Below are 72,089 nucleotides of genomic sequence, written 5' to 3'. Positions count from 1 at the left end.
GAATAATATGTATAGTATATCCTATTGAAATATCAGGGCAAAAGTTCAAACATTCGAACACACACCCTTTAATTTTCAATTTGTCTTCAAACAAAAATGATATATTTTATCTCCCATTTCTTCATTCACAAATCTCAGTATAAGTATCTAATAGCTCTGTGGATGAATACAATTTTCTTAGGACCCCAGGCTTTTTCTTAAACAGAAATAAAGCAATCCTTTTGGTCAGAAAATTTGTTTTGTAATACATGTGGCTCAAGTTGTAGAGCTTTAGCCTTGAGCAAAAGAAGCATAGAACAGTGCCCAGGAACTGAGTCAAATCTCAGAACTTGCAAAAAGGATGTAAAAATCATGAAACATTTCATAAAATAGAAGAACTTGAACATTATTTCATAGAACATATTTCCAGTTTATATTTCACATCCTGTTTGCATTTTCTCCAAATGTCTCCTGTTTTACAACTACAAGATCCCAATAGATTTTAATATAGAGTCTTTCCATCTCTTCCCCTAATGTAGATATGTAAGATTATTTTTGTCAACATATAACTGCCTGTTGAATCAGGTTATATGTGTACAGGCTGTATGGTCTACATTTATAACATTACCCAAGAAAATGGCAGACTCTGAATTGTTCAAGCCAATGTTAATACATAAGATGGCTTAATCACTTATTAATAAGTCAAGGTAGCGTTGCTTGTAAAACTTTTCAGTGAATGTTATAGGTGTGAGACAAGTGAGCCAAGGGAAAGCTTAGGCACATAGAATATCTAGTATAGAACTTGCAGAAAAGCAGTTTAGTTAGAAATATGGAAATGATTACTCCTATTGTTTTTCAAGAGAATCTTCTCATAACTTACAGTAAATTCTAAAGTGACTGAAAAACTACCACCAGAGAAAATGCAAGGTTTGTCTAGACATAATTCATCACAATTAATTAACATTATTTCAGGACCTTGTTATTCCTGAGGAGAAAGACACTACTCTATCTTGCAGAGCTACTATGTAGACGTGTATCCAAGTGTCAAGTAATTTTCACAGAGAACTATGGGATGCCTGGTACTGTTGAAAGAGAGGAGTAAGGTTGTAGGATGAGTTTGAGTGGAAGAATAAGATCTAATTTTCATATCCTGGCAGATACCATGGCTTGGTGAAAGAGGAACAGAACCAAGATGTTCTGTTTATCACATTCAACTTTCAGAAAGAGAAGACATCTCCAGGTACCAACTCATAACGCCTGTAAAACAAGCCTTTTCCTAATGAATTACAATGTACCTTACTTTCGTTGTTACCCTTTATCTCAAGTTATTGTGATACTATTGCACAACCTTGCCATGTCTTCATTTCATGTTGGTTTGCTTGTTACTTTGTCAGTTGTGGGGCTTAACCTCATAGTTTGGGCACTGTTGCTTAGCTACTTTGCTCAAGGCTAGTAGTATAGCATTTCAAGGCACAGCTCTTTTTCCTTCCCAGGATTGACTTTCAACCAGGATCCTCATTTCTCAGCCTTCTGAGTAACTAAGATCGCATGCATGAGCTACCAGTGCCCGCTTCTTCTCTTGCTTTCTTTTTAAACTGATTTTTACATGTAGTAAAGAAACTATTGCTTCCTTATTTAAGAATTCTTGTCATAATAAATTAAAGGAAAAAAAAACCCTCACTGTAATTAACCTTAAAAGAGAGGAATAAATTTGTTTCATAGAGATAAACCAGAAGAATAGTTAAGAAACGTACATGTACTTTTAGAACAAATAAATGAAATATTGTCCAAATATCCTATGATAGAAGACAGTACTAAGAAAGCTTTAGTTATCACATTCAGGAGATATTGTAAGAAGAGGGAAGAGATTTTCCTCTTTTTCATCAATATTTTAGAATTCCCCAGGAATTTTTCAGTCTTTTAAAGGTTGTGAATAAGGAAACAAGTTCCAAATAGTTCTTTTTCAGGATACATATTAAGAATGTGGTATATTTTCTTAGAAGAGCAAGAAAAAACACAGATGGACATATGTGAGCTATGAAGCCATTTACATCCATTCAGAATGGGAAGAGAGGGAATGAGTGGCTGCCCTTGTCCTAAACATCTGTTATAGGCCCTATGAATTTTTATATCCACTATTAACTCATCCAAATATGCATGTAGGAAAATAAACATGAAGATAAAATAAATATAGGATGATACTAGGCAATAGTTTTGTCATATATTTCTAAAATAAAATATTTATTGTTAACAATATAATTGACTCTGAAACTGTTAACACTGAAGTTCAACCTGTCTATTGATTTTAGAATTGCTGATTTGCACAGCCTATTTATTGCAAAAATTCTCTCTGTGTGAGGAGTATTTGGTAAGTACCTCTACAAATACTTTTACATGTATTATAAGTGAACTCTTCCAAAGATACTATAAAATAGTTGTTTCTCTTTCTAAGACATGAGTTAAAAACAAAAAACAAAATAAGCATCAATTTTATTTAAAGAACTGTTTATTTACTTTTGAAGAGAGGACCATATAGCAAAGCAGTTTATGAATACAGGCATCTTGCTCACATTTACCATGCAACATTTTCATCTGTGTTCAAACAACTCCTTCCTTACTTTCATTAACTTTGTGATATATTCAATAAATTCTCAACTGCATTTTTCTCCAATATCCCTTTCATTTGTCTCTCCCCTTGCATTTCCTGGCCCCTCCCCTTGCATTTACCTATTTCCTGGTTCTGATTTTCTGGGACTTTGATCTAATCTTAGAATCTAGTATACTTAATTCATTTGTAATCAATTGTATGCCACCCAATGTGTTTACTTATAGATTTGTGGATACATTCTATGTGCTACAAATGAGGGAAATCATGTAGCCTTTGGCTTTATGGGTCTAGTTTACTTCACTTAATTCATTTTCTCCCCAAACTTTCCATTTCCTTATGAATGGTACAATTGTATTCATTCTAGTAGATGAGTACATTTCCATTGTGCATACATATCACATTTTCTTGATCCCTTTTTCCACTGAGCGGCAGCCGAATTCATTATCTTGGCTATACAGTGAATATGGTTTCATTGATGGCTTAACTATTACCTTGTCAAATTTTATTGGATTAAAGCTTAGGGATAGTGCTACTGGCATAGATGGTTTTATTATGTTTAACTTTTAAGGAACCTCGCTGTACCAGAGGTTGATTGAATAATTTTACAATCCCACCAACAGTGTTAGATTTCCCTTTTAGCTGAATCTTCACCAGCATTTGTTGTTTTTTTTTCTTTTTAATTTAATTTTATTGTAAGGATAATGTACAGGGGAGTTACAGTTATATACATGAGGTAGTGAGTATTGTTTTCTTGATAGTGGTCACTCTAAAGTGGGTGAGGTAGAATCTCTGTTTTTTTAAATTTATTTTCTTTATAGACAGAGATGTTGAACATTTCTTCCTGCATCTATTAGCCATATTTCTTTTTATGTGGAGTCTCTTTTTGAATCATTAACCCATTAATTGTGTTGTTATTTCTTTGAAGGTTTAATTTTTGATAATTTAATTATTTGAGCTCCAAGTATATTCTGGATAATAGGACTTTGCCTAATGTATAACTGGTTACACAAAAAAAATCTTCCCTCATTGTGTGGGCTTTCTATTTAGCTTGTTATCTCTGCTTTGCCATGCAGAAACCTTTGAGTTTGATTCAATTGCATTTATCCAAACATATGCTAGAAGAAAGGCAATCTCTTCAACAAATGGTGCTGAACAAACTGGATATTCATATGTAGAAAACTAAAAGTAGGTCCTACTCTATTACCTTGCACTAGCATCAATTCTAAACATACTAAAGGCCTCAATATCAGACTAGAGATCATGAAAATTTTACAGGAATGGGTATTACAGAAAACACTAGAGATCAGAAGAAATGGTTAAAACTTGCTACATGAAAATGCAGAAGCACAACAAATCAAAGCATTTCTTTACAGAAAATTTTGAGGAGTATCAGGATTTTTTTTTGAATTTCAGTGTTTTAAGAACCAATAATGATGCAGAAGGAGTTGTCCAGAGGAATTTCTCACAGATATATGGCAGAGGTTTCATTTGAAGTCCAGAAATGCTCTTATTTCCCATGCTTAGATACTTCTACTTCTCAATTAGTGAAAGGCAGAGAAAAGCTGTGAGAGTATACATGGGAGTATTCAGTGATAAAATGTGAACCTTGCATAGATCGAGTATGTTTTTCTCTTTCCAGAACTACTAAATTACTGGAATTAACACACAGATTCTGAGCATTTTACTTGCACAGCCTCTTTGTAAGAAGAAATAGAAATATATCTATTCCATAGTATTTTTCTAACAGCAAGTTCTCTACTTTTTCATCCTCAGCAGGTAATATCAATTCTCAGAAGGAAATGAATGAATAGATTCCTCTACAAAATTTGTTGTCTCTACCCCAAAATAACTTCCTTCATTTTGCAAATGAGGACTGATAAGGTTGAATATTTTGAAAAAGATATTCTACATGAATAGAATTGAAATCCTTAGTTTTGATGGAAGAAATTATTGATGATTACAATATATTTAGTGAATCAAGTTTCTTTTAGAACTCTTTTTTTAAGATATTTATTCCCCTCCCCCGCACCTGGCACTGTTTCCAGTTGAAATGTCTACATGGCTTCATTTCCATCTGTTCAGAGGATCTTGGGGAACAAAGTAAAAGAAAACATGGGAGGCCCAGCTGCCAAACTGACAAGACAACTAGTTAGTCAGGGCAATGCCACTGTCAGATCAACCCAAAGGTTAATAACACAGATGCAGTAAAAGATCTGATGGATAGAGGGCTGTGAACTCTGTATCCGTGACTTACAGTTGAAGGTCTGCAGGCAGCAGAGAAAGAGGCCCCTCATCAATTAAGCATGACAGCTATTTTTATAAAATAGTCAAAAAGGGACTAGTAATTTTCACATCTTATTTTGCCTGGAGATAAAAGTCAAATAATCTCATAGGTTATTTTAAAAACAACATTTAATGCAAACTCTTGTTTCTAGCCTCATGTCAGACTGTCAAAGAAGGTCTGTACATTTTGGTTCATGATATTCATTTTTCTGTTTCTGAGCCAAGATCCTTTATCACACTGATCATAAGCAAATAGACCTGATGAATAATTTTAATAAGAATTTCATACCTTGGAAAATGTTTTATTATCAAAAATGTCTTAAAGTATGAGTATGATAGGAATATCAGCCATTTAATTTCTTTCACAACAACTTCAAGTTTAATGCTATAACAAAATATCAGACCAGGAGTTTAGCCTAGTGGTAGAGTGCTTGCCTGGCATGCTGTGGCTCAAGTGGTAGAGCTCTAACCTCAAGAAAGCCCAAGAGCCCAAGGACAGTGTCTAAGCCCTGAGTTTAAGGCCCAAAACTGGCCAAAAAAAAAAAAAAGAGAAATATATCAGGCTCAATCATTGTTTTCTGTTTAAACAGACCTATTCTTAGCAGACAGATTTTCTAGTATGCATGATTTGTTTGTCCAAACAAATCCAAAAGATCCATTGAACATGAACTGAGGGAAATGTTACACAGGGATCAAATTGAGGTGAGCTACTGAAAAGGGCTCACCATATACCAAATGGAGCACTACTGATAATCACCAATCCATGGATTGATACAAAGAAAAAGAAGAGGACAGAATTCTGGAATTATACAATATAGGAGTTGTTTGGGGGCACTGCAATCCTATAATGGAACGGAACAAGCACCCAAACTTTGATTTGATAAAAATCAATGTATCAGCAGCTAAACTGAATTTTAGATTTAGTGCTGCATATTGTAATCTTCTACTTTGTCTGCAATCATAAAATTTCCAGTTGTAAATACTTTGACACACCAACTTGATTGCCCTCACTTGAATCAAACTACAAATTGGCATTTCATTCTTTCATTGACACCTCTCAGGTACAAAGTAATTGTATTTCTTTCTTTTTCTTTTTTCCTTCTCTGCATTAACTTGGTTGTATTGCTGAGAAAGTTTGAACTCTCTCCCACATCTACTTAGTAGCAGGGAACTAGAAATTGATCAATTGGTCAGTGAATTGTTCAATCAATTTAGCTAACTGAGTGATTGATACACTAGGACTTTCAGAGAATGTCAAGCTTACCATTCTTCATGGGCTCCTCAAGAACATTTTCAGAATAAAACATCATTAGCACACTTGATATCTAGAGTGCAATGGTAATAAATTCTACTAAATCAAATGACTAAATGTGTGATTCTCTTCATGTTTATCTTATTTCCCCAATGATTTTTATTTCTTGTTCTATAAAAAAAAACCTAGTCTTAAAAATTGACATATATTCATGTCTAAGTATTAAATTATGCAATGAACAATCTAACATCAACCCAAGACTGCATTACTTTCATATCAGATATTACTTGACATAAAAATGCATCATTTTTATCTTACAATATAGATTAGAGATTTAATGTAATGTCTTTCTTAAGGAACATAATTAAATGAAAATTTAAAATAATGTTATCATTTATTCTCTAAGTGACTGTACTTTATTTTACCCTCCCGTTTGATAATATTTACACTATAATGTTATAAATTTAGATGAAAATTTCCACCAATTCAAAGCAATCATTCAGTCATACATTGCATGAATGTCATAGGTATTTGCTCTTTTTCTATAATTCTAACATCATTTATTTAACAGTCAGTCACTACTAAAGAAAAGATAACAAATTATTGCAAAAGGCAATTCATTCTTGGAAAGACAAGAATGGATAAGAATGGTTATGAATTTTGCAGCCAAATATCTTCTATAATCATTACTGATGTTACTTGGACACTGAAGAGTGAATGTATAGCAGACTATTTTATTCCAGTTTCTCCTACACTAGGAGAAATTCCTTTCTTAAGTAGTAATCATTATATATGATTTTCTTGTTTTTGTCAATTATACTTTCAAACATTTTAGAGTTAACATAGTAAGCATGGAAGTATGAAAATTTCAAAAAATATATGATGTTTTATTCTTTCACATAATCTTTAAAATTCAAGATCTCTATGTAGACATAAATTCTAAAGCTGAAGTACCTGAGCTTTATCCTGTGATTCTATGAGTGAGTTCTTACAGTATCCGATTCTAATTTAGTGAAAAGCAAATCACACTAGAAAGTACCGCTGCAATCAACCATATGGCTGCTTCTTTCTAAACTGGCTATTTGTAAAGCACCAGCCTCCAACATTTCTCCCTAGAGAAGGAATGAAAAGAGTGTTACTATTCTCTATACTAAAATACATTTCTCAGCAGTCATTGTGTAAGCTAACATGAAATTCTTACAAATCATATATAGTACTTTAGGCTAAGTCATGGGGAGGACTGTGAATTAATACTTTTCTGGTGATATGGGATTAATTTAGTAGACATAGTGTTTGTGGAGATTACTATATTAATTCTGGGAAAACAGGAATGAATAGAGCCATTTTCAATAGGGCCAATGAATCTTTTTTGATTATTAACTGCTACTATGCACAGATTCTAAAAATGTAAAAGGAAGATTCTATTTCACTTCACTGAAAATTATTCTTTGAGAAAACTCCTTGCATTCTAGAAATCTCTTCTGAACGAATCTTACTTCTTATAATGAAAGCAGTTCAATTTTAGAAGATGGCTTCATAACATATCAAGGATTTGAGAAATTCTGAATGTTTGGTAGGGTGTTTAAATAAGTGCTACTTTAAAGTTGATAAAAAATATTGAAGAATATTTGGATAAGCAAATATTCCTTTTTATTTACATCTGTGGCAAATGATAGTTTCTGATGAAAGTAAAGGGCAGATGCGGCTCACAATTTGTCCTCATGGGCTCTAATTTTTCTCTGTTGTCTTCTTTATTGTTTTCCTTTCTGACCATATTCACAAGGTCTACAGCTTTTTATAGATCACATAATAGTATAAGGTTAAATTCTATAGTATTTTTTATTGTTCATGACTCAAAATGGTTTTATACTTCAGGCCAATAAAGGAAAGTAATTCAAAACATGAATAACTTTACTAATGTCAAATGACCTCCAGACCTCTAAGCATTTCTTTACACATACTTTTTTGAGATGGGTTCATATCTCTGAATGGAATCAACTTTATCTCAGAGATTTTACACGGTAAGTCTGTTTCTCCAGGGTTAGACTTCAAATCTTTACTCTTGACTCTGATAGATCATTCAGTATCAAGTATCTTAGTTCTACTTTTCCAAGCCTACTTGTGGACTACTTGGAGATTTTGCCCTTTAGTTTGTGTTAACAGCTCTTTAAAATGTCTATCACAGATTTCCCCCTTTTTGCACTGAAAGAAAACTCTTCACAGTTTTGTTGCCCCTGCAGACTTGTGAAGAAATTGCTGTACACGTTGTCCTCTGTTAGAAATCAGCCTGAATCTGTAAGCCACTGAGTAGGACCAGGAGCAATGTCTCAGTGCTAAATAAATCACACATAATATTAAAAAGGAACAGGGCCTGAAAGCTCTCATCCTAGGAGCTACCTGACATCCATTTTTTTTTCTTTCAACAAATTTGCTTTTAACAGCATGAACAATTCGCTTTTCTCCCTTAGAGATGTGACTGAGTCATAGGCCCACTGCGGGGATGCGGGGATGGAGGTAGGGAGTTATGGACTTTCTTCCCTCTTGACAGTTGCATACATTTTTCTTCAAGTATTTCCTGAGCACTTACCATACATTAATAAAACAACTAGCCATGACAGTGGCTGGGATGAGACTTGTGAAGGGAACTTCTCCAATTAAATGTGAATTTATAGTGCACTCTTGTGCATACAGGATATCCAAGGATTGGAGTTGTAAGAGCTTTTGTAGACATTAAAAGCTAAATTATCTTCCTGCTAAAATACTGCCTAACCTTTACAGCAACAGATTTGTATCACATGAACAAAATATCTATTCTTTCATCTGGCCAATATTTCTATGATAGTACATTGAATATCTGATTCTACATAATTACAGATTTCTAGACTTTGTTAGTTAAGCTATGGCAACTCTTTGAGCATTTCACTTTACTACTAAATGTATGCTAAAATGGCTATCCAATATATAGCACTGTAAATCAGGAATTCTACTAACAACAGCAAAAAAATCAGTTTTCCTTGCTGAGTTCCTATTTATCAGACTTCCTCCACAATGTAATAAAATAATAATTTACAAACTAATTAAATCAGACAGAGGTAATAAGCCAATATTTATTAATTCTTTAGAAACACATTTTTAAATTAAAGCAGAATATGCATACGTATCAGTGCAATTTTATAAAAAGTGTCATTTAAATAGGTGCTTAAATGATGACAATAAAAATGCAAAAAGTGTGCTGCTAAGGAAAAACTTATGAAAAATCTTGAAAGCATGGATAGTAATAAAATTGTAAAACTAATAAAAATATTTATAGACTACTTCACTAGTTAACCATGTTTTGTTGTTCATTTATATATATTGTATATTTCTATACTGCTGGCAAAGGATTTTGGACAGCTTATAAAATGCATCTTACAAAAATACATATGAATGTTGGGCACTAGTAATTCATATCTGTGATTGTAGAGAGTCAGGAGGCTGAGATATGAGGACTGTGGTTAAAACCAACCTGGGCAGAAAAGTCCTCAGAGTCTTATCTCCAATAAACTATTCAAAAACCAGAAGTGATGCTGTGGTCAAGCCACATGAGCACAAAGAGGCTCAGGGACATCACCCAGGCCCTGAGTTTAAGCCCCATAATAAATAAATAAATAAATAAATAAATAAATAAATAAATAAATAAATATCTGTCATCTATCTATTCTATCTATCCTAGCTATTTATCTGTCTGTATTTCTGACTTTCTGTCCTTTTCTGTCTGTCTATCTATCTAGAATACCTTAAGAATTGTGTAAAAGTAAACAAGAGTATATATTAGAGAATAAATTTGAAAGTGGCACAGATATATGCACTAGAGTATCCTTACCATCACTCAGTCCTCAGCCTCTAAGTTGTGACTATACTATATAAAAGAAAATCGAAGGAAACTATGGAGCCTACATTTCTTTGTTTCTTAGTCTTTTGAGGGTCCTTCATAATCCTTTCCAGAGTGGTTGAACAAGTTTATATTCCAACCAACAGTATAGTAACATTTCCTTTTGGCCACATCCCTGCTAACATCTGTTATTTGTTTTTCAGTCCTAGGAGAGGTTCAGAATATCCCAGCAGCTATGTACCTGAAGCTATATAAAATTAAGCTAATTGAAATGATCTCCATGATGAGAAGACAAGAGGGCTATTTTTTTGGTTGCTAATGTTATATTTGTTTTTCTTTTTATTCTTTCTTTTCTTTTTCCTTTTAGTGTAGTGTTTCTTTCATCTTGCTTTTTTTTCTCCTCTGGTTTATTTCCTGTGGTCACTCTTTCTGGTTTTGGTACATTTTGTCTTATATAGGGCAATCACAGAAACGGTGGGACAAGGGTAAACCAATGCAACAGCAATACTCACTAGACACAATGTTGGAAATGAACTTCAGAACTTGGAGGATGGAAACTGGGGGAATAGGGAAAGTGGAAGAAAACAAGAGAGAGGGTAACACTGCTCAAAAAGAAATGTACTCGGGCTGGGAGTTTGGCCTAGTGGTTAAAGTGCTTGCCTAGCATGCACAAAGACCCGGGTTCGATTCCTTGGTACCACATACATAGAAAAAAGCCGGAAGTGGTGCTGAGGCTCAAGTGGTAGAGCTCTAGCCTTGAGAAAGTCCAAGGACAGTGCTCAGGCCCTGAGACAAAACCCAGGACTGGCAAAAAAAAAAAAATGTACTCATTACCTTACTTGTGCAACTGTAACCGATCTGCACATCACCTTGTTTTCCCCCTTCCCTATCCTATTTCAAATAAACAAATAGATGTATATACAACATATCAGATAACAAGATAAGATACTGCAACACTATGAGATAACCAAGGGACAGCAAAAGAGATGAGAAATAATATAGTACATTAATCTTGATACATAAGGCCATATAGTAGGACGCTAAATGAAAGGATCTCTAGGATATTGAAACATAAGCCATATAATGAATGATTGTTGTCCTTAATGTGCTATGTTGTCTCTCATCTCCTTTGCTGTCCCTTGGGTATCTCATATTGTTACAGTATCTCACTTTGTTATCTGATATATTGAGTTTATTTGTATTTGGTTATTTGAAATTTGATAGGAAAGGGGGGAAAACCAAGACGGGTGGGGGGGTGGGGGGGAGGGTAATGGGTACCAAGACATGTGAAAGGGTATCAATGTATGTGAATTAATGCACCCTCTATCTGGCAAATATCATGTAACCCTTTTATTAATTACAATAAAAAATTAAAAAATATATAGTACATTAAGATCAACAATCTCACATTATATGGCTCTTGATTCTATATCCTGGAGGTGCTTTAATTTAGCCTCATCAATTTTTTTAAGAAAATTGTAAGTAATTATATCCTGGAGGTCCTTTCATTTACTGTTATCCTATATGGCCTTATGTGTCTAGGTTTTGCTCTATTGTAAATCTCTGCTACAAACAAAAGCCATATAATGAGTGATTGTTGTCTTTAATGTATTATGTTATCTCTCATCTCTTTTGCTGTCCCTTGGTTATCTTATATTGTTACAGTATTTTACCTTGTTTTCTGTTTATTTTATATATGTTTATTTGGTTATTTGAAATAGGATAGGGAAGGGGGGAACAAGATGAGGGGGGACATGGAAAGAGTGTCAATACTTGTGAAGTAATTCACCTTCTATCTGGTGAATATAATGTAACCCTTTTATTAATTACAATAAAAATATATGAAAAAAGAAAATTGAAAGTAAGAAACAAGCAGTTACTTAGTTCTTAGCTTCCAAAATATGGAGAAATTGGTTAGTTGTCTCTTTTCCTTCTCATCCAGATACTGTGGTTAAATATTGTTAATAGAAAAATTTTTGAAAATATTAAATGAGATACTTAAATTCCTAATTATTTCTTAGTTACAGCCCATTTGGGTTAGCTCACAAAAATAGGGGACTGTTCATTAAAGATGTATATTTAAGACAGCTTTGTAATTTTAAGAATTTTATATTCTTGATTCATAAAAATTAAGACTGAGGAAAAACTTGTGAGTATTATTTATGAGGTTCTGTTCCAATTCTCTATAGGTCAATTAATGAATCTATGGACAGTAATTCAAAAGATCTGTAGCAAAATTGCTGGTTATAAAAGTTTTAGTCTAGAAAACATGAATCCTATGTAAGTACATGCTTTTATTTGTATGTGTGCATTCACTTATAAAATATCTACAAATTCTTAACTATGAAATATCATAGGGCATACTTTAATATGTCATTCAATCACTACAAAGCAAGAAAATATTAGAAGACATCTACAAAAAGACAAAATACACCTATAACTTCAGTCTTGAAAGAGCTGATCTGAAAATCATTCATCTCAACAGATATTTTATAAATGACTGATTTTCAGTTTAAAAAATATAATCCAATGAACTGCATGAAAAAGCATATATTTCTATTTTCTTCTTAAAAGACTTTTCTCAGTTTATATAAAAGTGGTGATAAAGTATGATTTTCTTACAAACTTAAATGTTTAGAAATTATTAAAATGTACCTCAAAGTGGTAGAATGCTTGCCTTCAGGCAAAAAGCTTAGAAACAGCACCCAGGTCTTGAGTTCAAGCCCCATAATGAAAGAAAGAAAGAAAGAAAGAAAGAAAGAAAGAAAGAAAGAAAGAAAGAAAGAAAGAAAGAAAGAAAGAAAGAGAAAGAGAGAGAGAAAGAGAGAGAGAGAAAGAGAGAGAGAGAAAGAGAGAGGGAGAGAAAGCGAAAGAGAAAGAAAGAAAGAGAGAGAGAGAGAGAGAGAGAGAGAGAGAGAGAGAGAGAGAGAGAGAGAGAGAGAGAAAGAATAACGATGTTCAATGCAACATTATTTATCATAGCGAAGTTATGGAACCAACCCAGATGCCCCTCAGTAGATGAATGGATCAAAAACATATAGTATTTATACACAATGGAATTCTGTGCTTCCATCAGAAAGAATGGCATCGCCCCATTTCTAAGAAAGTGGGAAGACTTGGAAAAAATCATATTGAGTGAAGTAAGCCAGACCCCAAATTACATAGGCTCAGTGGTTTCCCTCATGTGTAATAATTAGTACATATCCAGGACTTTCCTAGCAGAGGATCACAACAGATCAAAACCTAGGTACATAAGGCCTTATAGGATAAGACTAAATGAGAGGATCTCTAGGATATGGAAACAAGAGCTTTATCCTGTGTGATTGTTGTTCTTAATGTACTATATTATTTCTCTTCTCTTTTTTTGCCCTTCTGTTAATTTTATATTGTTACTGTGTCTTTGTTACTTGGTATATTGTGCATATGTTTATTTGAATAGGAAAGGGAAGAGGGGTAAACAAGATGATTGTGAGGAGGTGGGATGAGGGAAATGGGGACAAAACCATGAGAAGGGGTATCAATGTGTGAGAAGTAATACACCTACTATTTGACAAATATAACTGTAACTTGTCTATACAATATCATGACAATAAGAAATTAAAATATTTGAAAAAAACACAGAAGCGTAGTTGACTCTTGGTATCCACAGGATGGGTTTCTATGTGCCCAGATTTCTCCCACACCTGGGATATTCAAGTGTTCAGGATTTGAAGATAACCTGCACACCTGCTTATATGTAATTTACATGGTTTCTAAATGGCTTACAAAATCTATCGCCATGTAAACAGTTATTACCTGCAATATTAGGGGAATAATGAAAAGGAAACAGAATGTATACATTCAGAAGATAAAGAGTTGCATCCATGGATATAGAAATGCAAGCAGAGGACTAACTGCTTAAGGTGAACAAATGGATTCCAAACAGTTCAATTCTCAGGTATTTTACTACTGTAAAGTTGAAATAGAATGCTGAGAGTTTTGAATTCCTAGAACCATTCAGTTGTGAATAATGATTGGAAATAAAATTATAACATGTTTTAGTTGCATTTTGTTCTTTTATTAAATAGTATGTATAGACTCAGCCAAAAGAGGCAAAGATCAAAGTAAAATTACCAGAGTTTACAAATTGTTAATATATTTCCTAACAGATAACTCTAGAGAGTGATAAATAAATTAGAAATCCAACAATAAAATCTAATTTCACATAAGCACATTTGTATTAAAATGTTGAAATATGAAGACCTAATAACTAATTGTAAAAGTAGATTCTTCCAAATATTTTAGATGTAATAGCTGCTAAAAGTAACATAACTTAGTGGAATGCAAACTTGCTTAAATATGCCTAATTATTTTATCTGAACTTTTACTCCATTATGTCTTATTAATTTTCACCCACTTTTCATGTCTGTATTTAAATATTTCTTCATAAAAACAAAAAACTTTTCTTAATTTGTCAAATCAATCCACAATTCTTGTTATGCTTTCTAATTTTGTCTTTGATATAGTATATTTGTTATGAATTACATTCTTTTAAATGTCTGTAGAGTTATTTAACAACACTCTCAACCAGTTATATAAACTGTTTGTCTTGTTCTAGATTCCTGGAATCAAAATGAATTGTGGTTAGGTACACTGTCATTGGGTCGTACTGTGTCATAACGCTTAAGTCCACAATTGTTGGGAGCCAGAGTAGAATCAAATTGTACCTTGATTTGCATCAGACCATGGCTTTATTGTCTTATTGTTTTATGGCCTTATTCTGTTTAAATTACCTGAGATTTACCATATGAATGTAACAGTTGGAAGTTCCCTGGTTTCAAGAAGGGATAGAAGCAGGAGTTGACAAAAAACGAGGCAGTCTTTACTTGGGCTGCAGACATCCCGGACCCGGTGTGTCTGTCTCTCTTCTATTTTTTCCTAGTCCTTGCCCCCTATTTCAGGAACCCCAATCTGCGAACCCTGGTTTGCTGCCGGCTGGCCCCGGCACACAATGCATTGCTTTTAAATAAAACAGATTATGTAGAATGAATTATTTATTTTGCAGGCCAAATTTGTAAGTTTATTTGTTCTGGGGTGTATGCTTTAAAGTTTACCAGCATTCACAAAAGTGAGAAAGCACTGTGAGCGATTTACTTGAAAATATATCATTTGTTTAAAGTAGAATATACAAGGTAACGATTATGGAAATATTTAAGATTGTTGCTGTAGAAAGTAGATTACCATGTATTGAGTATATGTTGTATGTCAGGTATACCTTATATACAGTTTTAATACCAAAAATTGTTATAAAACCCTTTTGGTAACAAATAATAGTAAAGTTTAAAGTTCATCTAGCTCATTCAAGTAACTAATCACCAGTTGGCATGTGGAACTACAGAATACAATGAAATATGGGTCTAAAATATAAACTTAGAATTTCCACTAATAACAAAAATGATTTTTGTGGCAGTATTGGGGGAGCCTGAAGTTTTTTTTTTCCTTGCAGATAGTTCTGTACAACATGAATCCTGCCTCCAGTCCAACATTTTTACTAATTAGAGATGAGAGTCACTCAGATTCTACTGCCTAGGCTGTATTAGGTCCCATCTTCCTGTGTAAGTACAATTACAGCATGAGTCACCAGCACCTGGCTGAATCCTTATTTCCAAATCCTAGCCAGTTCTTAAGAGCCTAATACTTTTATAAGAAGAAAAGTAGTGTTCATTGTACCAAAACAAAGAAAAACAGTAAAAATCATATAGAACTGCATATTTTTATGGATCCCTAATAAATTCCATCTAAATAATGCTCATTCAGCCAAAAAGAAAAGACAAATAAACTATTAACAGACAGGAATTCAAGATTCATTCATTCAAGCTACATAAAAAGATATAAAATAGTGCGCATTACACGATCACATTTGTCAAAGAAATAGGGAGAGTGAGAGAAATAGTGCTTTTTAGTTAGCTTCAATGTACATGCAGTGCTGGAAAACTGTTTCATTTTACGTGTATTGCTGGCCTCTTTCCTGTTTTGCTGAACCTGCAGACTGCATTTCCCAGGCATCTTGCCAGTTATATTCCTATTGCTTGAACTGACATAAGACTCATGCCAGTGACTGAAAGGGGCCTGGGGCCGGGAGAGAAGAAGCAACTTGTCTCTTTCTCTTCTTACTGTAGAAAGCTTCTCTGGAAGAGCTATCTCTTCCATGGCTTCAGCTCCAACAAGACAAGATCTGCCTCCATGCTCCAAGATCCTACCAGGATTCTAATATCTTCCAGGTACTCTGGTTCACATGTTCAAATAACAATCTCTCATTTCCCTGTCATTGGAAGAGTCAAATTATTATCTAATTCTTATGTCTCACCACCACTATATAACTTATTAGCCTTAAAATATTTTCCAAGTGGATTCTTTTTAATAAGTTGTCTCCATTGAAATTCCTTGTATCAGTTCTTTTCCGAACTATGTGCAAAACGATGCTCACCTCGTTATGACAACCTCACCACACGGAATTTAAACTAGATTCATTATATTTTTTTAGTGAAGTGGTGCATAATTGACAGGCAATTATCCAAGAATGTGTATTAAAAATGCCAAATGTGTGTCAATATTTTTTAAAATCTCATGGATCATCATCATGAATGCATTTATAATTTCAACAGATATGATGGGGAGCATGAACATGCATCAATCAAGACCAAAAATGCATCAATCCAGGCAGTCTCTCATAGAAAGATGATACAATAATATCTGAGCCAAAGATGCAATATAATTTAAAATAATTACATGGGATAGGACAGCATAACCTCATTTCTATCTCTGGAAGAGTATTTTAGGTACTTGTTTTTTATTGTTATTTCCTTAAGGCTATGGAGCATCTTGAATTTTGTGGGGTCATTTTCTTTATAATGTTACTTCCTTAGTTTTTGTTATTGTCATCTTTTTTGTTTGGTTCTGGTGCTGTAGATGCCATCCAGGGCCTTGTATGTGCTAAGCAAATGCTCTACCATTGAGCTATATACTATGAACCACAGTTAAAGATTTTTGTTTGATTATTATGCTAAATAACTTTCCACCGTGACAAAGACTATGTATTAAGAAAGTATATTCATTAAGTCAAAGATATATACATAATCTCTAAGACTAACTCCAATAAGCATTAATGATATTGTGACTTTGTGCTTATGTTGCAGTTTGCATTTAGACTTGCTTTATTAATGCTCCTGTCTAACTTTTTGGGATCAATGGGCACTGTAACTCTTAAATCAACCAGTTTTTCCTTTTGTTGTTAACAGAAACCAATGATTATTGACATTTCATTTTTGTGTTTAAAATATTTTGAAACTCTTTCTTGGTTGATATGCTATATTGTATTTGAATGTTATCCAATATATTCAGGCTGTTAAGAGATAGACTCAAAACTTTGAGTTTAACAGAATACACTAAAAATTATTATAGAAGTGAATATTTGAGGACAATAAATTCTGAATTAGAAGTAGAGATCATATCAACAGTTTCAAGTCTTCCTGATAATTTGCCCAAGTGTTAGGAAAACAGAAAGAAGTAATCAGAAAGGAGTATGAACATAAGAATACAAAATTCTAGGTTCTGCATAAATGGCTTATCAACATTTACTCATTTTTTCACAGTAATTAACAAATAGAAACACATTTTCTTTGCAGTCTCCTAAAAGAAAAAAAGAATAATTACTAAAAAAATGTAGTTTTATTCCCTAAGTAATATTTATTAGGTAAAATTCCTTTCCAATTATTTTTCCAGACCTGGGCTTGAACTCAGGTCCTGAGTACTGTCCTTGGGCTTTCTCATGGCTATCACTCCGCCACTTGAGCCACAGCACCACTTTCAGCTTTTTCTATGTATATGTGGTACTGAGGAAATGAACCCGGGTCTTCATGCATGCTAGGCAAGCACTCTACCACTATGCCAAACTCCCGGCCCCCCTTTCCAATTTTTACAATCAGCTGAGGTGTCATTTGCAAATAAAAATTGCTATGTTTAATGTTTATACCATAAAGTTTTAGTATACATGTATATTGTGAAATAATTAGCATAGTAAAGATAGCAAATATGTAAATGGTATTTCATAGTTACATTTCTGGTGGGTTTGTGGTTGACTAGGCCTGTGAGAAAAGAGAAGTGAAGAATAAGCAAGAGAAAATAAGAAAAAAATGTCATGTGTGTTAGGAATAAAGTGTATGTTCTTAACAGATTGCAAATATACAATATATAACGACTAACCATTGTTAGTATTTTGTAGGTTAATTCTCAATTACTTATGTATCTTACAACCTTTTACTAACACCTTCCCACTTCTCAGACTTTTTTTTTTTACTTTTTTAAATTTTATTATCAGGTAATGTATAGGGGTTACAATTACATTCATCAGGTAGTGGGCACATTACTCCTCACATGTTGATACCTCTTCTCATATTTTGTACCTATTTCCCTTCCCCCACTCCCTTCCAGTCATCTTGTTTTTCCCTTACCTTCCCTTTTTCAAATAAACAAATAAACATGTATACAATATACCAGGTAGCAAAGTCAGATACAGTAACCACATGAGATTAACCGTAAGGGGGAAAAAAAGAGAAAAGAAATAACACAGTACATTATGAACAACAATTACAAAGAAGAACCTATTTTTTTTAACTTTTTCCTACACCAAAAATAAGATTTTGAGTTGGGAACAGAAATTTTCTACCTGTATTAATAAGACTCCCTGAAATTAATGGATTCTCTCACATGACTGACTTTATTATTACTTATTATAATTAAAAGTAGGCACAAAAAAGCCAAGTAGCAGAAGACAAACTGCTTAGCATAAGGGATCTAAGTTAATAAAAGCTGCTAGCTCTTAAGAAAGGACTCATAAATACAATACAAATATAAGCTAAAAATTGTATGAAATGAGTTAATTTGCACAATCTCCACTTTGGACCTTTTACTTTTCCATGAAGGAAGTATTTTCAATTGAGTGGTTCTCTGCCTCAAATCTCAGACTTAAAAATAAAATCAGGGCCAGGAGTTTGGCCTAGTGGTAGAGTGCTTGCCTAGCACGCAGGAGGATCATATACATAGAAAAAATAAAAGCCGGAAGTGGTGCTAAGAGGCTTAAGTGGTAGAGCTCTAGTCTTGAGAAAGTCCAAGGACAGTGCTCAGGTTCTGAGCACTGAGTTCATTCCCATAATCCAAGCTATTCAAGAGGCTGAAATTGGGAGGACTACAATTTAAGGTCAGACAGGGCAAAGTATCTGAAAGATTTCATCTCATTTAATGGTATGAAAGTCATTCCAGCTACCTGGGAAGCATAAATAAGAGATTCACAGTCCAAGCCAGCTTAAGCAAAAAGTAAGACTATGTTAAAATAATAATAATAATAACCAGTGGCTCATACCTGTAATTCTGTTTACCCAGGAGGCTGAGATCTGAAGGTCATGGCTCAAAGCTAACTTGGGCAAGAAAGTGCCCATGAGACTCATCTCCAATTAATTACCAGATCCAGAAGCATGCCATGGATCAAAGTGGTAGAGCACTAGCCTTGAGCAAAAAGAGCGCAGGGAATAGTGCTCAGGCCCTAAGTTCAAACCCCACTATTGCAAACATTAAAAGTAAAAATTGCACTTGCCTCATCAAATCGCATTTGCATCTGTCCTCGAAGATAATTGCCACTTTACATTAACATTTTGGCAAATACAACTAACCAGGCACTTCTCAGACTTCTGACTCCTGCAAAAATCCCTTTCCCTCTGTCTGTATTACTTTGTCTTTATAAAGGATTTAATATACACATGAAATCATGCAGCATTGATCTGTCTCTTTTCACTCAATAAAATGCTGTCCAAGTTCATTCACTGTTATAATGGTTGAGATTTTCTTCTTCACTGCTGGATAACGTTCAGTTATTCACATGAGCCAAGTTTGTTCACTTATCCATTGATGAATGTTTAATTATTTCTCTTCTTATATACTGTAAATGAGTTTTAGTAAACACAAGAGAACAGATACCATTTTGTGAATGACTTCTATATATTTGATATACTGTATCCTCAAAAGAGAAATTGCTGCACCCTAAGGAAGTTTCGATTTTAGTTTTTTGAGGAAACCCCATACTGTTTTTAATATACCTGTACTGATTTACATTTCTATTAACACGATTCATGGGTTTCATTTTTTTTCTCCACTAAAGCCAAACATTTTTTCCTGGAATTTTTATAGTAAACATACTAATAGATGTAAAGGTATATTCATGGTAGTTTCACTGTATTTTATCTCATGAATGATGGTAATGAACATGGTTTATATGACTGGTGACTCCATTTCTTGGTTAAATTTTCACTTTTTTTCTATTTTGCCAGTCTGGGCTTGAGCTCAGGGCCTGAGCACCGTCCTTGGACTTTCTCAAGGCTAGAGCTCTACCAATTGAGTCTCAGCACCACTTCTGGCTTTTTCTATGTATGTGGTACGGAGGAATCCAGGTCTTCGTGCATGCTAGGCAGGCATTCTACCACTAGGTCAAACCTCTGGCCAATTTTTCATGTTTTTTACTATTGCATAATATGAGTCTCTTAGCGGACTTGGATATTAATAATTTATTCCTTTGGATAACTCCATAATTTAGGAATATATTTCCTTGTGTGAACAAATATTTCCTAGTATATCTTTCATTATTATTTATTTGCAGTGTGCCTGTCGTTTGTTATCAAATCAAAAGTATAGTGAGCTGGGCCAATATCATGAGACATATTTTCTTCTAGGATATATGCAATGACAAATCTTACATTGAAATTATTAATGCTCTTTTTCCTTTTTAGTTGTAGTACATGATGTAAAGATAATTTTTTGTTTTGAGTGTAGATATTTGTATTTTCCAGCATTATTACAGAGAATATGCGTTTCTTGATGTGTACTGTTGTCAGTTATGGGGCTTGAACTCAAGCCCTGGGTGCTGTCTCTGAACTACCTTTCCATTTCCGGCGTTTGGGTGGATAAGAAGCTCTAGGACTGTTTTTGTCCCACCTGGCTGTGAACCTCGATTCCCAGATCTCAGCCTCCTCAGTGGCTAGAACGACAGATGATGAGCCAAGGATCCCAAACTTCTATCAAAGCTTAAAAAGGAGATGATGGGTCCTAGTTGCTCACCCGTGTAATTCTGGTTGTTCAGGAAGCTGTGACTTGGAGAACTGTGGTTTGTAGCCCCCCCAGGTATAAAAGTTGGATAGATTATTACTAAAACAATAAGCAAATTCGTGTTTTCAGGCATGACTGAAGTGTAGAGCTCCAGACCATCAAAAGAAAGATGCTGATTAACCCCACTACAGGCAAAAGAAGAAGTGGAAGAGGAGAGAAAAAAGAGAGAAAGAGTCAAAAAGAAGAAGAGAAGCAGGAGGAGGAGGAAGAAGAGGAAGTGGAGGAGGAGGAGAGAGGAAGAGAGAAGAGGAGGATAGAAAAGGAGGAAGAGGAGGGAAGAGGAGGGAAGAACAAGTGGAAGAGGAGAGGAAAAAGAGAGGAAGAATCAAAAAGAAGAGAAGCAAGAGGAGGAGGAAGAGGAAGAGGAGGAAAAGAGGAGGAGGAGGAAGAGGAGGAAGAGGAGGAGGAAGAGGAGGAAGAGGAAGAGGAGGAAGAGGAAGAGGAGGAGAGGAGGAGGAAGATGAGGAAGAGGAGGAGGAAGAGGAGGAAGAGGAGGAGGAAGAGGAAGAGGAAGAGGAGGAGGGGGAGGGGAAAAAGAGGAGCAGGAGGAAGAGGAGGAAAAGAGGAGGAGAAGGAGGGGGTGGTGGAGGAGGAGGAGGGGGTGGTGGAGGAGGAGGAGGAAACAAAGACCTTATTCAATTGCTTTGAATATTTGCCTTACTTGTATGGAAATTTTAACTATTTGAATTGTTTTAATTTATAACCATGCATTAAATAGGATATATATATATATATTTCTGCCTGACTTAATATTATCATAGTTTACTTTAGGCAGGTCATTTTTTCATGTTTTTTATTGTAATTAATAGGAGGGTTACATTATATTCACCAGATAGAATGTACATTACTTCACAAATATTGATACCCTTTCTCATGTCATGGTCCCCATTTCCTTCCCCCGCATCTTGATTTCCCCCTTCCCTATCCTATTTCAAATATCCAATTAAGCATATATAAAATATATCAGATAACAAGGTGAAATATTGTAACAATATGAAATAACTAAGGAACAGCAAAAGAGATGAGAGATAAAACAGTACATTAAGGACAACAATCACTCATTACATGGCTTTTTTGCTTCTATATCCTGGAGGTCCTTATATTTAGCATCATACTATATGGCCTTATGTATCTAGATTTTGTTCTATTGTAAATCTCTGCTAAGAGAGCCCACGGTTTCTACTGATTATTAGTCTTTTCAATCATTTTGACACTTATACAAAGATTATTTGATTTTTCAAATTTTTTATCATTAGTACATAAAAATGCAGCTGACTTTGATGTTGATTTTATATGGCACCCCTTTGTATTAGTGGCCAAGTTTTGGTGAGGTCTTTGAGGTTTTCTGATGTTAAAAATCATAGGTTCTGTAAAGAGAAACAATTTATTCCTTCTTGTAAAACTTGAATGACTTTTGCCTGTTTTCTCTGGCTAGGATAAGCAGTACCATACTGAAATGCTGTAATGGGTTTGGACAGCCCCTCGTTTTTCTTGATCTAAGAGGAGTGCATTAAGCTTTCCCGTAGTATGTAATTAGTGACAAGTGGCTTTTATTGAACTGAGGAACTTTCAATATCCAATCTAATGAAAATAATATTAAAGAATGTTCTTTTTGACCTTGTTAGGCCAAAATGTGGTTTTCCTTGTATTTATCTTGCATTCTACTTCCTGGCCTTAAATTGTAAGCCAAAGTTTATCTTCTTTTTTATATTTTTCATTGTAATTAATAGAAGGGTTACATTATATTTGCCAGATAGAAGGTGCATTACTTCACACACATTGATACTCCTTCTCATGTCTTGGTCCCCATTTCCCTCCCCCCACCCCTGCCCCTCATGTTGTTTTCCCCCTTCCCTATCCTGTTTCAAATAAACAAATACACATACAGTATACCAGATGACAAGGTAAAATACTGTAACAATATGAGATAACCAAGGGACAACAAATGAGATGAGAGAAAACATAATGCTTTAAGAACAACAGTCACTCATAATTTGGCAATTCTTTCCATGTCCTGCAAGTCCTTTCATTTAGCATCACCTATATGGCCTCATGTATCTAGGGTTTGAGGTATTGTAATCCTCTGCCAGGAGAGTCCAAAGTTTAAACTAATTATGACAAATGAGGGAAACCATTGAGCCTATGTTCCTTTGAGTCTGGCTTACTTCACTTAATATGATTTTTTCCAAGTCTTTCCATTTCCTTACAAATGGGTCAATGTCGTTCTTTCTGACAGCAGCATAGAATTTCGTTGTTTATAAATACCATATCTTGTTGATCCATTCATCAACTGAGGGGCATCTGGGTTGATTCCATATCTTTGCTATGGTAAATAGTGCTGCAATGAACATCGTTGTGCTAGTGGTTTTAGTATGTCTTTGTTTCTGGATTATTGGGTAAATGCCAAGTAGTGGAATTGCTGGGTCATAGGGGAGCTCTATGTTCCAAAGTTTGTCTTCTAACACTTTTCAAAAATATTCTAGTATCTCATTATACTGTAATGAATTTGGTGTTAAATAAACGTACACTTAAGTAGGTAAAATTATTCCATACTTCAGTAGAATCATTATATTTCTCTGCTCTTTTTATAATATAATTAAATGTTATATGAATGTCCACACTTCCACTAAATTGATGAAAGTCAATCTGTAAATTCTATTTTTCTCTAAGAATCTTTCTAGGGCTTTATTTTGAACTGGTAAAATCAGATTTTACTGGCCAGTCTTTGCCTCAGGTTCCCCATTCTCCTGCCTCTGTTTTCCAGGAGTTAGGATTATAGGCAACCATATCTGGCCACATATTTCTTCTCTGAATGCTCTGATCCACAGATCCCTCCCATTCAAATAGACAGCACTCTGATTTTTGCCTCATTAGACAGACAGAGTTAAATATTCTAATTGAACGCCAGATCCCTGCTCTACTTCTGGCAATTTGGTGTTCAGGAATCCAGGATACATATAGGTTTCCCTTATACATTCATCTTAAGAATCGTACCCATGATTGATGGTCATTTCCCTTTTTATGCATTTTATTGCTATTATAAAAGTGATGCAATGGTGTCATTTTCTTTTATAGACATTTTATCCTGATTTTACACATATCTATTCATTTATGCTATGCATACTTCAGCATCATTCTTTTTCTCTTGCCCTTTTGTTCTCTCTCCTGTAATCCAATTCTGTTGAAACATGTTTTTGATATGCTTTCTAAACTTCCTGAATTCCTCATCACTTTCAATCTCTTTTTTGGATTATTGAACTGCTTACTATTGAATTTCAGTCATCTAATGTAGAAGTTTTCTTCCATAAGATTTTTTTCACCATGCGTTTTAATAAATAACCATTAGGTAAACCTTGTCTCTAATGGGAAAGCGAGAGTTTGGCCTCAGAGAATACCTACTAAACTTCATCCTAAATTTTAAATTCACATGTAAAAAATGCCTATCAAGGTGCTGGGAGTTTTTCCTAGTGGTAGAGTGCTTGCCTAGCATGCACGAAGATTCCTTAGTACCACATACATAGAAAAGGCTGGAAATGGCACTGTGGCTCAAGTGGTAGAGCTCTAGCCTTGAGAAAGCCCAAGGACAGTGCCCAGGCCCTGAGTTCAAGCCCCAAGACTGGCATAGATAGATAGATAGATAGATAGATAGATAGATAGATAGATAGATAGATAGCCTGTTTTCTTCCATACTAACATAAACATAGTTTTGAATGACTCAGTTTGAACAATTAAATCCCAAGTATCTAAATATATGTTTGATTAATATATGTCTTAACAAATAGGCAAATAAGTTCATGTCAATATAATTAGAGCTTCTAGGTAAATCATTGTTTCATGGATTGAAAAAAAAAGGCATCATTCCAACATGTAAATGCCTTCTTCTTATGCCTAATCCTCATCACATTTTACTTTTTCTCTGTAAACATGAAGATTTGACCTTAGCCTAGAGAAAGAATAACATGAACCCTGTATCCCACTGAGTAGGAAAAAACAGGATGTAAACCTGTAGCCTGCAATCAAGCATGGGCAAGTTCAGATTCAGCCTGATCAATGAAAGTTTAGTAAGATATATGTAGGAAAAAAAGTGTTTACTATGCCTCTGCAAGCTTTTTCCTATTTTCTTTTAGTTATTGGTTTTCCAGTATTATTCTAACATAACAATAAAATAATATGCTACTAATGGAGATTGGAAACACTTAATTAGGAGATTGCTGTAAGAGCAATTCATAATCTACTTCTGCTAGTAGACTGCCAGAATTCAATATGCAGTACTACTGAGTTTAATCGTGTTTAATCACATGGACTTTAGCCTAGTGAATCATCTTGCATCTTGATTTTTCTTAGTTGCAAAACAGGAAAAATTGTATTTTTAATGATACAACAATCAAATTTGATATTAGATAGCATGACATCTGGGACATACGTAGTAGATAGTTTGTGTTTAGTTATTATTCAATTCAGATTTACAGGTTTGGGTTTTGTTTGATAGCAGCCAGGTGTTTAACTATATTTCCTCTAAAAATATTTCTTTGGAGAGATATTGTATTTCATAAAGTTGAAAAATGTTCGCCCATTCCCATCATACAGATGAATATAAGAAATTTGATATTCATTTCTTGATCTAATTTTTTCTCCCCAAATGTGTTTTAGTTATTAATACTGATAACTTGTTCATAAGTCAGCTGGCACAGAATGAGCAATATAGTAACAGTATAAAGAATTTGGAAATTACCAATTAAAGTGTTTGAAGATGTATGTTCTTTTTATTTCCCAGTATTTCAAATAGATATATGTGCTCAACATTGTCCCTTCTATATTGCAGAAGGCAAGCACAATATTTTCTCTGATTTTTCTGATGGATTTGAATGCATCTTAATGACGTAATACTTTAGAAAACGTTATATGTATATTGTAAAGGGCACATACATATCTCTATGTATGCATCGTATATATCTCACATCTTTGTAATGTATACCTTATAAATCTCATATATATCTTTTATACAAATCTTATATATCTTATGTATATGTGTAGATCTGGCTACTAGGTACAGGAGTACACAGAAGAGCTTTTTCTGTCTTTCCACCAGGGCGCATGTGCAGTCCGCATATTGACGTCTGACGTCTCATGGCGTCTGATGTCACCGCGTGCGCCCCACCTCCACATATTAGCAACTGAAGGCGTCTGTAGTAGCAGTGGCTGGTGAGATGTACGAACTTCCGGTTCCTCCAGCAGCTGCCATCCCTGCAGCAGCTGCAGTCACAGCCGTCCGCCGTCTGGGGCCGGAGGCTGCTAGCTGCCTGTTCTCCACTCCCCGGTGCACCCATGCTGCCTCTGGGATCCGAGGCGAGCGGTCCGGAGACTCCGGCGTGCTGAGAGGGTCGTCCGCGGACCATGAGGGCCCCGCAGGGCGTCCGCGGGCTCGGCTGTCTCCGCGCCTCCGTCCTCCTGCTCCTGCTGCCGGCCTTGAGCGGGTCCCTGGCGGTGCTGCGGCCGGAGGCCCACGCCGCGGCGGGCCCCGGGCCTCCGGACCCTGCCCCGCGGACCCTGCCGCCCTTGTCCCCCGTTCCCACCGCTGCTCCTCCTGCAGTCCCTGCCCAGGCGGAAGCCACCACCGAGCCTCGAGGCTCGGAGGGCCGCAATGGCAGCAGCCCCGGGCCGGGATCTGCGGCGGGGGCGGACGGTCTTGGAAGCCAGACCGGGGAAGGCTTGGTGGGTAGCGGCTTGGCTGTGAGCCCCAACCCCGGCGACAAACCCATGACCCAGCGGGCCCTGACCGTGTTGATGGTGGTGAGCGGCGCGGTGCTGGTGTACTTCGTGGTCAGGACAGTCAGGTGAGGCCTAGCCTCCTTGTGCACCCCAGGACCTTCCTTGCAGGTGACCTGTGCCCTCCTTAGCATGCTGCTGTTCTGTGACCAGCTTTATTCCCCAGCATCAGAGGCCCCGCGGCTTGAGTGACTTGGGGAGCTTAACTGTTTTGATGGTGTGTGTCACTTTGGGGAAACTAACAAGTTGCTGCTTTCCTGTTTAACTGTCATCCTCCTGCGTAAGGGATACTTTTCCCCTCCAAGTGTAAGGTGTCTCAAACTTCCTTGAAGTTTGATAGCACTATCTTGCCACACTTCTTTCCCTTGCTATATGTTTTTGGTTTTTCTGGGTTTTTTTGGTGTGTGTGTGTGCAACTGACTTGTCAAGTTTTTGCCTATTGGAATACATATTCCTTAAGGACAGGATATGTTTTTTTTTTTTTAATTTTTAAGTATCTTTTAAAATATATTTAAGTAGTTGTACATAAGAGTTACCATTTACCAAAGCAGTTTATGAACATAGTCTTAACTTTGTTAGTCCTAACTGACCAACAAAGGACCTTTTATACATGTTCTATTTTTTTATACAAGGTAGAAGAAAGTTTCTTCCTTGCCATCATCCCTTCTTGGTGTTGCTAGCCTGCAAGTCAGTCTTCAGGATACACATAACTGGTACACCCGAGCAGAGGGAACCACTGAGTGGAGAACTGAGCCAAAATTGCTGTTTCCTCCTTCATAAGTAAAATTGAAGGTTTCCAGGACTGTACCGGTTTGTTCATCATAACTACATGTTTTTTTCTGTAATCAACTTCTCTACAGTTAATACTTTGCTGTATTATATTATTTGATGAGATTTAGAAAATTATCTTTAAGTAGTTGTACAAAGGAGTCGCCATTCAACAGTAGTTTATGAATGCAGTGCATCTTGATCAATGTCACTCCTTTAACATTCTCCCCTGTTGTTCCTACTCTACCCCTTTTTAGGTTTAACAGATGTTTCAGATTTACTGTTTAAACCAAAAATTTCCTTTTTAAATATTTTTGGAATGGGAAATCAACATCACCTTAAGTGTCTGATTAAAAGGCTCCTTGAATGTCATTATTTTTTGTATGTGGTCCAGGAAACCTTGAGGAATTGGCCTCTCTGAAACATGTTCTTCCAAATAGTACATTGACTTATAATTGCACAGGAGTATAAAGCATTCCGTGACATTTCAGCTTTTACATTACAACTAACACTAGGAAAATACATCTTCTCAAGTTTGAGTGTTCTATCCAAAATGAAAATATATAAAAAAAGAATCATTGTTTTTGAAAAGATGATTAAATTACTTTTCCTGTTTGCAAGTTTATAGGTATTTAAAGCTGGGTCTTCTTCTTGTTCTTCAAACAAAACATTCAAATGCATCGTTGTGGTTAAATGTAGCCTTTTTCCATTTTTGTTCTCTATATTACTTGAGGGCAAATATTAAATAGATTTAAAAACACTCAAATGAGTGCCATTTTTCATTATGTTTTCATTTTTTATAAAAGCTTATTAATGTGTTATTTTAAATCAGTCAGTACTCAAAACTTCTTAAATTTAGTTGATAAATTTATTAAATATTATATTAAGTTGATATATAGAATTCACATACATGAAAGTTTTTTTTTTGTGGGCCCTAGATAATTTTTACAAATTCAAAAGAACTGAAAGCATTTGAGAGCCACTGGTATCAGCAATATTACTGATACTATTGATTAATAGAAACCATTTAATCCAGACCCACTTTCTATTGCATAGGAAATTCAAATGTGTTGAAAACATATTAAAAGCAAATTTGTCACTAAATTGAGTTTTTCTTATTTGAGTTGTTCTTATTTTATTAAAATATTATTGGTGATACTGAAGTTTGAATTCAGGGCCTTTTGCTTACTAGGATTGTGCTTTACTGCTTACTCTACTTTTTTTTTTTTTGGCCTTGGTAAGATTGCCATTTTCACGATGTTGATTCTTCCAATCCAGGAGCATGGGAGGTTTTTCCATTTCCTCAGTTCTGCTTTAATTTCTTTTTTCAGGGTTTTAAAGTTTTCATCAAAATGGTCCTTTACATTCTTAGTTAATTCCTAGTTACTTTGAGGCTATTGCAAAAGGAGTTGCTTTCCTGATTGTTGCCTTGTTCCTCTCATTGTTGGCGTATAGGAAGGCGGTTGATTTTTGAGGGTTATTTTATATCCTGCTACCTTGCTAAAGTTTTAAATCAGCTCAAGCAGCTTGAGAGTGGAGGATGTAGGGTTTATTAAATAGAGAATCATGTCATCTGCAAAGAGGGGGAAGTTTTGCTTCCTCTTTTCTAATTTGGATCCCCTTTGTGCTTCTTGCCTTATTGCTCTGGCTAGAAATTCTAATACTATGTTAAAGAGGAGTGGAGAGAGTGGGCATCCTTGTCTCATTCCTAATTTTAGAGGAAATGGCTTTAGATTTTCGCCGTTAAGTATAATACTAGCTGTGGTTTGTGATACACAGCCTTTATTATACTGAGGAATGTTCCATGGATTCCTAGTTTCTCCAGAGCTTTTAGCATAAAGTGATGTTGGGTCTTGTCAAATGCGTTTTCTGTACCTATTGAGACAATCATGTAATTCTTGCCCTTGGCTCCTGTTGATGTGTTGAATTATATTAATTGATTTGCGTATGTTGAACCAGCTTTGCATCCCTCTGATGAATCCCGTTTGATCATGCTGGAGAGGATATGGCCAGGAGGGATCACTACTACATTGTTGGGAGTGCACTGTGGGATTGCAAACTCGTTCAACCACTATGGAAAGCAGTATCATAGTTTCTCATAGAGCCCCTATGACCCAGCAATTCCACTACTTGGCATTTACCCAATTATCCAGAAACAAGGACATATTAAATCCACTAGCACAACGATGTTCATTGCAGTGCTATTTACCATAGCAAAGATATGGAACCAACCCAGATGCCCCTCAGTTTATGAGTGGATCAACAAGATGTGGTATTTATACACAATGAAATTCTATGCTGCTGTCAGAAAGAACAACATTGCCCCATTTGTAAGGAAATGGAAAGAATTAGAAAAAATCATATTAAGTGAAGTAAGCCAGAATCAAAGGAACATAGACTCAATGGTTTCCCTCATTTGTCGTAATCAGTAGATTATGGGCTCTCCTAGCAGAGATTTACAATAGAACAAAACCTAGATATACTATATATATATATTTTTTTTTATATATATACATACATATACATATACATATAGTATTACGCTAAATGAAAGGACCTCTAGGATATAGAAACAAAAGCCATATAATGAGTGATTGTAGTCTTTAATGTACTATGTTATCTTTTGCTGTCCCTTGGCTATCTCATATTGTTACAGTATTTCACCTTATTATCTAACATATTGTATATATGTGTATTTGGTTATTTGAAATTGGATAAGGATGAGGGGAGAGGGTAAGGGGAGGGAAATGGGGACCAAGTCATGAGAATGGGTATCAATGTATGTGAAGTAATGCACCTTCTATCTGGTGAATATAATGTAACCTTTCTATTAATTACAATAAAATATATGGAAAAAAGAAAGATTAATAGAAAGTTGAGGCAGAATTTTTTTCTCACTGTATAAGTAATGCTATTGGTACAATTTTTGTGAAGAACCAGAATAATATTGTTTCTTTTTTAATATTTTTATTTTAATTAATAAAAGGGTTACATGATATTTGCCAGATAGAAGGTGCATTAATTCACATACATTGATACCCTTTCACATATCTTGGTCCCCATTACCCTCCCCCTCACCCCCCATTTTGGTTTTCCCCCCTTCCCTATCCAATTTCAAGTAACCAAATACAAATATATCCAATATATCAGATAACAAAGTGAGATACTGTAACAATATGAGCTAACCAAGGGACAGCAAAAGAGATCAGAGATAATGTAGTACATTAAGGACAACAATCATTCATTGTATGGCTTTTGTTTCAATATCCTAGAGGTCCTTTCAATTAGCTTCATACTATATGGCCTTATGTATCAAGGTTTTGCTCTATTGCAAATCTCTGCTAGTAGATCCCAAGGTTTCTACTGATTATGATAAATGAGGAAAACCATTGAGCCTAAGTTCCTTTGAGTCTAGCTTCCTTCACTTAATATGATTTTTTCTAAGTTTTTCCATTTCCTAACAAATGGGGAGATGCCGTTTTTCTGACAGCAGCATAGAATTTCTCAAGCATAAATTTTGGGTAGGAATACAGTTTCATTGACATGCTTCTTATTTCTCCTTTTGGTTTGGTCTCATTTATAATCTTATGTACAAATATGTAATTCCATTGATTTTTCTACCCACTTTGCTGCAAAATTTGGGAAAATTCAACCTTTTCAATAAGATTCTATTGAATGATTCAGTATTGTAAGAACTGCCAAATTCTGAACTATGACCAATAAAGACTATTCTTCAGCCAGCATCTAATATATTTATGAAGTCCAACATCAAAACTTATTTGGCTACCTAATGTCCAAAACTTGTTTGATGCTAAGAATGTCTGGGCAATTTTGAGAATCTACAATTTTTTGCTATCAGATTATGCTCATACTCATTTTGGTGGATACTTATTTTCTCCACCATCCCCCAAATATAGAACAATAGTAATTTGTGGCAAAGTGGAATGAGCTAAATCTATTATTTCCTTAAGTGATAAGTGTGACATTAGTAGAGCTGTGGCTCAAGTGGTAGAGCCTTGAGCTGAAGAGCTCAGTAACAGCACCCAGGCCCAGAGTTCTAGCCCCACTACCAATATAAAAAAGAGTAACATTATGAATAGTTTACGTGTAACATTGTATCAAGCCTGGTAAGACTTCCAAATTGGTTTGTTAATCTAATTCGGTTGTAATGAACTCATGTTCCTTCATATAACCTTCTACTTCAAGTCTAGAAATATTAAAAAGAATGATCATATTCATTCTGCAGAAATTGAATATGTAGATTTATATTCAAATGGTGTAGCAGGGATAGAGTAGGCTTCCTGAAATGAACATATGATCTCTATGTGAAGAGTTTTGTTTGTCTTAATCATTACTGTTTGATCTGAGCTGGGCATCATGTATAATTGTAGTGAGCACTATTGAATAAGTAGCTATCTAATGAGTGAGCATTCCTGATTGATTACTTATACTGCTGAAAGTAGGTACTAGTGGTTAGAAATTTGAGGATAATTCTTATTGATAGAATAATGAAATGTGAAGATCTCAGTTCTTTTAACTTCTTTCTTTCCTGTGGGATATTCACCCTAAAATAAAATGTATAGTCCAGAAACAAACAATCTATATGTTACCAGGCTGTTACTAATTTCTGATATAATTAGCGAGTCATTGCCTTTGCCTTAAAAACAGAAAACTTTGTACCATGCGTTGCTGTTTTCTTTGTTCTTCCTTTTTTTTCCTCAGTGTGCTGTGTTAAAAGGAAGCCAACGCTTAGATTCCAGCCTTTCCACATTTTTTACTTTTGTAATCTTTTGCAAGTCATTTATGTCTCCAGGTTCCTAACATCTACTATGAAATGAGATAAAAGGCTATTTGATATGGTAGAGATCAGTATGACACTTAACACTGATAGACATTATTCAGGCAATACGTATTTATTCAGCTGCCCAATATTGAGATCTGGCAATATAGTGTGAGTATAATAAACACTTCAGCCTGCAGGCACTTAGAGACTGGGAGTCATACACACAAAAGTGTGAAAACCCTTGTATTTATTGATCATGATGGCTGTGTTGAGCTAAAATAACTTAAATGTGCTGCCTCGACTCTTTGTATACCCTCCTTTACCTCCATTTTTTTCACTTGCTATGTAGTCATAGTGTGATATTGAATAGCAATTTCACAATACTGCTTTCTTAACTCTTTCTGAAGCCAAACACTAATGTCTTACATATGTTCAGTTGATAACTATCTTCTGTCTATAACTTAATAATATTTAGAAATTAATTTTCCCACATTTTAGCACTGCATATGAAATCAATGATATCAATAGAAATTATTCACTTTGGTCAAAAATAGGAGTACTTTGTATTTTTGTATACTACCATTAATTTAGTAAATATATGTAATGTAATTTAGCATTGATTACTTATTTTTGGCAGTACTGACATTTCAACTCAAAGCCTTAGGGTTGTAGGAAGACACTCTGCCATACAAGCCACACCCTCAGCTCCTTTTTAATTTGGCTATTTTTGAGATAGGGTCTTACATTTATTCCCAGGTTAGCCTGGAATGCAACCCTCCCAGTTACACTTTTCACATGACACATAGGATAGTAGTGTGTGCTACCACACTCAGACTTTTGTGGTTGAGATGGAGTCTTTTGAACTTGTTATTCAAAAAGGCCTTGAAATGCAATCTTTCTTACCACCACTTCCCAAGTAGCTAGGGTTACATGCAGGATGCACTGAGCTCAGCTTTATAAATACACTGAGCCCTTCATCTGATAGTAGTAGGCCATATGATAAGGATTAGCAGTACGTTTGGGAAACTTTTCTTCTACTTGTTTATATATCCTTGGAAAATGATGTTTTCTTACCAAGCACAAATCATGGTGTGCTACCATTCATTCTGACAGACAATATATATTGAATATATTATGTAGAGAGAGAGCAGGACTAGATAATGTTTTTTATATAATTTTATTGTAATTATTAGAAGGGTTATATTATATTCACCAGATAGAAGGTACATGACCTCACAAACATTGATACCCTTTCTTATGTCTTGGTCCCCATTTCCCTCTCCCTACCCCCGCTCCTCATCTTGTTTTCCCCCCTTTCCTATCCTATTTCAAATAACCAAATAAGCATATATACAGTATATCAGATAGCAAGGTAAAATACTGTAACAAGGGACAGCAAGAGATGAGAGAGAACATAGCACATTAAGGACAACCATCACTCCTTATATGGCTTTTGTTTCTATTTCCTGGAGCTCCTTTCATTTAATGTCATACTGTGTGGCCATAACCAGTAGAAACCTTGGGCTCTCCTAGCAGAGATTTACAATAGATAATGTTTTTAACAAGAACAAATTCTCAAGGAATCAGTATTCTTTGTTAAACTGAAGTCTAGATTCCCCAAGTATCAACTGAAATGTAGTGTTAAGATAAATGTTTGTGGTCCACAGCAAGAATGACAAGATAATGAGTATTGATCATATTAGTGGCATGGCACACAAGCTGGTCAGGGATCAATGTGAATTGACATTTTCTAGAAAAGATGTAAAGAAACTTAGTAACAAATGCTATTTCACATTAACAGTTTTCATGCAAGATGGAGCACAGTGCTTGCACTGTCAACAAGGAAATACATCCTGCATTGAACAGAATGATCCTTCCTCTTCCTTATTTATTCTTTATTTCTGATGCTCTCTTATAATATTAAAGAATACTACATATTACTGATGTATCAGTTACTGAGTTGGATAAGTATGTGAAAAATCCTTACTAACTTAAGGAACTATACTAGGTGAATTTTGAGAGTTCAGAAAGTCAGATAAAAGCTGAACCACAAGTCTGGGGGAACTGGTAGGAACCAAGGAAGCTGAGAAGACAAGAAGCCAATACATTGAATGTTCCTGTAAATAAAAGCATTCCAAAATGTGCTTATGCAATAGTTATTTTCAGATTTTTTCATTCCTCAGGAGCAAAATTCCAGAAAAGAAGGCACTTTTTCTTACCTATCACCAAGAATAAAGATCTGGTGAGATCGGAAAGACTATACCAATTAAGGAATATAGGGTACTAGCAGGAAAGGAGAAACCATCACCCCCCACAGCAGGTTTTCAGCTCTTTGCCCTGTGTTTTCTAGTCATAAGGCCACCAGGCATATGTTTTTCATTTACCCATAATAATGTACAGTTTTTAATCTAGCAATTAAAATTCCAATCTTTGGGGTGGGATCAAAGAGTTTCCTACCATTTAGTTAAGGTCATTGGTGTCCTCTTGTTATGAGTGGAAGTTAAGTTGAACAGAGGAATCTTGAAGTCTTAAAACTTAGCCCCAATATATTGTCTATAAAATCATTGAACAATTCTCCAGCCCCAGGGGTCCTTAACTCTAGTAAGAGTCTACTAGGAATGGTTCTTTGTTATTGGTACAGGGCTTGAAGTCAGGGCCTTAAGCTCATGCTCAGCTCTATGGCCAGTGCTCTATCACTTGAGCCTTTTTCTAGTTAATTAGAGATGGACTCTTGAAAGCCTTTCTGGCTGGTCTGGTTTTGTACCATAATTCTACAGATCTCAGACTGCTGGTAGCTAGTGTTGACTATAGGAATGAGCCACCAGCTCTAGCTTTATTCTTTTTTGGGCAGGTGGTGGGAGGTGGAGGGGGGGGCAAGCTATGGGCCTTGAACTTGACCTGTGTTCTGTTTCTGAGCACTCTTGCTCAAGGCTAGTGCTCTATCACTTTGAACCTCAGTCTGGTTTTCTGGTGGCTAATTGGTGTGGACTTTCCTGTCTGGAAAATTCTCAAATCTGTCTCCTGAGTAGCTAGGATTTTCAAGAGTGAGCCACTAGTGCCCAGCTAAAGCTTTATTCTTAAACTGTTTATCTCTGTTGACTTATTTTCTAATTCTCTTTTCTTCTGATCTCATTTCAGTATATCCTAATGGGAAATTAGCATTATGTGGTTTTATCACATCCTCACATGAAACTTGTCATTTCTAAGGTTTAGCTTATGTTTTCTAGAACAGAGATAATAGAATCTACATAAAGTACTTTATCCCAGTATTTTTGGTACATATTGCCTGTTCAATACATTTGTTTGTGATAATAGTTATTGTTTCTATTCTTTTTTCTCTTATTAAATCAACATAATCAGGGCTCTTGAAAGTTCTTCTAATGCAGTATATCCACTGTATCCTTTCAGTATAGTAATGTGATTGTATTTAAGCAATATGTGTTTTGTGTATATTTCTGAAAGATATATTCTAATTTGTTGAAAATATGAAGGCCCATTCAATGTTTCCATACTATATAGAAGTAGTTATCCATGTGCAATTTGTGAATGAAACTATCCCATGATAAAATCTGCCTTATACACAACCTAGTAACCACAGTGGCTAGGGAAAAATTTCAACAAGTCAGTACCAGCTTGCAAGTGTGACATGTTCTTTAGGTAGCTTTTGTAGAATGATTTTGAATTTGTTATACAAAAGAAGTCACCTTTATGCACATACACTTGATAACCTTACATTTCTCATACTGTGCTAAATACTGGGACTCTGAAGTTAACAAAGAATCATGTATGCCCTCCAGGAGCTTGCCATCCAGTGAAGGAGTACTGAACTAACAAGAAATTGGCAGCAAAAAATGCTGCAAGTTTGAGGAAACTGCTCTGAGAGTTTATTCCTATGTCAATACCATTTAAAAAGCCACTTAATATCATATCAAAAACTATTTGTTTTAAACATTAAAGTCATTGCCATTCATCAACATGAGATCTGCAAGCTTGGCTTTAACTACATCTGCTATTAGTGACCTTTACTTCGTAAATATATATTTGCCACCTTTACTTCTTAGATATATATATTTGTCACTATTAGCAATCTTAATTGTACTATGAAAGAAAAGTTTGAGATTTATTGTAATATCCAACTATGTTTGAATGCCAGTAAGGAAAAGAGCCAGTATAGATGGAAATATTGAAGGTGTAGGAAAGGAATCTGAAAAGACATGAAGAAATAAGATACATAAAATTCATGTAGTAAGAATAGCATAAGCAGGGTGAGAAAGAGACTCTGCATTGAATTCCCCATTTCTATACTTTTTTTTTTTCCCCTCATGGCTGCACTTTGTCTGGTCTCCTGAGTTGAGAGTGCTAGTATGAGTCACTATACCTAGCCTCAAATAATCATTTTTACCTGTGGAAAAATTCTTATTGCATTATTTTCACAATAACCATGTTATGGAAAAGACCCAGATGCCCTACAACTCACATGACAAATTCAGCAACAAAATGTGGAACAGCTATACAATGGAATTTTACTCATCTATCAGGAAACATAATATATCATTTGCAATCTGATCTCGGTGTGTGTGCATTTATAATCTCTGAGACTAAACTATTTACTCTCCAGTGTGATACCACATGTGGCTTTTTCAAAACCTTAAATTTAAATAAAACTAAAAACTGATTCATAGATTGATTAGCCATATTTTCAAAGCTCACTAATCAGTAGTGATTACATTATAGAACAGTGAAGAATAATTCCATCATTGTCTTGGGTGATATAGTTCCAGGATTTCTCTTGGAATAAAGTTTATCCTTACAAAATTTCAGCTATAGGTTTTCATTTCCTTCTACAGTACTTTATCCTTTATTTAGTAAGTTAAATCTCACTACACAGTTGTTAGAGCTTAGTAAGGGGCTAGTAAATACACAGAACCTTGTGATGCCTAGCCTAGAAATTACAGTGACTTTTGGTCATGTTTCATTGACTAAAACTATGGACAATCCTAACTATAGGGAAGTCTGGAAAGAGTGTGTGTATGTGCGTGTGTGTGCATGTGTGTGTGTGTGTACGTGCGTGCAAGAGTAGTACAAGGGAGTCAGATTTGGAGAGCACTAGTAATGTCTATTTACAGAGTTATACTGGAAAAATGTCCAAGGTTCTTCAGAACCTAGTTTAAATTTACTTTTGGCATTCCATCTATATGATTGGCTGATTAAATATAATCAGTTTTATAAGTGAATTTGTATTATTTAGAAGAGTAAAACATTCTGATTGTGACTGAAAAATACATTAATAATTTTGTAATTACCTTAATTTACATTATTTTTCCTGATTTGCTGTAAATTATATAGTAGATATTCTCTTTACAAAATTGTCTTAACTAAAAAAAGTGAAGGATGCATAGTGAAATTCACTGGAAGTTGTTGATTAATAAGGAGTGGAGGGTAGTAGGATTAATCAAGCAGTCAAAGTGATTAGTGTACCACTCACATATGAAAGATACCACAATAAAACATTTTTGAACAATTGACAGAATGGGCACCTATGGCTCACTCCTGTAATCTTTTCTGTTCAAGAAGCTGAGGACTGGTAGATGAAGCCTATTCTCTCTCCAGTTACCCAGGTTAGAGAGATGGCTCAATTGGTGGAGTACCAGCAGTGAGTGAGTGAGAAAGTCAAGTGAGAGTGTAAGGCCCTGAGTTCAGGATATGTATCAGGAAAAAACAAACAAAAAGTCCTACAGCTATTATGACTATTAAGAGTAGAGAAGGGAGGGAGGATGACAGGTGAAGAAGGTCAAAATACTTTAGATACATGTGTAAGAAATGGCATAATGATGCTTGTTGAGATTAGTTTGGAAGGGGGAAAGGAATGAGAGAAGATGATAGAGGAGGTGAATCTGATTAGGGTATATATACACGTATGTCAAAAGGCACTAATTCATGTTAGTAAAAATGAATCAGTGCTGTCATAGAAAATGTGCAAAATTAGTTTTTTTTTAAATTGCTCTGTCTTCCAGCATTCTTCCCTCCGTGTATTTCTGTTCCATAGTTTATAGTTTCTGAAAAATTTAATTTGCATAGTACATGGTGTATTATTTCCTTCACTGTACCATACAGCATCTTTGTGAGTTTTTTGCTCATTCAAGCTGCTTCCCTCATGTATGCATATAACTGCATGCATTTTCTTCAGTACTGACTTCCTAAAACATATATTCTGACTGTATTGTAAGCTAGAACTTGATTAAACCTAGAGCTTGACACTCCTGGTTTTAGAAAAGCTCATATTACTTGTGCATGACAGTGAGCAGTTTGTATTATGGAGAATGTGATTATTGCTTCTGACAAACAATAGTTGATAGGCTGAGCAAATTTTCTTCAGAAGGACTAGAAACTAGGAACAATGTTAGCATGCCTTGCATTTACTTTAATGATACATATTTATATCTTGTAGTGATGAGATCACAATATGTAAGTAGCTAAAATTAACACTGCACAGTTTGCCATACCACCATGGAATTCTGAGGCTATAAGGGACCCAGTTTTGAAAATTACATCATTTGGTGTAAAAATTGGATATGATGGAAAGCAATAGATAACCCAGATATCAGTGAGACCGTTATGATAAGCTGAAACTAGCAAACGCACATAGTGACAAAAAGCTAGTGAGAATTTTCTGTGGCCCAGTAAATTTCTTTCATTTGAAAGCTGCCCAGAAATCATATGACTTTCCTATACAGAGTAGCGATTTTACTAATATAACCTAACTGAAAGATTCTTGAAGAGAATGTTAGAGAAGGAAATTTTTATGTAGATGATGTGACTCAGTGCTAAGTTACTAAATGGTTTTATCACTTAGGGTTTTATCTAACTTGTTAGAATTTTGTACATCATTAAGCATGGCTTTCATATAATGATAAATTTCATGTACAGGACCAGGATTAATTCAGAGCCTTTAGATTATCAAGAATTTAAAATTTTGTCTGTCCATAGAGAACACTATTGGAGCTCTAAACAAAACAAATGTTGTACACAATTGTCTTGTCTTCTGCAGAGACCTTTTCTTCTTATGTTGTAGCCTTGTGTTTTCTGGAAGAAAGGGCATCAGGGAGAGAGATTTCTAGAAAACCCACAAGAGAGATACCCTAATACTTCATTTGTCTGAATTATTTAATTTCTTCATCCCTAATATATAATAAATAGCAAAATGAAAATTGTATTATGTATGGTTTATACCAACTATTATACCTGTTATGTACTTCTTAAAGCTAGGCTGTATTGCTGTCTAAATGAAAACATGATTGTTTTAATCCATAAGAAAAGAATTGTCACTAAACAAAAAACAGATTTTTAACAGTAATCAAGTCTAAGACATGGATTAATCAGAGCAACATCATTTTACTAGTTAATGCCGGTAGATACCAAGGCATTAGTTTTTTCCAAAAATTAAAAAAAATGGATAGACCAGAAAATATATTTAAACTACTAATTATATATTCTGCTCTAGCATAAGATTATTATTTTGAGGATTACAAGACTTTCTATCAAATTATTCTGTGACATTAGTTAAATCTACTTTGATTTATTACAAAGGCATTATAACAGTGTTTCTAGAACTCAAGCTGTGTAGTCAATTACTTCTACATGAGACTTAGCTTTGCCATTTTTAGTTCTATATTTACTTTTCTCCAAACCCTGTCTTTTGTATATAAAGTGAAAATACTTTATAGGATTGGATTATTGTGAGGATTATAATGGGTAATGCTTATAAGCTGCTTAGTTCAATGCCTGGAATGCACAATAAATATTAGCTGTTCTTACTGGAATTGTATCTCAAATTGCATTTTAATATATTTTAGAAGATTTTATTTTATGTCTTCTAATGCCTTTCCCATATATTATAAAATATTGTTTTTACTTTTTATTTCAATTTTTATCATTTGTAAGACCAATTCTAACTATATATTCATGTTTTAGATATTTTAGCATATGTGTATATATTATAAATCCACCATATGTACATTCCAGCCTATAAACTGGAAGTAACTTATTTGAATACATGAAAACAATAAAACTTGTTGAAATTGTTTTAAGAAGAGAATAGAGGGTAGGTAGTGATAGAATGTTGAATTTGATACATTGACATGTATGATATATATGTGTGTAAAATACACATATATATATCTATAAGATCTGATAATGTTAAGATATTTAAAATTATTAAAATTGAAAATTAGTTATTAGATCACTCACCCCAGTAAATATGGTTTTGAATGTCATTTATTGAAGAACAATTTATGATTAATGAAATTAATAGTGTGAGGCAGTAAATGATTATGTACACTGTTATGAAATACTTCGCATTGTTCTGTTTGCTTTCTTTTTTCTTTTTTTGTCTGTACTCAGGTTTGAACTCGAGGCCTCATTCCTTCTAGATAAGCCCTCTGCAACTTAAACTGTCTTCCCAGTCCTTTTTGCTTTATTTTTCAGATGAAGTGTTATATTTTTGCCCTGCTAGATGGTAGCTTATGTACATTTTATTGGGAAATAGTAGGATATTTTATTGGGGGACCTTGTATTTATTGTTAATCACAGTCAAGCTTGTGATGGTGATAAAACTTGGCACCTGTCAGGCTAATAGACAGGACCCAAGAAAAATTATGAAGGGAAGCTACTGGAATTCAGGAGCATAGTGATATGAGAACTTCAACATGAAATCACATGCATTTCAGCAGTTCCCGAGAATATTATCACTTCCTGCCAGAGTGGAATAATGTTTGTACTGAGATTCAGAAGAAACTCTACACTTACATAATTTATCTAGTGCAAGAAGGCAAAAACATCTTTTAACATTAGAAATGGTTCCATGTGGAATGCAGAAAATTTAAAAGAAGAGCTACCTTGTTTCAAGGGACCTATTTTAATTATTTAGAGTAAAGGATAATTATGTTACAATATGGTAAATTTACATATCCCAAAGTGATATATACAACTCTTCAGCACAAGATGAAGGCAATATTAATAGTAATTTGAACAGAGGGTGTCAGTCATTTGAGTTATACTTAGAATATCTTAAAGATCCTGGAATGAATATATTTCTACACACTTAAATATTCTAGTACTTTTCTTGTCCTTAGCAAGAAGAGGTTTGCTTACCTCCTGAGATACATAATAAGCTCAGAAAACATCTAGCTCCCTTAGATTTTGCTATGCTGTGTTTTATATGTTATATACACTTCTCTTATCCCAAGGGTGAAGAGCTACATATGAAATACACATATATGTTTTTACAGATATAGTAGAACATATCTTGTCTATGTGTTTCAGTTATTTAACAACTACTAGCCATCTGTTCTATAGCAGAACCTGTGTGCTTAGAATATCACTCAGAGTACAGCTCTGAGTAGCTACTACTCCTCCACTGATAGAACTAATAATAGTCCAGTCCATGAGCAGTTAGTTGAGACAGTGTTCAAGTGCAGTTGTGGTGAGTATTTTGAAAGGCACACAGCACAAATCACATTGGATTTGTGACCTAGCTAAGTAGGTTTTCCTAAAGAAGTGATCTCTTTTTCCTGAAAACTAAATGGTAAATAAGCATTATCACAGACATATTGTGAATATGAAAAGCATAATGCCAATGGTGAAGAAAGGATGACCACCACAGAAAACTGAGAGAAGGTTTTGAGATTGCAACAAGAAACTGAAATAGAGGGTAGAGTAAATAATGCCCAGCAAAGGGAACCTGGAGATACTAGTGTGAGACTCCCTCCTCTAATCCTATAGATCATATTACAGATTCATTACCTAACACTGAGGAATGGACATCTGTTGAAACTGAGTAGATGAAGAGGATGTTTCTGTGTTACCAGAGCTGACAGAAGTAGGCAGTTTGAGCCAGGCTGTTGGCTCAGACATGTATTTGTAATTATGCAGAAAGATTCCAAAATTCAAGATTCCAAGGCAACCCAGTCAGAAAAGTCTACAACTGTGTCCAGTTAGCCAGCAAAATGCTAGAATTAAAGCATGGCCAAATCAAAGAGCAACAGCTATAAGCAAGCAGGTGTGAGACTTGAGGTCAATTCAATTTTATTAAGTCTCAAGAAATCAATAGTACTTGTGAATGTGGCAGCCGAATAGTGAGCTGCTGGAACAACATTCCACAAATAGAGAGGATATTAGACAACAGAAAATTCCTGTTTTATAGTTCTGAACTCCAGGTACTGTGGTTTAACTCTGAGAGATGTGAGAAAAATGCCTCTTCAAGGCTTTTTCTCCTTGATTTGCAAATGACTGTTATCCTGTTAATGTGATATTTTGCTAGTATTCATGTGTCTTCAAATTTTCTTTTATAAGAACATTTACTATAGTGAAATAAAGGTCACTTTCCCTAACTGAATATTGACTAGCTTTGTGAAGATCTTACCTCTAAATAATATTATGTTCTATAGGTCTGAAGACCTCAGCCTAAAAGCGTATGAAAGACACAGTCCAACCCAAAACTCACTCTCATCCTTACTAATATTCATATTTTAATATATTCTGTTTCTTGAAGTGATAACTGCTAGATTGGGCTATGAGAGACAGGGCTGAAATGATAAGTGTCAAATTAGCCAAAAGAATTTTTTGCTGTAAGATTTCCAGTTTGAATTTTGAATGAAAAGTATAGGCAACTGACATAGCCATTAGGTTATGATACTATGACAAAAATGTTTCAGCTTTATTTTGTATCAGTGGGCATCTATATACATATATACATATATGTATATGTAGTGATTTAAACTTTATTGCTTTATCATGTTATACACTTATATAGTTATTTCTAACTGTATAGATTGTGTGTAACTTACACTTTAGCTTGTATGCTCCATAGAATAAATTAAGTAATAGTATTATATTATTATACATATTTAATACATTCATTATACATATTCTATTAAAACAAAAGAGAAATATGAATAAAATCAAATGCAGCATGCTACAGGAAATTAAATCTATTGATATTCTCTCATAGAGTAGTAAAAGGAGTTTTATTTTGTTGTGCTTATTTTATGTGGCATCAGGCATTTTACATAAAATTTTATCAAGCATACTTCAGTAGTTTTATTTTGATACATAACTTATGTATGCCTTTGGAACAGAAATAGTTCTAAGCTGAATATAATGGAACATTAAGGAATTTACATCTGTACTAAGACAGCTACTGAAATCTGAAATACTTACTTTTCTTTTTTGTCCCTCTCAAGCTTCCAAACTTAACTCTGTACAGAAACTTTCTATATGCAGTGGGAAGCAACAGGATGGCATCTAATAGGAAAGTGCAAGTAAAGGATGTGTATATAATCAGCACTTAAATGGCTAAGTTTGGGGATCAGGAACAAATATATTTCTGAAATAAATAAATGAATAAATAACTTCACTGTTAAAATGTCATGGATTTTAAAGCCCCATTTTGTTTAGAAACAATGTATGCTGGATCTTGAAGGATAAAATAATAGCATTGTCCCTGAGCTCTTTAGCTCAAGGCTACCGCCCTACCCCTGGGCCTGGGCATTGTCCTTTAGCTCTTCATCTCAAGGCAACTGCCCTACCCTTGAGCCAAGCCCCACTTCCCATTTTCTAGAGGTTAATTGGAGATAAGAGTCTTAGGTTTTCTTCTGCCTGCTGGATTTGAACCTTAATCCTCAGATCTCAGCCTAAGTAGCTAGGATTACAGGCGTGAGCCACCATGCCCAACCTACATTTCTTTTTAAACACTGTTATCCTTTCTCACACTTTCTCTCCCTTACCATACCCTACTCCTTGCCCAACCCCCCACCTTGTAAAGTTCATTTCCAGCATGATGTCTAATGAATATCATTGTTGCATTAGTTTATCTTCTGTCCTGCTGTTTCTATGATTTCCTTTCCTTCCACAGATCAGAGAAGCTTATATACAAGGCAAAAGGTACAGAAAATGAAAACAGGAAGAAAAAATGTAAATAACTACATACAGGACATAATGAGAACCTCTTCCAGTTCTTGAAGTGCATATTCAGGGTTAAGTAGGCATCAATGGCTCAATTTTTTAGAATGATGAAAGACGTTTTCTTGCAGAAGTATATAAACTATAAGTTCTATTTAATAATAGAGTCTTTTAAAGTTTGCTTTATTCTTATATGAATTAGTATATATAATATTAAATTATCTAATTTGAGTTGCATCCCTGATTTATTTACAGTTTAACAATATTCTGTCTTTGTTTATGTAATAGAGTCTTATTTTAAAGAAATTTCTATTTGGAAGATAGTGTTTACATCTATAATTAAATAAAACTAGAATGTAAAATATTTAGAGAATGTAGATATTGGTAACGTTTGACAGAACAAAGAATAAAATAGCAAACCAGTGATGTTAAATGATTATTCACAATGAAGGAAAATAGTCTTATTGGGTAGGTTAATTTAACTATTTCCTGGGGTTTGATGTTGACCATGGGAGTGAATATTAGCTGAGAGTAATTTTAAAATCCTTAAGTTTTATGTACTCTGTTTTTGAGATTTCCCAACTTACTGTTTTATTGGCAACACTATGGTACTAGTATATTTGATGATTGATATATATAACCTGAAAGGATCTACTATATTTCCAAAAATACTTTTATATAAGTAAATTCTTTTTTATTGACAAAAATATCAGAATTTTTTAGATGCCGTATAGCTTGGAAAATTAATCAGAGAAGCATAATTCTCAATAACCATAGCCTATGCTTCTATAAGGTTTCCTTGACTTTTGTTCATTTTCTTTAAATCAAGGAAAGGACAAGAAATATTCTCTCAAGTAATTAGGAGCATATTAATTATTAAGTCATGTTGTACTAAAAGGCCAAAAAGAACTAACTACTTTGTGTTATGTTATGTCTTTTTTCTAATGACAGAACTTTTGCCCTTTTCTGTTCTAAGTTTTTCTGTTAATTATTTTAATGAATATAAGCTGAGCTGGATAAATAGAGTAAATTATATCTGCTGATATGTTTTTGTTAAGTTCAAAAGCTAAGGGTATGTTTAACATATTTTAAAGGACTGTAAGCAAAACAATACCAAAAAAACTTAAGATAAACACTTGATAGAGACCATATATGATCACAAAACTTAAGCTATGTCATATTTCATAGAAAAAACAGTTCAGATCTCTAATCCCCATGTTCTGTATGTTGGAGAAGGTATATACATAAATGTATTCATGCATGTATACATGTTCAGCAGCCTAACATTTTATTTTTCATTATAAAAATAGCACCCTCTGCTTCATGCTACCTTGCTTTTGCTAGTTACAACCATAATTGACTGAATGATTCACTTTGTGAATGTTAATACTATCCTTAAATCACTGGTTTTTATACCATCACTTTTGAGCAGCTATTTAAATAGCAGTGATTGCTGGAAAGTATATTTGTTTTTTATTGATTGTAATATTTTGCAAGTTTTGATTACTACTCAGAGGCTAGTACAGAGCCTGGTCTTATGCTTAAATAATTGGTGTTCTGTATGTGTGTAGATGAAATATACTTCATCTTCCAGTGGTTCACACTCTTCTGTTGACCTGTAGAGCTGACTAAAAGACTTGAGTACTAATAAACCTTACTGTATGAAGCAGAATGAATCAGAATTTAAGTTAACTGAGTTTCATTTATGCTCACTTACTATGTTCATGCTCTGTTTTTAAACTCCCATAGATACTTTTTTCTGGTTATGGATTTGAGGTTGTTATATAGGGTTGACTTGAGCATTGACTGCAAACTATACTTTTAGAATCATTGAGCTAGAAATCACAAGCTTAGTGATGTTTAGTTTCCATTCCAGAGAACTTTAAGTTAATTATGTCCTGAGCATGGGCATACCCAAATTATTCTGATGTGTATTCAAGGTTGTTGTGAGTTTGGGATGTGTGCACATACACATGCACAAACAGTCACAAAACATAAATTATATCATCCACACACATACATAGAGCTCCTAAGTTGCTTATTTCCTTTTACATATCATCAGAAAGCATGAAGGATGTGGGACAAAGCCTGACTTCTGTAAAGATATTTTAAATGATCTAAGTTTTAAAGAATTACTTCTTAGCATAATCACTTGACAGAGGGAAAAGAGTAGGTCAGAAGGAGAAATATTATTGTCTTTATAAACATGGAAGTTTTGTCTCACGAAATACCAGTAACCCTTGATAATAAATTGATTACTTGGAATGTAACTTTATTAGAGACACACTAACAATTTTAATAAATACATATAAACAATATTTGTCTTTAAACAGAATATTGTCTATTATATTTAAATAACTTTATTCATTTCTTTAATTATTTACTAGGATGAGAAGAAGAAACCGGAAGACAAGGAGATATGGAGTTTTGGATACTAACATAGAAAACATGGAATTGACACCTTTAGAACAAGATGATGAGGATGATGACAACACGTTGTTTGATGCCAATCATCCGAGAAGGTACATTCTTGACTTCCATATATCAGGAAGGAGGTTCTTGCCACATTATATAGAGTGGAATATTTGGGTGAAGAAAAAAATAAAATATGAAATCAGATATAAATACAAATACTACAGAAATCTTGGGATCAAAAAGCAATTAAATCACATACTTATATAAAGGGATGATTTATCCCCATTTCCCTTATATATAAGATTATAACATAAGTATAAAGGGAGCTGTTATTAATGCTGACAATTCATTTGTCGAAGAAAATACAATAATCAAATACCAGTCATATAATTGTAAGTAATAGTTAGGGGCTGGGCAAACAAAAAAAATAACTATATCTGTTTATTAATACCTCAGCTCCCCGCTTTCTCTGTATTGATGTGTGTTTTTCTTCTTCCTTCTAACTTTCTCTTATCCGTCCCTCCCTCCCTTCTTCTCTTTCTTTTATATTCCCTCTCCTTTTCATCTTTTGCTTTTTTTCATATATTTTTATTGTAATTAATAGAAGGGTTACATTATATTTGCCAGATAGGAGGTGCACTAATTCACATACATTGATATCCTTTCTCATGTCTTGGTCCCCATTTCCCTCCCCCCACCCCTACCCCTCATCTTGTTTTCCCCCCTTCCCTATACAATTTCAAATAACCAAATGCAAATATATCCAATATATCAGATAACAAAGTGAGATACTGTAAAAATATGAGATAACCAAGGGACACCAAAAGAGATGAGAGATAACATAGTACATTAAGGACAACAATCACTCATTATATGGCTTTTGTTTCTATATCCTACAGGTCCTTTCATTTAGCGTCATACTATATGGCCTTATGTGCAGAGATTTGCAATGGAACAAAACCTAGATCCATCTTTTGCTTTTTAATCTTTCTTACTTTTCCCTTGGTGATATTGGGATTTATACTCATGGCCTTTCACTTTCTACTTAAGCACTCTACCTCTGAAGGGTCCCTCCATTCTTTTTTTCACTGGTTATTTTTAGGATAGAATCTTGCTTCCCTCCTAGGTATGTGCATGGGTGATGATATGGTATTTTAGGCTTTCTGTAGTTGCTAGGATGACCAGTATGGATCATTGCACCCAACTTTCCTCAGATGAGATAGTTTCCCACAACTTATGTCTGGGATGTACAGGGCCTCCAATTTCAGCCTTCCACATAGCTTCAGATGTTAGACATATATCATTGTACCTAGCTATGGATTGAAGAGTCTTGTGAACTTTTCCATCTAGACTGGCCTCAAACCAGTGTTATTAGTTTCAGATGGAAAACAGATAAATTTGTTGATTTACATTTAAGAGACATTGTATATAATTTAAATATAAATATATGACATAAATGTAGGCATCAAATATATGTACATATACATATATATATTTATCTATATGAACATATACATATAGATTATTTATTATTTAATTATTAGGAAGAAATGTACATAATGAATTTGGAACTGGAGGCATAATGATAGAATCTTTGGTTTTAAGAATGCTTATTAAATATTATGGCAATGGACTATCACTGCTTTACTTTATTATTGTATTGCTTCAGTTCATAATTTGTATTTATAACTTATTATAATTGTATATAAATATGCTTTGAGATCTATAAAGTATCTCCTGTATATCTACACTAAAAGGGAATATAAAATATGATATTGTTAACAATTTAAGATCTAAATTAAAAGTCCGGGTTATCTATTTCAGGCAGATTTCTTTAAAGCAAAGGTTGTAATGGAAAATAACAATTACCCAACATTTAATAGTTGTAACACATGGTGACTCAAACATAAAAGAGCAAGAGACCGTTAGATATAATTATTTGTCAAGGAACTTTATAATCTAGGGGAAAATGCTTAGATTCTTGGGTACATGACTTTTACCAAACTAGAAACTAGAAGAAATTAAAGTATCAATGATCAAAGTGTTAACAAAGAAGAGTGAATTAGTCATAAAACTCTCCAACAGAGAGGGAGGTGTCATTTACCTGGTAGCAGATGAAGCTCTGTCTTTGATCTCCAGTACCACAAATGAACAGTTGATGAGTGGATCAACAAGATGTGGTATTTATACACAGTGGAATCCTATGCTGCTGTCAGAAAGAACAGACATCGCCCATTTGTAAGGAAATGGAAAGACTTAGAAAAAATCCTATTAAGTGAAGTAAGCCAGACTCAAAGGAACATAGGCTCAATGGTTTCCCTCATTTGTCATAATCAGTAGAAACCTTGAGCTCTTCTAACAGAGATTCACAATAGAACAAAATCCAGATACATAAGGCCATATAGTATGATGCTAAATGTAAGGACTTCCAGGATATAGAAACAAAAAAGCCATATAATGAGTGATTGTTGTCCTTAATGTACAATGTTATCTCTCATCTCTTTTGCTGTCCCTTGGTTATCTCATATTGTTACGATATTTCACCTTGTTATCTTGTATATTTTATAGATGCTTAATTGGTTATTTGAAATAGGAGAGTGAAGGGGGAAATCAAGATTAGCAGGGGTAGGGGGTATCAATATTGGTGAAGTAATGTACCTTCTATCTGGTGAATATAATGTAACCCTTCTATTAATTACAATAAAAATATATGGAAAAAATGAAGGGGAACAGAAAAATGAAGAGAGGAAAGCGGGCAAATAAATCATAATATTAAATGCATATATGTGAAAATGAAATCAGATGACTTGATGGCATGGATAGGGCTGGGACGGTGGAAGGATGATATTGATCAAGATGGATTCTCATTAATTGGTATAAAAGAAATTGAAAGGCTTGTAAAAACATAGGTTAAGTGAAGTAACTCAAGTTCAGGGAGAGAAAGGGTGCATGCTTCCTCTTATCTGTGGAAGCTAGATGTAGCTTACAAACTCATAAGTCAATACTCTATGTTGAGTGGTATGCAAGCATATACAAATAGATTAGGGAAATACAGTAGATTCAAGGGAGAAAGTCCAAATCAAAGTTTAGCAAAGTAAAACATCAGAAAGTGTGTATTAAAAAGGGGCAGGGTCAAGGAAAAGGGATAAACAAAAGAAGAGGAGGAGCATACAGTCAATAATTCAATTAACAAGAGAGGGAAAGGAGGTGGGGGAAAGAGGGCATGAGAATGTTGAAAAGGGTGGCATAGATCAAGATAAATTGTATTTTCAAGTTGCTTTGTTAAATGACAACCTTTAGTGTGAGCACTTAAAGATGCTAATAAAAAAATTTAAATGATAAAAAAAAACAGGAACAAAGAAAAAGCTCAGGACTAGCTGGCTTCTCAAGTGAATTTTGTCCAACATTCAAATCAAGCCCCAACACTGGCAAAAGGAAGAAGGAAGAAGGAGAAGGAGAAAAAGAGGAGGAGGAGGAGGAGGAGGAAGAGGAGGAAGGGGAGGGAGGGGGAAGGAAGAAAGAAGAAAAAAGATTTAATACAAATCCTCAAATATGTAGGAAAAAAAATGAGAGAACATTTGAACATTTATTTTCACAGCCTAATATTACCATGATGCCACAATCCAACAAAGATACACAACAAAAGAAAAACTGCAAGCTAATATCTCGTGAGCATATATGTAAAAGTTTTCAATAAAATCCTACTAAAATGAATTCAGCAGCATTTTAAAATGTTGATATCCCAAAACAGAATGAGGTTTATTTCTGTCGTGCAAGGCTATTTCATGATATAAATAAATCAATCCATATGACATACTGTACTATAAATGACAAATAAGATTATCTCAATAGACAAAAAAAAATATTTGGCAGATTTCAACGTCTGTTCATGTATGCTCACCTTGCTGCTTCTATTCAACCTAGCATTGTAATGTTTAGCCACAGTAATCATTATAAATAGAAGTAAAATCATTTTTGTTTGCAGTGATATGGTAATATTTGGAACAAACTCAGATCTATCTGTTAGTACTAATAAAATAATTCTAAATAGTTTGCAAGATGTAAAAACCAATATAAAGAGATGAATCCCTGAAATCAATTAAGGAAACAATTCTAATCCTAATAACAACAAAAAGTTGTGAAATATTAATAAATTTAACCAAAGAAGGGAAATATTATATACTGTAAATGATAAAACACTATAGATGTAATATAACAGAACAAGAGAACATTTGTGCATGAATTATACTTGGTCAAAGTACTCATTACAGTGCAAAGTAATGTTTAGACCCATTGTAATTCCTGCCAACATTCCAGTGTCATTCTGTTTAAATGTAGGAAAGCAATCCTAAAGTACATGCTAAGCCAAAGCTAGAATAATCACACATTCTGATGTCAAAATTCATTACAAAACATCAGCAATTCAAGCATTATCACAATCACATATAAACAGAGTTAATAGAAGAGAATGGTTCCAGGAAATAAATTCATATGTCTTCATTACACTTACCTTCATCCTAATTGCCAAGGATGTAAAATAGGAAATATCTACATTCAAAAGAATAAGATTAACTTATTTTTTACCATATACAAAAAACAATTCAAATGGATTTAAGATTAAAAGCATAAGATCGATAAATAAGTCATGAACTATTCACTGTCATATATAATGTATGTTGCATACAATATATGCATATGACTTTATAGCAAATTAATAGAAATTTGTTGCAACCCAATAACCAACAAAAGAAAAGGAAAAAATCCAAATAACTTGATAAAAATGCTGGCAAAATGTACAATGTTGAAAATAATAATTGGACCAGCCATAATTTGCAGTGGAAATACTGCATCAGAAAAAACATAACAAAACAAAAACAAACAGAAGGGAATAAACCAAAGCAAAAAGGGAAAGGGTGAAGAGAAGATGGAGGAGAATAGAAGAGAAAATATGCAAGCAGTGCAATAAAAAAAACTTCCTACTTTCAATTTCTAGAGTTTAGTTTGATAAACATCATTGTATGTGATATTATGTACATATCTATTAAGCCTTTGCAGTCCTTTCCTAATAATATCCTCATTTGTTCTTTCCATTATCATTTAGACAACTATTTAATTAATCATATCCAGGTTTAATTGTTTGTCTTTTACTATCCATTATGTTTACTTGTAGATTTATAGGCACATTCTAATTATTACAAACTAGGTTAGACATGTACCCTTTGTTTCTTTGGGTCTGGATTAGTATAATTTTTTTTATTGATGGGAACAAAGAATTCCATTTGTGTTTACTAAGAAGCCTTCTTTTTTCTTTTCTTTGTGATTAATAGAAGGGTTACATTATATTCACCAGATAGAAGGTGCATAACTTCACAAACATTGATACCCTTTCTTATGACATGGTCCCATTTCCCTCCCACCCTCCCCACGCTTATCTTGATTTCCCCCCTTCCCTATCCAATTTCAAATAACCAATTAAGCACATATAAAATATATCAGATAACAATGTGAAATAGTGTAACAATATGAGATAACCAAGGGATGGCAAAAGAGATGAGAGATAACATAGTACATTAAGAACAACAGTCATTCATTATATGGCTTTTGTTTCCTTATCCTGGAGGTCCTTACATTTAACGTCATACTATATGGCCTAATGTCTCTAAATCTCTGCTAGGAGAGCCCAAGGTTTCTACTGATTATGACAAATGAGACTATTGGGCCTATGTTCCTTTGAAAGTCTTCCCATTTCCTTACAAATGGAGCGATGTTGTTCTTTCTGACAGCAGCATAGAATTCCATTGTGTATAAATACCACATCTTGTTGATCCACTCAACAACTGAGGGACATATGGGTTGGTTCCATATCTTTGCTATGGTAAATAATGCTGCAATGAACATCATTGTGTTAGTGGATTTAGTATGCCCTTGTTTCTGGACAAAATGCCAAGTAGTGGAATTGCTGGGTCATAGGGGAGCTCTATGTTTAGTCTTAGTGGTTGAATGAGTTATTAGTTTTCTTGATCCTGGCCATTCTAACTGGAGTGAGGTGGAATCTTAGAGTTGTTTTGATTTGCGTTTCTTTTATGACCAGAAATGTCGAGCATTTCTTCATGTGTCTATAGGCCATTTTTATTTCTTAAGAAGCCTTCTTTTAAAACTGTTTCTTAGTTTGTGTGTTTTCTTTTTTTATCTGCTACAATTAGACCATGAGAGTATTTCAAGCCAAAACTGAGAAAGGTGTTAGGACCAGAGTTACAGTTATCATTTGGAGCAAATGCCTACAGACTAATGCTTAAAATAGAGGCTAATACAGGCAGAAAATTTATAGGTATATGAAGTAAACTTCTTGAGCCACAGGATTAGTATAATTTCTCTTGAAAGTGCCATGGCTATCTTAATTTTGTTTATATTTAGTCACTGACACATTTTGTACAAAGAAACACAAAACTCTATAACAAATATCTGTTTTCTTCAACTGCTTTATGAAGTTTTATGAAGTTTTCAGCTCCTTTGGACAGAAAGTGATAAGTCAGGCAGCAAAAATTGGCTAAAGTTATTTTTTTCTTTCCATCTATATTTATTGTAATTAATACAAGGGTTACATTATATTCACCAGATAGAAGGTACATAACTTCACAAACATTGATACCCTTTCTTATGACATGGTCCCCTGTTCCCTCTCCCCTCCCCCTGGTTTCCAAAATTCTTTTTTTTCATATATTTGTTATTGTAATCAATAGAAAGGTTACATGATATTTGCCAGATAGATGGTGCATTAATTCACATACATTGATACCCTTTCACATGTCTAGGTCCCCATTTCCCTTCCCCCACCCCCAACCCTCATCTTGTTTTTTCCCCTTCCCTATCCAATTTCAAATAACCAAATACAAATACATCTGATATATCAGGTAACAAAGTGAGATACTGTAACAATATGAGATAACCAAGAGACAGCAAAAGAGATGAGAGATAACATAGTACATTAAGGACAACAATCATTATATGGCTTATGTTTCTATATCCCAGAGATCCTTTCATTTAGCATCCTACTGTATGGCCTTTTGTATCAAGGTTTTGCTCTATTGCAAATCTCTACTCGTAAAGCCCATGGTTTCTACTGATTATGACAAATGAGGGGAACCACTGAGCCTGTGTCCCTTTCAGTCTGGCTTACTTCACTTAATATGATTTTTTCTAAGTCTTTCCATTTCCTAACAAATGGGGCAATGTCATTCTTTCTGACAGCAGCATAGAATTCCATTGTATACAAATACCACATCTTGTGATCCACTCATCAATTGAGGGACATCTAGGTTGGTTCCATATATTTGCTATGGTAAATAGTGCTGCAATGAACATTGTTGTGCTGGTCGATTTAGTATGTCCTTGTTTCTGGATAATTGGGTAAATGCCAAGTAGTGGAATTGCTGGGTCACAGGGGAGGTCTATGTTTAGCCTTTTGAGGCACTGCCATACTGTTTTCCATAGTGGTTGAACGAGTTTGCACTCCCACCAACAGTGTAGTGGTGATCCGTCCTGGCCACATCCCCTCCATCATCAGTTGTTATTAGTTTTCTTGATCCTGGCCATTCTAACTGGAGTGAGGTGGAATCTTAGAGTTGTTTTGATTTGCATTTCTTTTATGACCAGAGATGTCGAGCATTTCTTCATGTGTCTATAGGCCATTTTTGTTTCTTCTTCAGAAAAGACTCTCTTTAAGTCTTTGGCCCATCTTTTAATGGGATGGATGTTACTTTGGAGATTAGTTTTGGAGTGATTCAGTTTTTTGAGCTGTTGATATATTTTAGATATGAGGCCTTTGTCTGTTGTATGGTTGGTGATGATCTTCTCCCACTCTGTAGGCTTCCTGATTAGTTTACTAGCTATGTCCTTTACCATACGAAAGCTCTGCAGTTTAATGCAGTCCTACTTATCCAGCCTTTCTCTGATTTGTTGTGATTCTTGGTCCTGTGCCAAGGAGGCCTAGTGTATCTCCTATTCCTTCTAGTAAAGTTTTCAGTGTGTCAGCTTTTACCTCCAGGTCTTTGATCCATTTGCAGTTAATTCTAGTGCAGGGTGACAAAGAAGGATCCAACTTTAGTTTTCTGCAGGTACTTAACCAGTTCTGCCAGCAAAACTTGTTGAAGAGACTATCTTTCTTCCATTCTATATTTTTGGCTCCCTTGTCGAAGATTAGGTGGCCATAGGTCTGTGGTTTAATATCTGGGTCTTCAGTTGTATTCCATTCGTCTTCAGTCCTGTTTTTGTGCCAATACCAAGCTGTTTTGATAATTATAGCTCTGTAATAGAGTCTAAAGTTTGGTATTGAAATTCCTCCTGCGCTATTCTTTCTGCTAAGAAGTTTTTTGCTATTCAGGGTCTTTTATTATTCCATATGAAATTTTGGATTGCCTCTTCTATTTCTTTAAAGAATTACATTGGGATATTGATGGGTATTGTGTTGCGTTTATAGCTAACCCTTGGCAAGATTGTCATTTTCACGATATTGATTCTTCCAATCCAGGAGCATGGGAGGTTTTTCCATTTCCTCAGTTCTGCTTTAATTTCCTTTTTCAGGGTTTTAAAGTTTTCATCAAAAAGGTCCTTTACATTCTTAGTTCAGGTAATTCCTAGGTACTTTATTTTCTTTGAGGCTATTGCAAAAGGAGTTGCTTTCCTGATTGTTCCCTCATTCCTCTCACTGTTGGCATAGTGGAAGGCAGTTGATTTTTTAAAATATTTTTTATTGTATTTAATAAAAGGGTTACATGATATTTGCCAGATAGAAGGTGCATTAATTCACCTACATTGATACCCTTCCACATGTCTTGGTCCCCATTACCCTCCCCCTCCTTGGTTTTCTCCCCTTTCCTGTCCAATTTCAAGTAACCAAATACAAATGTATCCAATATATCAGATAACAAAGTGAGGTATTGTGACAATATGAGGTAACAAAGGAACAGCAAAAGAGATGAGAGATAACATAGCACCTTAAGGACAGCAATCATTCGGTATATGGCTTTTGTTTCAATATCCTAGAGGTCCATTCAATTAGCTTCATACTATATGGCCTTATGTATCAAGTTTTTTTTGAGGGTTAATTTTATAGCCTGCTACCCTTCCAAAGTTTTGAATCAGCTCAAGGAGCTTGGGAGTAGAGTGTATAGGATTCTTTAAGTACAGGATCATGTCATCCGCAAAGAGGGAAAGTTTTACTTCCTCTTTCCCTATTTGGATCCCCTTTATGCTTGCTTCTTGCCTTATTGCACTGGCTAGGAATTCTAATACTAGGTTAAAGAGGAGTGGAGAGAATGGGCATCCTTATCTCATTCCTGATTTTAGAGGGAGTGCCTTTAGCTTTTCGCCCTTAAGTGTAATACTAGTTGTGGGTTTGTCATACACAGCCTTTATTATATTGAGGAATGTTCCAGGCTAAAGTTATTTTATTTTTCTCAAAGATAAATGCTGGAGAAAACCATATCCAGTCTTCAAAAAAATCAAGTTTCATTACCCAACAATAAGAAATAATATTTTTAAAATCAAGTTTAAAAAACAAACATGTGGTATTATTTTGGTTTCCACTAAACAGTAAAATTATTATTTATAATCATGTATACTAGAGGTTCTTTTTTTAATTACAATAACAGTTTCTAAAAGGTGGTCTGTCTATCATTTGAAGGCTACTCTAGTAATTTCTTTTAAGTATGTAATTTTGAAGCTCTAAGATTGTTTTTGTCTACTTTTATTCCATGTTATTGAAAATAATATATGTGTTCATTACATTTTTGTACCCAGGGTTACTTGGCCACAAAACATTTTCTGGCTATTAACATCTGTACATCAGAAACAACAACAGGTGTCATGTAATTATTGAAGAATAAATCCAAATTATGGTTTTCTCCAAACATCATCCATTTGAAAATTCTAATTTCTGAAACACAGAGTTATTTCATATTATCAGAATGAACATAAGAGCTGTTCAAAGTAATTAAAAATAAGAACATGTTGGAATGCTAATGTGCTAGTGTTCATTTTAGAAAAAATGTTATCCTAGAATGTCTAATAGTGTGATATTTGTATTTGCAGGATAAATTGATACTTAACTTTTAGACACTATATATGTTTGTCATTACTTAAACAGGTTACAAAAAAGATTCATGTAGAGGTTTTTCTTTATTTCCCCGTATGCTTTATGCTGACGTTAGGGCATATGACAGAATTTTCTTTGCTCCATTAATAACTGAACATCGTAGTATGCAATATTTTATAACAACTAGCATACCAAATATCCAACAGTCTGGATTCAATCCTCACAGCTAAAAGTGGGGGAGGGAAGTGGGGGGTAGGAGTGCAACACATCTGGAGTGATGGGCAGATCTTATTAGTTCAGATGTCTTTGGATGACAAAGTTTGCAATCTGCAGTTGTCTGAAATCATTACCTTATGTTTGTCCTGTCCTGGCTGTAAGTATGGCCACTGTTGTTGGAGCCATCATATCTGCATTTTAAAGAAGGATGGGAAGTAACAAATGATTCAGTTCTTTCTTGGGACATCAACATTTCCTAAAACTGTTTCCACTGAAATATTAATAAAAAATTAAAAAGATAAATATAAGTTGAGAATAGCAACTTAATATACCAAGGAAGTGATATTTGAGTTGCATGCATTCATTATCAAAATGATTCTTAAGAGTTACATTTTTCAAATGAACTTCAATACATTTTTGAAAGTTAAATTTATTCTCAAACTACATCAAAATTTCAATATCTTGTACTAATTATTTAGATATCTTTAAAGATAGCTGACTAAATATCAAGTGACTAAACAACAGCATGAAAAGCTTTTTTAAGCGATGAATAATTGTAATGAAAGATTATTAATTCACAAAACTTAGGCTGTTCTTTGCTATGGCTAATTCTATGTGATTGTGATCTCTTATTAAAAGCTTGTATATTAATTAAGGTAAGGAATAGTAAACACGTTGCATAATTAGAATTTTATAGTACCATAAATTATGCAGTAAGAAAAACGAGCAAACTTATTCCTCTTGTTTTTACTAAAACCTTTCTGGACTTTTTTTGTTGTTGTTTTGTTTTGTTTACCAGTCCTGGGGCTTGAACTCAGGGTCTGAGCACTGTCCTTGGGCTTTCTAAAGGTTAACACTATACCACTTGAGCCACCACTTCCAGCTTTTTCTGTGGATGGGGTACCAAGAAATAAAGCCAGGGCTTCCTGCATGCTAGGCAAGCACTCTACGACTAGGCCAAACTCCTGGCCTAGAAACCTTTCTGTTTTCAGTTGATAACTTCTCTTACTATACTTCAAATATCCCACATATTTTTGTCATTCACTATATTTTCAGGCTTACACATTTAATTAACCCTCCTTTCTTTTTTGTTTGTTTGTTTGTTTGTTTGTTTTGCCAGTCCTAGGCTTGGGCTCAGGGCCTGAGCACTGTCCTTGGACTTTCTCAAGTCTAGCACTCTACCACTTGAGCCTCAGCACCACTTCCTGCTTTTTTCTGTGGATGTGGTACCAAGGAATCTAATCCAGGTCTTCATGCATGCTAGGCAAGCACTTTACCACTAGGTCAAACTCCGAGCCCTAACCTTTCTTTCTGAAGCCTTAGAAATGGAATCATTTGGAGAACTATATTAAAGTTGTAGAAACAACTATTGCATTTAAGCCAATTAAAGTAATTTATTAATATTATATGCAAGTATGAATGTAATGGCCATAACGTGTTTAGCAGTTAACTGTAGCAGTTAATTTTCCCTTAAAAATTTGAATTAAAAATTTAAAGATAATATCTGAAAATATTATAGGTCTTAAGTATGTTTATGTTTGTTTCAAAAGGGTTATTTATACATCCATTTTTCTTACAGATAAGATGTGCCTTTTGATGAAAAGATTTCAGCTTTCTACTATGAAGAGCAGAGTTTCTACATTTAAGGAATAAGAAGCCACTATGTCAAGGGGGGAGGGAGTATTTATTTGTATACATTATGACAACTTTTAATTTGTAACTGCTGCAGTAAATATTGTATTATTTTGTTTTATATTTATGTGTATAGAAGTGCTTTGTATTTTCTTGGAGTAAACTATACTGTAATAGTTTATTTGACAATTATATTAAAATGGTGACTTTCTGGTTTTTGCTTAAAGTAATATTGTGAATTGTTTTTTTATCTTTCAGTACTACACAATTAGTATTAGTTATTTTTGCTGTGTTGTAATTTTAAAGCTATAAACTGCAACGAAAATAATTAACATCTTCCTTTGTTGAACTATATTTCCCATTTTTGTGGGGAAAAGAAGCCAAATTTATTATGGTCTTTGGGGGTTTTTAAAATATAAATAAATGTCTGCTATTGTATGCAAAACAATAAATGTGATTTAAATTATTTTTAAGTTTTATTCCTATGATACCCTTATAAATCTGAGCACTACAGAATTATAACTTAAAGACATAGTTTTAAGATTTCTGAAAAAGTCTGTAAAAAATGTTTTTCATTTTAGCAACTTCTAGATTAAAAATATGACACATATAACAGTAAGGTTTAGTATTTTTTTTGATTAGCTATGTCATAAATTCATGAATTACAAAGTCATTTTGTTTATGTAATAAGAGACGGAAACAGTGATGAAGGCAGAACAGGTCTGTCAGTCATGTTAGAGTCGGGCAAGTAAAGGATAAAGACTTCCAAGTCTTCTGCAGAAATCAGCTTCATTATCTCTGAAATTATTTAACTTAAATTATTTAAGTTCAACTTTTTGTATTCTAAAATTATAAAAACTATAGGAAAAGCATGGCACGAATTTTCATTTGCTTGTTGGCGTAAGGGAGGTAATTTTAATGTGTTTGGGTGAATGGGCTAGAACATATAAAAATGATTTCCAGTCACTGTGGGTTACCATGAGGGTGGACATCCCATGCATTCCATGGGAGTTTATGCTTCTGGTTCTGCTCTGTAAAGAAGCCTGCCTCAGCAGAAACCACCCACACATGAAGAACTCTACACTGCATTATTGGCTTATGCTCAGACTGACATATTTCAATTTTATGTGCATTTTATTGACCAAAACAACCCCTAAGTCTACTCCAGAATTCAACAAGGCAAGACAGCGAATCCTCTTTTTAGAACAAAATTTATACTATCTGTCCCTTCAAAATGCCAAACAGCACTAAAATATTTGTTTACATACTTGAGGCCTTACATTCAATCCTCAACAAAACCGAATGGCAAATTTTATGTCAGCTAGCTTTGCATGATGAATAAATTCATCCTTACAACCTCACACGAGATTGAGAGCATCATAATACATGCCAGTTCCAGATGTTTTTGAGATTCCATCTCAACAAATCCTGGGCATGATGGTACACCTGTGTCATGATAGTTACTCAGGAGGATCAAAACTCAAGCCAGCCCCAGGCATAAAAGTTAGAAACTCCTGCTCAATAAACAACTAAAGCAAAAAGAACTGAGGACCAAGACCATTAGTTTAAAGCCCACTATTATCAAAAATGAAACAGTCAACAACGTAGAAGATAGGTTTCTTTTCATTAAATTTATTCCATTGCCAACACTGGAAGTTCATTGGATAAATGATATTTTTAAACTCATTTTTGCATCAAAACTATGTTAAAAAAGTCACAAAAGGCAAACCTTTCTGATAATTAAGGAAAGAAATGATTATTATAGTCTCTTTTTTCCATGAATCTATATTTTACTTTCTTTTTTTGTGAGTCTAAATTGTAACAAATGAAGGTTTCATTATGACACTGCCATGCTTGCACCTTATATATTTGGATGATATTCACCGGTGTTATACTTTCATCTCCTTTTCTTCATTTTGTGAGTTTTTTCTTCTAAAGGATTTAATTATGACATTTTTTTTATATATGTACTTTGATTATAGTCATTGTATCATCTTTCCCTGGCCACTCTCATTATTTAGCCCTCACATAGAGCGCCTTTTATTTTCATGTCAATTTTTTGTTAGTATTAATGGTGCTTGAACTCAGAGTCTGAGTTCTGTCTGTGTGCTTTTTTTGTTCAAGGCTACTGCTCTGCCACAGCTCCACTTCACTTTGTGTGTGTGTGTGTGTGTGTGTGTGTGTGTTGCATTGGAGATAAGAGTCTCAGATTTTCCTGCCCAAGCTGGCTTTCTGCCATTATCCTCAGATCTCAGCCTCCTGAGTAGCTAGTTGCTGCTGGTGACTGGCTCATTTATCTTTAAGATATAAATTCCACAGATGAGTGAAATCACGTGATATTTCCTCAAGTCTAACTTGTTTTGATTAGTATAATATCAACTTTGATTGTCTTCAAAAAATGTTTCATGGCTGAAAGTTTTTTAAATGTTTTGAGCAGTAGCAACAACTTTTTAAGAAACATTTTCTCAGAAGCACAAGTCTGCTTTTCTCACCTTTTCTGGGGAAAAAAATGGCATAGAATGAAGGTTAGGCTGGTCTTTTTATGATCCTTTATTTCTAGAGCAGACCTGTCACTCCTTGAGCGCCAGGATTTGCTGTCATCCACATTGTTTTATGCATTTTTCTCACTGAACATGATTTTTATTCATGCAAAACCATCCTTCCCTAAATTTGGATGTACTCTTGTTTTTTTTTTAATTGTTGTTTTTTTTTACTCTAAAATATATGTGGACTACTAATCATTGCCTTCCACTACTGGAACTGAGCCAGGAAGGGCAAAGAGGATCCAAAAGGAATGCTTATGACTTCCTCCAACACAGGGAATGAGTGAGCAGATTTCAGACCATTTAAAGAGGCGCCAAAGGCAAAAAAGAAAACTCTAATGTGAAAACAAGGCCTCTTATAATGTCATTTCAAATGTTTGGAAATATTAGCCTTATCACATTTTGTTATTCAATCACCCTGAGGTTAGTGGACAATGGACAGCACAAACTTAGAGCCTGATTTATCACATGACGAGCAACGTGGGCAGACACAGGGAAAGAATCTCTAGTTCCCATTTTTGCACATATGAGATCTTTACTCCCTGAGTAACAATCCCCATATATGCAAAACAAGTGAATCCTTTCCAACATACTCCTAAAGATAAGCCATGATGGCACTGATTTGAAGACTAGGATACATAATTAATGTTCCAGGAAAGATGAGAGAAGTTCTTCAAAAACAAATCTGCTTTGGCAGATGATATATTAACTAGAGACATTCTTCTTAATACCCTCAGAATTACATGATGATACATATTTGAAATTGACAAAAAAAATTCTGACAGGAGGAGAATGGCAGTTATAAATGGCAGATTTAAATCACATGTTGACAAATGATGGTTGTATATGTTTATGGTTGTATATGTAAATGATATTAGTTTCATATAGTATAAAATGGTTAAATCAAGCTTATTAAACTAGCCATCACCCCTTATATTTGACATTCGTGGGATGGAAACACTTTATTAGTGATACTGAAATGTGCAAGACTCAGTTATTAGCTGTGCTTAACACAGTGTGCTTGCTGAGCACCTACCGCCAATTCCTTGATCCCTCATTCCCAGACAGGTCCAAATTACTACAACTGAGCTCCAAGACTTTCTTTGTTTTCAATAACTGATAGCCAGTGTCAGAGCTTCTTGACATGCCTTCTAAGTCTCCAGTATTGTACTTGTGTGTATGTGTCTGTGTGTGTGATCAATTTTTATGCTTTTTTTTTCTTACTGGAATTTACCCCATAAGATAAATGCTATCCTCAGAACTTTTCCCCCAGAGATTCATGTGGCAGAATCACATACATAAGATTCTCCAAAGCTTTTCTCATGTTGTTGAGAAAGTCTAGGAAGCATTCCCTGATATCCACAGAAGACATCCCCCTGTGGCGTTCCATAAATGTTTCTGAGGCAAGTCCAAAGTGTTCTCCAAATGCACTGTTGAAATGAACTTTACCCTGAAGTTAATGTTACTGGAAACACAGAAGATTAAGTTTTATCCTGAGGCCATTTCTTATTTTGAGAAAACTTTGGCTTACTGGGAAGATGGGGATGATGAAGTGTTCTATTTTTGAACATAGTAAGCATCACATTCGTTTCCCACTATTCTATAAAACACTACATACTGCCTTTAGAAAAAAAGTCTATCTTTACTTTCTTCTATGGATCCGAGATCAATACATAGGTTTAACCTTGTATCTAGAAATCTTACTAACATGTTTATATTCCCACCAACAGTGTAATAGGGTTCCCTTCTGGTCACATCTCCACCAACATTTGTTAACTTTCCTGATCTTGGCCATTCTAACTGGAATGAGGTAGAATCTCAACGCTGTTTTGACTTGCATTTATTTTATGGCCAGATATGTTAAATACTTTTTCATGTGTCTAGTAATTCACTTTTCTTCCTCTGAGAAGTTTCTCTTAGAGAAGCTTCTCTGTAGCCTATTTATTAGGCAAAATTGATTAGATTGTTGTTTTGAGGGTTTATTTGGGGGGGGGGAGATTAATATTTTGAGGTCTAAGAATATTTTGGTTATGAGGCCCTTTTGGATGTATATCCAGACAAGAATTTCTACCATTCTGTGGCTTCTATTTATCTTGCTAGCTATGTCCTTTGCTAAGCAGAAGCTCCTCAGTTAGATATAATTCCATACATCCAGCCTTTCTTTGATTTGTTGTGATTTTGGATCTTTGTTTAGGAAGTTTCATCCCATGCCTCCTAGAAGGCTTAGAGTTTTGCCTACCTCTTCCTGTAATATTTTCACCATATTTGGCCATACATTGTGGTTTTTGATCCATTTTGAGTTGATTCTTGTAGATGTTATATGGGTATCTAGGTTGAGTTTTCTGTATGTAGATAGCCAATTTTTCCAGCACCATCTGTTGAAGAGCCTGTCTTATTTTCATCCTGTGTTTTTTGCTTCCTTATCAAATATTAGATGGCTGTATGTTTGTGGGTTTAGTTCTTGGCCTTCTGTTCTGTTCCATTGGTACTTAGGCCTATTCTTGTGCCAACTATGTCTTTGTAATAGAGCTTGATGATTGGTGTTGATAATCCTTCAGTACTATTCTTCCTGCTAAGGATATTATTCTATGTGAAATAAGCCAGAACCAAAGAAATATAGACTGCATGGTTTCCCTCATTTGTGGTAACTAGAAGATAAACACACTGAGTGAACAGAACTAATAAATTAAACTGGGAAATGATAATATAGACAGGACCTTAATAATCAATGTATGAAGGGTAACCATAGGAAAAGTGGGCAAAGGCTCAATAGTTATGTGAGTATGATCATATAAAATCATATTCTATGAAATGAGGTACAATAAAAGGAAGCAAGAGACTATTTAGTTGCCATTATTGCTGTTTTCAGGTAAAGATAAAAAATATAAATCATGGATTATACCAATTTTGCCTACATGTTGTTCAGGAAGGAGCAGGACTCCTAAACCAGTTTTCTGAGTCCTAGCCATTGCTCTTGGAGATGCTGTACATGTAGAGTTTTCAAACTATTAGTTTCAAAACTAATAGTTCTCAAAAATATTACCTCTGGCTGTGTGATGAGAGAGCTTGGGAACTGTAGTAAATAATGTAGTTCATTTAGCACTGATGTTTACGCCAGATTCCACTCTAGTGTAGCATTTTGATCAGTTTCATTTTGTCAGTACATTAGTGGTGGTTGATTTGTACAACAATAGCTAAGAATTTAATCTAAATTAAAGCATAATGCTCTCTACCATCCCTGCCACACCTTGACTTCCAGACTTTGTCTGGTTAATTTAAGGTAAAGGTCTCACAGACTGATTCAAGCTCTGTCAAGCCATCATCCCAACTTTCATATCTTTATCTCCTGAGCAGCTAGGATTGCATTTATCAGCCACTGGCATGCTACTTAATCCAGCCTAAACTTTTCAGCTGGATTGCTATCTTTTTTCTTATATTCTTAGAAAAAAAATACATAAATTGATCCCTGCAACCCAGAAAAATAGACCTCCAAGACTGTACAAGCTAAAAGATCAGAAGTTCTTAGCCAGGGGGATGACCCATTTATTTCATTCTATCACACATTTCTTGGCATTGAAAAGCTGTAAGGGGACTGTAGGGTTTTTGTTGTTGTTGTTGTTGTTGTTGTTTCTTTTTTTTTTTTTTTTTGCTAGTCTTGGGCTTGGGCTCAGGGCCTGAGCACTGTCCTTGGACTTTCTCAAGGCTAGAGATCTACCACTTGAGCCTCAGCACCAGCTTTTTTCTATGTATGTGGTACCGAGGAATAAAACCCGGGTTTTTGTGCATGCTAGCCAAGCACTCTATCACTAGGCCAACTTCCCAGCCCAGGACTATAGGTTTTAGTAGTATAGACTACTAAGCAAAAAAGAAAAACTAAGAAAGGTAAAACAGATACAAGAATAGGTATTGGATAAGAGGAAATGCACTTTGCTACATCTGCTTCCATTGTGCAATTTTCTCCTTGCTGAAAAGCAAGAGTGCCATCACATAATGGATATAACACAGAGACATTATACATATCCATATGGCACTAGCATTGTGTCTTTCTTCATTCACTAGATAAACTAAACCTTGATTTTGGTGATGCTTAATCATGATTTCCTTCTTGGTGATATGAAGAAACTCCTAGGAAATTAGGAAAACATGTCTCTAGATATGTCTCCATGAAGGTGTTTGGGCTCTGACCTAAATAATGGACTAATCCTTTAGTGGTTTTATAATATAATATCAGTTTTAGAAGATGGCGCAAGGATGGAGGTAGAGCTTGATTGAAGGAAGTAGATCTCTTGGTGTGGCCCTAGGTTTATGTATTGCCCTGTCCTCTTTTAGATACATTTTACTTCCTAGCAGCCATTATGAGAGCTGCTCTACTCCACCATACCCTCCTGACCATGATGGAGTGAATGGTGAAACAGTAATCTCAAATAAATAATTCAGAGGAGGACCTCTGAATTGCCTCACATCAACATCTTGATTGATATAGTATCCTTATTTAAAAAGAGACTGCTGTGCTAATATATCCTTAATATGATTCCAATATTATGAAATAGTTACCAGAACAGAATGTGCATTAAGTACATTTTCACTGATAATTACTGATACACATTTTTCCACTTGCAAGTAATCTCCTGATTTCTATTTTCCTCAATGTGAAATACTGAGGAAATATTAAAATGAGACTTAAGATGAGTGATAGTTTGCATAAAAACAAATAATTTTGTGTGTTAGAATATTAGAAATGTTGGATGAAAATTTAAAACCTAAAACTAAAGTGTCTCAAGGTATTCAAGAGCAGTTAAGAATTGGGAGTTTGGCCTAGTGGTAGAGTGCTTGCCTAACATGCACAAAGACCCAGGTTTGACTCCTCAATAACACATAGTAGAAAAAGTCAGTAATGGTGCTATGGCTCAAGTGGTAGAGCGCTAGCCTTAAGAAAACCCCCTGAGTTCAAGCTGTAGGACTGGCACAAATAAAAAGAATAGTTAATATCTCAAAGTGTTAGAGGGTTAACCATGAAAGTTCAATAGAAGAGAATAAAGAATCCCATATTATGTTTTAAAATTTTTCTTTTTTTATTATAAATGTGATATATGCCAAGACATTAAGTAAGCTATTTTTAAATAGATGCAAGTAAAAAATGGGATTCAAGAAGGAATAAAATACTTTAGGGATCAAGAATTATGGTCTTATAATTCAAGCAAAAGGTTTTGTATTTTATAGAAACAAAAATGGTTTCTTAAGGTATTTCAAAAAGAAATGAAAACATGGATGCAGACATTGGGACTGAAAAATTACTAATTGGAAAGTCAGAAATTTTGATGTAGTTTTGATAAACCTTTCAGTAGAATAGACCTAGGAAAAGAATAGGAGTAGAAAAAAGGACAGGAGGGGATAAATGAAATGTAATTTACACCAGTAAGAAAGAAAAATTACAACAGGCATGTGGGATTGCTGAGTAGTATACCCCACCTATTTAGAGTTATTGATCATAATTTAAAAGGGAAGCCAGGAATGCAGTTATCTGTTAGACAATATCTGGAATACTTTCAGCAGCATAAGCCATAAAAAAGCTAAAGATAGTTTTACATAGGCATTAACAAAGGTTTATTGTTTCAAGTAAAACAAATTATAGCATTCTCAGGTTGGTGAAACGAATAGTTCACCATAGCATATTTTCATGTATATTTACTTGATCGTTGCCCTTTTCCATTCCAGCTCTCCAAATCTTTGCAAACTATACATATAGATGTCCAGTTACAGAAGGGCATGCCATTGTGTCTTTGTAAGTATGGAGACATTACTTCCAAGAGTCTCTTAGAAAACTTTTTTCAGTGATCAACACTGACTTGTTTTCATGCTTTCCATTCCAGCAAGAAGGCTGAAAAAGAATGGCTTAATGCACCTAGGATCTAATTTGGGTATTGAGATATCTTTGGATATATCATCAAGTTAGGATGTATGGAAGTAGCAGAACTGATCAAATATAAACACCAACACAGAGAGCGCTCTTTTTAATGGAATTAGGAATAACTGCTATGTAGGCAATAAACTGTGTTGGATAAATCTAATACAGGTTTTGCCAAATGAGTGTTTAATAAAAAAAAAAAACAGAAAATAAGGACTTTGGTTAAAGTAACAAGCAGTAAAATATAAGGAGTTCAGTATGAGAATGAATGTGAGAATCATAATGGACATTTTTATTTATTTATATTTGGCTGTACTCAGGGCCTAAGAGCTGGGCTTTCTCAAGATTAGAGCCCTATCACTTGAGCCATAGCACCATCTCTATGTATAGCACCATTTTCTATGTATATTGGTACCAAGGAATCTAGCATGGGTCTTCATGTGTGCTAGGCAAGCACTCTACCAGTAGGCTAAATTCCCGACCCCAAGAATTGGTTTTGTATTGAAAAATTGTTGGAAGTATTTGAAATGGATATCATAGTAAAAATGGAGGTAACATAATTACAGTTTTCATTTGCATTTCTCCAGTAACTGTTGAATTTGAGATGTTTTCATACAACTGTTGGGCCTTTTTCTTTTAAAAGAACTATTAGAATCCACTAGCATAATGATGTTCATTGCAGCACTATTTACCATAGCAAAGATATGGAACCAACCCAGATGCCCCTCAGTTGATGAGTGGATCAACAAGATGTGGTATTTATACACAGTGGAATTCTATGCTGCTGTCAGAAAAATTGACATTGCCCCATTTGTAAGGAAATTGAAAGACTTAGAAAAAAATCATATTAAGTGAAGTAAGCCAGATTCAAAGGAACATAGACTCAATGGTTTCCCGCATTTATCATAATCAGTAGAAACCTTGGGCTCTACTAGCAGAGATTTGCAATAGAGCAAAATCTTGATACATAAGGACATATAATGTGAAGCTAATTGAAAGGACCTCCAGGATAGTGAAACAAAAGCCATATAATGAATGATTGTTGTCCTTAATGTACTATGTTGTCTCTCATCTCCTGTGCTGTCCCTTGGTTATCTCATATTGTACAGTATTTCACCTGATTATCAGATATATTGTATATGTGCTTATTTGGTTATTTGAAGTCAGATAGGGAAGGGGGGAAAACAAGATGAGGGGTGGGGGTGGGGGGAAGGAAATGGGGACCTAGACATAAGAAAGGGTATCAATGTATGTGAAGTAATGTACCTTCTATCTGGTGAATATAATGTAACCCTTCTATTAATTACAATAAAATTATATGAAAAAAAGACCTATTACAAACTTTTGTCCAATTTTTAATTGGGTTGTCAGCTTTCCTACTCTTATTAAAAACAAATGGAAAATACTGATGCAAAGAGTGAAAAATTGAAACCTTTATAAACACACTATCAGTGGAAATGTGTCATAGTTATGTGTGTTATGTGAAAAATAGTGTGGAAGCTTATTAATAAATAAAGTAGAATTGTCAAACAGGATGTTGAAGATATAGTAAAACTCTCAAGTACATTGTAGCAAGATTTAAAATAGCCAATGAAGGGAAACAACAAGTGTTTATGTGTATGTGTGTGTGTTTGTATATTTTACATATGGTGGGATTTTTATTATATATGGTGGACTGTTACTCAACTTTAAGAAAGTAAATTCTGCAATATGTGGTAACATGGATGAGATTGGGGGTTTTGCATAAAGTGAAATACACAATCAAGTTCTAAGAAAACAAATATGCTAAAATACTCTACAATCTCACTCTCATGAAGTATTTTAAGTAGTCAAAATTATAAGTAAAAATAATTGAATAGTTATTGTCAGGACAAGGTGAAAGTGAAGAATTGCTAATCAATAAAATATTTTTCTATATCTATATCCATCTCTCTATCTATATAGAGAGATATATCTATCTATAAATATATAGATAGATATTTTGGCCATGATTCTTGAACTTTGGGCCTGAGTGCTGTCCCTGAGCTCTTCAGCTGAAAGCTATTGTTCTGTCTCTTGAGCCACAGCACCACTTTCCTAAGTAAATATATTTTTAAAGATGTTTTACTAAAATTTACCATTGCATAATAAAAATTAATTAATGTTATTTATTGATCTATGCAAAGAATAAAGCTCATCTTAAGCACTCTTCCCACAAGAAAACAATAAAATATTGCTATGGTAATGGACTTTATGTGTTAATTCTACTAATCTTTTTTAAAATTTATTGTATGTACCAGGTGCTGGTGGGTCATGCCTATAATCCTAGATACTCAGGAGTCTGAGATATAAGAATCATAAATCAGAGCCATCCTGAGCAGAAAAGTTCATGAGACTTTATCTCTAACCTCCAGATAATTAGAAGTGGCACAGTAGCTCAAAGTGGTAGAGCACTAACCTTGAGCAAAAAAGCATGGACAGTATCCAGATCCTGAGTTCAAGCCCTACACCCCACTAAAAAGAAAGAAAGAAAGAAAAGAAACAACAACAAAGAGGGTTTTGCGACTCAACAGTTATTTTCTATAGATTAAAATCTTAGCGTCAAGTTGCAGTTATTAGAAGAAATGAAGTTTGTTAAGACTTCAAAGGCATGTCAGGTAATAATAATGTTAATTAAATAGTTATGCCAAGGGGAAATATAATAATGATTCAAAGTGTATATTATGCAAGCTGTAGGCAAAGTGTTAAACTTATGAGGACATAAATTTAAATATATGTAAAAAATCAGCATGGAATTAAATCATTGCTTTGAAGATTGCCACTAACCTTTAAAAACTAAATGTGTGTGTGTGTGTGTGTGTGTGTGTGTGTGTGTGTGTGTGTGTGTGATTACTGTGGCTTGAATTCAGAGCTTGGTACTGTCCCTTAGCTTCTTTGCTCAATGCTAACCCTCTACCACTTGGGGCACAGCTCCACTTCAGGGTCTTTGCTGGTTACTTCTATAAAAGTCAGAGACCATCTATGTGGTCTGGCTTCGAACTGTGATCCTCAGTTCTTAGCGTCCTGAGTATTTAGAATTACATGTATAGGGATCAGGAACCTGGCTAATCATTCTTCATTGATTACAGGAGCACTAAAGCAATGAAGGATACTATTTGATGTGACTGGTTATGAAGAGACCCTTAATAAGCTGTTTTCCTTAGGAGATATCTATGACTTTGCCCTTTAATCTCTGTACCCTAGCCACCTGCTTTTGTCCTTATCGGTTCCCATTAAGAAAGAAGTCTTACATATATTTACTAAAGCAAAATGCAAAGCTGTCATTGTTGTTCAGTCAGACTCTACCATACTGTGTCTGACCATTAAAACTGGCTGAGTAATGTGGTATATGTTTAGGTTTCTAGGGTTAGTAGTCTTTGTTGTCTGCAAAAATATCTACTGGCTGAGCATTAGGGTTCGTAAATATAGCTTCCCCTAGTGAAAATTGTCCTTTCCCTTTTCAACTCAAATGCTCAGTTATTCTTTCCCTCAAAGCAGAGACTCACTGAGTGGTCCAGTTCCAGGGCACATGCATTAGGTTCTTTGCCAAATTCCTGCAAGTATGTATAAACATCACTTAGAAAACAAAATCTATTTCTACTCCCACTATTCTCAGACTGAAACAGGAAAAGATTATCTAAGTCTAAAATCCCAGACTTTGTAAGGAGTAGTTCCTGTACTGTATTAGAAAACAAATTGTAATAAATAAAAGGTGTACTATTGGTTCATGCCTGTAATCTTAGCTATTTGGGAGGCTGAGATCTGAATATCAAACTTTTTTTTATTGTATTTTATTGTCCGGTAATAGAGGGGTTACAGTTACATTTGTCAGCTAGTGGGTTCATTACTACTCAAACATTGATAACCCATCTCGTGTTTTTCTTTCACTTTCTGAGGATCAAACGTTTAAGCCAGTGGCAGCAGGAAAGTTCATGTGACTCTTTCCTCATATAAAACAACAATAAAAAACAAAATAAAATAAAACAAAAAATGCCAGAAGTGAGCTGTGGCTCAAGTGGCAGAGTACTAGCTTTGAGCAAATGAAGTTCCAAGACAGAGCCAGACCTGGAGTTCAGGATCCAGGAGCAGGAAAAAAGCATATAAAAGTATAATTTATTTAATCCAAAGATTCATATAGAATAACAAAAGACCTAGAATAGCCAAAGCAACTGTTGGCAAAAAGAGAAATGCAAAAAGTGGTATTACAAAATAGAGTCATAATAACAAAAAAAAACAAGGTATTGGCACAAAAATAGACCAGAAGATCAATGGAACAGAATAGAAGATCCAGAAATAGAACCACATACCTATAGACAATTTGTATTTGACAAAGGAGCCAAAGAACAAACACAGTGGAACAAACACAGCCTATTCAATTTGTGATGCTGGCAAAACTGGGCAGCCACATGAAGAAAACTAAAAATTGATCCCTGTCTTTAACCATGCACAAGCATTTACTCAAAATGGATCAAAGACCTCAGTATCAGAACTGAAACCCTGAAACTGCTACATGATAGAGTAGAAGAGACACTGGAACGCATAGGCACAGGCAAAACTTCCTGAACAGAATCCCAGGGTCACAACAGATTGGAGAGAGATTCAACAAATGGAACTACCTAAAAATAAAAAAAAAGTTTCTGCACAGACAAAGCCATAGCTACTAAAGTAGAACGTCAGCCAACCAACTGAGAAAATATATTTAACAACAATACATCAGACAAATGTTTAATATCCAGTATCTACAGGGAACTCAAGAAACTAATCCCTCCCAAATCCAACAAACCATTCATTAAATAGGCAAGGGAACTA

At 34.6% G+C, this 72,089-nt stretch overlaps 1 protein-coding gene across 1 annotated transcript; it reads left to right on the top strand.

The window, feature by feature from the left end:
* Positions 1 to 26,398: 26,398 nt before the first annotated feature.
* On the top strand, positions 26,399 to 59,280 carry Fam174a (family with sequence similarity 174 member A). The gene is made up of 3 exons (XM_090331583.1): positions 26,399 to 27,017; positions 46,846 to 46,980; positions 58,762 to 59,280. The coding sequence occupies exons 1-3, from the start codon at positions 26,578 to 26,580 to the stop codon at positions 58,763 to 58,765; spliced, it is 579 nt and encodes a 192-aa protein (XP_090187709.1). The 5' UTR covers positions 26,399 to 26,577; the 3' UTR covers positions 58,766 to 59,280.
* Positions 59,281 to 72,089: the final 12,809 nt, after the last annotated feature.

This window comes from Megascapheus bottae, chromosome 4, assembly GCF_031878675.1.
Source record: "Megascapheus bottae isolate mThoBot1 chromosome 4, mThoBot2.hap1, whole genome shotgun sequence".
Taxonomy (NCBI): domain Eukaryota; kingdom Metazoa; phylum Chordata; class Mammalia; order Rodentia; family Geomyidae; genus Megascapheus; species Megascapheus bottae.
This window is presented reverse-complemented; position numbering and strand designations above follow the sequence as displayed.

Bases quoted from the DNA above. Each gene is read 5' to 3' on its own strand.
- Fam174a (XM_090331583.1), top strand. From the start codon at position 26,578: ATGAGGGCCCCGCAGGGCGTCCGCGGGCTCGGCTGTCTCCGCGCCTCC. The intron at 27,018-46,845 runs GTGAGGCCTAGC...ATTATTTACTAG, and splicing joins TTCGTGGTCAGGACAGTCAG to GATGAGAAGAAGAAACCGGA.